Source organism: Dipodomys spectabilis, unplaced genomic scaffold (assembly GCF_019054845.1).
Source record: "Dipodomys spectabilis isolate Male_0828 unplaced genomic scaffold, ASM1905484v1 ptg000325l, whole genome shotgun sequence".
In the NCBI taxonomy this organism is placed as follows: domain Eukaryota; kingdom Metazoa; phylum Chordata; class Mammalia; order Rodentia; family Heteromyidae; genus Dipodomys; species Dipodomys spectabilis.
In genome coordinates, this window is record NW_024871002.1 from 726,183 (window position 1) to 797,592 (window position 71,410).

At 42.0% G+C, this 71,410-nt stretch overlaps 3 protein-coding genes across 3 annotated transcripts; 2 read left to right on the plus strand and 1 right to left on the minus strand.

Moving 5' to 3' along the window:
- Positions 1 to 2,660: 2,660 nt before the first annotated feature.
- Positions 2,661 to 25,064, plus strand: LOC122128224 (A-kinase anchor protein 17B-like). Its single transcript, XM_042702506.1, has 5 exons — positions 2,661 to 2,738; positions 11,108 to 11,874; positions 15,283 to 15,413; positions 20,340 to 20,607; positions 23,316 to 25,064. Exons 2-5 carry the CDS (start codon positions 11,122 to 11,124, stop codon positions 25,062 to 25,064), a joined length of 2,901 nt encoding a protein of 966 aa, XP_042558440.1. The 5' UTR covers positions 2,661 to 2,738; positions 11,108 to 11,121.
- A 7,434-nt stretch (positions 25,065 to 32,498) lies between these two features.
- Positions 32,499 to 41,795, minus strand: Pgrmc1 (progesterone receptor membrane component 1). The gene is made up of 3 exons (XM_042702491.1): positions 41,379 to 41,795; positions 37,650 to 37,805; positions 32,499 to 33,763 (listed from the first exon to the last, which is right to left on the minus strand). Exons 1-3 carry the CDS (start codon positions 41,701 to 41,703, stop codon positions 33,660 to 33,662), a joined length of 585 nt encoding a protein of 194 aa, XP_042558425.1. The 5' UTR covers positions 41,704 to 41,795; the 3' UTR covers positions 32,499 to 33,659.
- Positions 41,796 to 43,467: 1,672 nt separating this feature from the next.
- On the plus strand, positions 43,468 to 44,027 carry Cd24 (CD24 molecule). Its single transcript, XM_042702507.1, is given in 3 exon segments — positions 43,468 to 43,526; positions 43,759 to 43,933; positions 43,935 to 44,027. Coding segments are annotated over 3 exon segments (327 nt in total).
- The last annotated feature ends 27,383 nt before the right edge of the window (positions 44,028 to 71,410 follow it).

A 71,410-nucleotide genomic window follows, 5' to 3' on the forward strand; every position in this document is an offset into this window, starting at 1 on the left:
CAGTTTGAAACCATCCTGGGCAGAAAAGTTCCTGTGAAGCACTCATCTCCAATTAACCACTGAAAAACTGGAAGTGGCACTGTGGCTCAAAGTGGTAGAGCATTAGCCTTGAGCAAAAGAAGCTCAGGGACAGCGCCCGCCCTGAGTACTGTTTTGAAAACAGTAATGCTCTTTCAGAAAAACAGTAAAGCTGGGCATGGAGGTATACACATGTAATCCCAGCACTTAGAAGGTGGAAAACAGAAAGATCTTGAGTTCTAAGCCAGCCTGGAACACATGGTAAGATCAATAAATAAATAAACATATAAACAAATAAAATAAAAGTAAAATGGTTCTATGTCTGTAATCATAGATACTTGGAAGGCTAAGGAAGAGTGGTTTGAGGTATGACTCAGTTGATAAAGCACTAGCCAATGAGCAAAAATAGTACTAGTGAGCTGGGAAGGTGGCTCAGTGGTAGAATGCTTGCCTTGCATGCATAAGGCCCTGGGTTCGATTCGTCAGCACCACATAAGCAGAAAAATCTGGAAGTGGTGCTGTGGCTCAAATGGTAGAGTGCCAGCTTTGAGCTGAAGAGCTGAAGGACAGTGCCCAGAGTTTAGACCCCATGACCGACAAAAAAACAATAACAATAACAACAAAAAACGTACTACTGGGGTTAGGAAGATGGCTCAGTGGTAGAGCACTTGCCTTGCATGCCTGAGGCCCTGGGTTGGATTCCTCAGCACCACATAAGTAAAATGAAAAAAGCCAGAAGTGGCGCTGTGGCTTAAGTGGTAGAGCACTAGCCTTGAGCTGAAGAGCTGAGGGACAGCTCCCAGGCCCAGAGTTCAGGCCCCACAACCAGACCCCCCCCCAAAAAAAAATAAAAAAAAAGTACTACTGAGTTTGAGACCTATGCCCCTCAGTAGATGAATGGATCAAGAAAATGCATGTGTGTAATATATAATGGAATCCTATGCTTCCATCAGAAAGAATGGCATTGTCCCATTTGTAAGGAAATGGAAGGACTTGGAAAAAATCATATTAAGTAAAGTAAGCCAGACCCAAAGAAACATAGGTCCCATGGTCTCCCTTATTTGCAATAATTAGTATATATTAGGATAATCTTAGCAGATGAGCAGAATAGCTCAATAGCTATGTACATATGACCATATAAGATGATGCTACCTGAAATAAATTCCAAGACATGGACACAAGAGGTTTTTCTTTGTTGTTGTTGTTTTCAATGTACTACATGATTTCTTTTTTCTTTTGTGTGTTTCCCCCTCCTCCCCCTGCATGGTTTATCCCCTGTTGTCGATTTTGGTACCTTGGGTATTGTATGTACATTTATCTGAGCTAAGGAAGGGAAGGGGAACAGCAAAATGGTGAGACAAAGGAGAAAGGGGGGAATCTATGTAACAGTGATACTCACAAGACAACATGTTGGAAATGATCTGTACAACTTGGGGGGGGGGTTATTGGAGGGGTAGGGAAAGAGGGAGAAAAATGAGGGAAGGCAGAAAAAGTTAGACAAGAAATGTAATCACTACCTTACTTATGTAACTGTAACCCCCTCTGTACATCACTTTAACAATACAATTTTTAAAAAGAATGAAAGAATCGTAGTTCAAAGCTACCCTGAGCAGCAAAGTCTGTAAGACCTTCTTCTCAAGCCCTAGCTGGGCACAATGACATATGCCTGCTATCACAAACTACCTCAGAAGGCTGAAATTGGGAGATTTTACCAGACTAGCCTCAGCAGAAAATTCCCAAAGGCTCCATCTCCATCGTGGTTAGCTAGCCTCTGGTGTGCATCTGTGACCTCAGCAATGACAGAAAGCCTAAAAGTAGGTGGATACCTGGGCAGGAAACAGGGGATACTGGCTTAAAAATAACCAGTGTAGGCCTGGGAAGGTGGCTCAGTGGTAGAGCGCTTGCCTTGTATGCATGAGGCCCTGGGTTCGATTCCTCAGCACCACATAAGCAAAAAGAAAAAAAGCCGGAAGTGGCGCTGTGGCTCAAGTGGTAGAGTGCTAGCCTTGAGCTGAAGAGCTGAGGGACAGCGCCCAGGCCCAGAGTTCAGGCCCCACGACTGGACCCCCCCAAAAAATAAATAACCAGTGTAAAACATGGCTGGTGGTATGGCTCAGCAGTGTCATGCTAGCTTAGTAAGCAAGAAGCCCTGGATTTAAACCCAAAGATTGCAAGAAAGAAAGAAAGAGAGAGAGAGAGAAAGAGAAAGAAGGAGAGAAAGAAAGAAGGAGAGAAAGAGATAAGTAAGTAAGGAAGGAAGGAAAAAGAAAGAAAGGAAGGAAGGAAGGGAGGGAGGGAGGGAGGGAAGCAAAAATCACTATGAGGAAGAACGGGGAGGATGTGCAACCCAGTCTGTAGTAACGCAGTTTCTATATGATTTCTCTGTAGAATTCCTGCAGGAACTTGCCATAAGAATGAAAAATGACAGAGGTGTGGACTGTATCAATTGTATCCGGAATTGTTTCTAAAACCCAGAGCATAACCCAAATAAATCATGTTGGTAAATTTGTACAAGTGTTTATAGTTCACATGCTGTTCATGATTGAATTTATATGTATATAGTTGTTTTATTTATCATTCACTTCACTTTTAACTTTGGCCTGTTTCTCTCTGGCAGTGCTCTCTGGTGAGGATGCTACAACAAGGGAGTCACCATGAAGAGTTCCCATGAATTGTGGCGTCTTTGATCTTTGCTTTATTGACCACCTTTTTGGCATAAGGTACTGCTTAATAGTTTACTTTGTGGGACTTGAAGTCAAGTCAAATAAGGTCACTTTTAAGTTTTCAAAAATTGTTTTTTAAAGGTTGGGAAATGACTGCTATGCTCAGCAACTGCTTAGTAGTAGTACAAAACAAGATCCCATGCAGAGGCTGCTTCTGCCATCTAGGTGGCGCCTGGTAGACAGAATTTTGCTGGTAATTTTCAGACCGAAGATAAAACTGAGAAGCAAAACACTAGCAACTTCATAATATGTGTTCCCCACAAAGAATTCTATGATTTTTCACTGAGAGAGACAGAAAAAATATGGAAAATATGCAGCCACATTCCTTTAAGTCTTTTGTTTTTAAGACCTTTGTTTTTTTTCATGTCTGTGTTAGCAATATTGTGGTAAATTAATCCAAGTTATAAAGCAGCCTTCTTGCCTGGAGGTTTCTGGGAAAAAAAGGTGCATTTTAATACAGTATTGAAGAAAGGGCAAAGACTAGAAGACTGGCTAGACAGGTCTGCCAACTACTTTGTGCATATAGTTTTAAAAATAGCTCCCTTTCTTTCTATCATGGAATCATACCTGTATACACTAGCATAGAGAGTTATCTAATCCATTTTCACTGAAAGGCCTAACATAGACCTGTTCTAAGTTAATTTTTCTTTCTTTATTGTCTGTAGTGAGGCTTGAACTCAGGGCCTAGGCACTGTCCCTGAGCTTTTTTGATCAAGGCTAGTTTTCTACCACTTTGAACTACAGCACCACTTCTGCTTTTCTCGTGGTTAATTGGAGATAAGAGTCTCAAAGACTCTCCTGCCCAGGCTGGAGGTAAGAGTCTCACGGACTTTCCTGCCCGGGCTGGCTTTGAACCGAGATCCTCAGATCTCAGCCTCCTGAGTAGCTAGGATTACAGGTGTGAGCCACCTGTGTCTGGAGTCTGTCTGTCTGTCTGTCTGTCTGTCTGTCTGTCTGTCTATCTATCTATCTATCTATCTATCTATCTATCTACCTTCCTTCCTTCCTTCCTTCCTTCCTTCCTTCCTTCCTTCCTTCCTTCCTTCCTTCCTTCCTTTCTCTCTTCTGTTTTTATTTTAATTAAGAAATTCTTTCTCCAGCTTTAGTGAGATGTGATTGACAAATTAAATTTGTGTATACATATATGTGTATATACAGATATAGCACATATACACCATGAAATAATGACTACAATCAAGGTAATTAACACTTCTAGCACTTCATAAGGGTATTACTATTATTCATTTCTAGCTTTTTTTGAGGCACAATTGGCAAATACCAGTTGTAAAATGTACAACATATATTGCATAATTTGTTTTCTATTCCATGCAGAAACACTTTGCTTTTACAAACATTATCACATAAAGGAATCTTTAGGGTGATCTTTTGCCTAAAGGAAAAGAATACAGGAGGGCTGGGAAGGTGGCTCAGTGGTAGAGTGCTTGCCTTGCATGCGTGAGGCCCTGGGTTCGATTCCTCAGCACCACATAAGCAAAAAGAAAAAAGCCGGAAGTGGTGCTATGGCTCAAGTGGTAGAGCGCTAGCCTTGAGCTGAAGAGCTGAGGGACAGTGCCCAGGCCCAGAGTTCAGACCCCATGACCGGACCCAAAAAAAAAAAAAAAGAATACAGGAAAATAAATTGCCCCAAGAGATGACTTAGTATGAATCAATTTTCTTTGTTTCAAGATCAAAATTCTCCACACTAAACTTGCCTTAGAACTGAGTTTTTCTGAGTACTTCTAGAAGTTCTCTCTTCTAATAGGATTTTTGTAAATGTGTCATTGCTGAATAGCTATGTTTCCAAAAGTCTCTTTTCTTCTATGGAGAACTCCCCTGCAAGTATCCCCAATAATCCCTTTCAGGCTATATTAATTGGGAATTTGGTCATTTAGAGGATCATATAATTGGAATGTTCCTCTTATTGCCAAACTGAGTGTTGCTCATTTTAATGAGGTGGTTTTGAAATATTCAAAGTTCAGAGCATATGATCAGCTTGTTTTACAAGTGTTGTTCAGTTTAAAGAGGTGTCAGAAGACTTGAACATTCATCCATTGCATCTTGACTGAAGAGCCATGGAGTATTTTTGTTTAGTTAAGAGTTACTGGGAGGTGGGGGGGGGGGGCCGGGGAGGAGAACAGAAAAAAATGAGTTACTAGGATTCTACACTAGCCAGACAATTGGCAATTGGCTAAGTTGATTTGACCCAGATAAATGTTGGCTGCCCTAATGAGTTGTAAATATGTTGATATAATGTTGTGTATCTAAATGATTTCGAAATGATTAACTTCAAGTTTCAAAAGCTTGGACAGCTGGGCCCAGTAGCTTATTCCTATAATCCTAGCTACTTAGGAGGCTGAGATCTTGAGGATTGTAGTTCAATGCCAGCCTGGGCAGAAAAGTGCCTGAAACTCCATCTCCAAAATAACCAGCAAAGGTGGGTCTGAAGATGTGGCTCAAGTTGTAGAGAACCAGCCAAGCCAGTGTGAGTCCCTGAGTTCAAACTTTGGTACTGATTTAAAAAAAAAAATCTAAAAACATCTGGGTGCCGGTGGCTCACACCTGTAATCCTAGCTACTCAAGAGGCTGAGGTCTGAGGATCACGGTTCAAAGCCAGCCTGGGCAGGAAAGTCCGTGAGACTCTTATCTCCAATAAACCACTAGAAAACTGGAAGTGGCACTGTGGCTCAAGTGTAGAGTGCTCGCCTTGAGCTGAAGGGCACAGGGACAGCGCCCAAGCCTAGAGTTCAAGCCCCATGATAGTCAAAAAAATCTAAAAAGAAAAAGAGACACAACAAAGATCTAACTCGAGAGAGGATATGAAACTATGTAGATTGTCCTGTTCATTCTCCTCTTGCTTTTAAAATGTGCCTCATCCACATGGTCTTGCTAACACAGCCATGTTTTCTGAGAATCTCCTACAGACATTGTAGCTTGAAATATCTTAGTATAGAGATATATAAAATATGCTGCTAAAATACATTTTGTGTTATTGAATAACTATAGTTTTTTTAAGGTTAAAGAAGTCCCCCCTGGCCTCTGCAAAGCTGTTTAAAGAATAAGTCATCAGTAGGGTTGTCTGAATCATAAGGCTAGAAGAAAGATGCATGCATGCATGTGAGTTGGGAAGGCCATGGTTGAATATAACAAAATATAAGAATAGTTTTAAAAATCATTATTAAAATTTGACTTTTTTTTATTGGTTGTGGGGCTTGAACTCTGGGCCTGGGCACTGTCCTTGAGCTCTTTCACTCAAGGCTAGTGTTATACCACTTTGAGCACAACACAACTTTCTGTTTTCTGGTGGTTAATTGGAGATAAGAGTCTCACAGACTTTCCTGCCCAGGTTAGCTTTGAACCGTGATCTCAGCCTCCTGAGTAGCTAGGTTTACAGGCCCAACTGATTCAGTGAACCTTCAGTGCCCAACTGATTTTTAATATTATAGGGATCATAATTACAGCATTTGTTATAAGAGCCTTGTATAGAGTAGGCTTTTTAAATAAATTAATTGTTAAATTAATGGTTAAATAAATTAATTGTGCATATGACAATGATTGGTAAAAGGGATGGGAATTCTACAGTTATTTCAGTCAAAGCACAGGCTTAGGGCTGGGAATGTAGCTTATTAGTAGAGTGCTTGCCTAGCATGCATGAAGCCCTGAGTTCTGTTCCTCAGTCCCACATAAACACAAAAAGCTGGAAGTGGTGCCGTGGCTCAAGTGGTAGAGTGCTAGCCTTAAGCAAAAGAAGCTCAGGGACAGTGTCCAGGCCTTGAGTTCAAGCCCCAGGACTCAGCAAAAAAAAAAAAAAAAAAAGCCCAGGTTTATTAAAGGGAAAATTACAGGGCAAATCAGATTGTTCTAGGGTTAGTTTTAATTTGATCTCAGTGATCTTACCTGTTTTGGTAGATATAATTTGATTAATATATAATCTACTGTATAGTATATAATTTAAGGTAAGTCATATGCTTCAGTAAACAGGAACCTTGTGAGGAGAAAAGTACAAACTTTTTTGCACATATTTTCAAGAATGAAGCAGGGCCCTTTAATAGCTTTAAGTAGGTAAGAATCAGCATTTTAGCCTTGCAATTGAGAAAATATTCTGAGTTAGAGGAAAGCACATGTTAAAAGTTCAGTAGTGTATGAGTATTTTCCAAAAATACTTATTTCCATTATGTTACTAAATAAATTGGGGCTTAAACATTTGCAGATAGACCAATGGTTGCTAATAGCAGGGGATAGTTTACCAAGGGGCGTAGAAAATTTGGGGGTAGTGGTAGGTGTTTTTACTATCTTTATCATGGAGATGGTTTCATGAGCTTGTATGCATGTGTCAAAACTTATCAAAATGTATATTTTTGATACGTGTGGTTTACTGTATATCAATTATGTCTCAATAAAGCAGCTTTCAATGAGGTTCTAAGAATGAAACCGAGGGCTACCTGCATACTAGGAAAGCACTCTACCACTCTACCCCCAGCCCAAATCAATAAAGCAGTCATTAAAAATAAGTTTTTCTGTGGCCAATGATAAAGGTAGTATGGCAGTTGTCCAGTGATCCCTTGTTATACAAATTCCGAAACTCCCAGGCATCAGTCACCATTCATATAAACCTCAAGGATGGGGTCAGATGCTTCCAGCATTTACAGTGATGGCGGAGAGAGGGTTGGTACCATGTTGATCTGTTTGGGCCCTTTTCTTTTCTTTTTTTTTTCTTTTTGGTCCAAGACCAGGACTTGAACTTGGTACCTGCCACTTTTGCTCATTAGCTAGCACTCTACCAACTGAACTATGCCTCCAACCCCAAGGCTTGGTTATTTTCTCTCTCTCTCTCTCTCTTTCTTTCTTTCTTTTCCTTCCTTCCTTCCTTCCTTCTTTTCTCCCTCCCTCCTTCCCTCCCCTTCCCTCCCCTTCCCTCCCCTTCCCCTCCCTCCCTCCCTCCCTCCCTCCCTCCCTCCCTCCCTTCCTTCCTTCCTTCCTTCTTTCTTCCCTCCCTCCCTTCCTTCCTTCCTTCCTTCCTTCTTCCCTCCCTCCCTCCCTCCCTCCCTCCCTTCCTTCCTTCCTCCCTTCCTTCCTTCCTTCCTTCCTTCCTTCCTTCCTTCTTCCTTCCTTCCTTTCCATCTAAGACTGGGACTTAACTCAGTACCTACTGCTTTTGCTCATTGGCTAGCACTCTACCAACTGAGCCATACCACCAGCCCCTTTAACCCATTTTTTGCGACCAAACGGGTTTCAACTCAAGGTCTCAAGTTGGCTCATAGCTGGCCTTCCACCAATTGAGCCACACTTCCAACCTGGCATTTTGCTGGTTCATTAGAGTGAAAGTCTTTTGTACTTTTCTTCCTGGGCTGGCTTCAACTCTTAATCTTCCAGATCTCAGCCCCTGAGTAGCAAAGATTACAGTTGTGAGTCACAGGCACCCAGCTAAATTGCTTGTTGTTATTGTGTTTCCTTTTTTTTTTTTTTTTTTTACCAGTCCTAGGGCTTGAACTCAGAGCCTACGCACTGTCTCTGAGCTTCTTTTGTTCAAGACTAGCACTCTGCCACTTGAGCCGCAGTGCCACTTCTGGCTTTTTCTGTGTATGTGGTACTGAGGAATTAAACCCAGGGCTTGCTTGCTAGGCAAGTACTCTACCACTAAGCCACATTCCCGGCCCTGTTTCCTCTATTTTGAATCAATAAAAAGTGTACGAGGGCTAGCAGTGTAGCCCAAGGATGGAGCACTTGATGACATGTGTGAGGCCCTGGGCTTCATCCTCAATATAAATAAGCAAATGAATGAATGAATAAATATGTCAAGTAAAATGGTAAAAATCCCTTGTAGTATAGTCCCAATCCACTTTCTAGAAGAAATACAATTTGATGTACATCTTTTCAGATTTTGTATATATATGCAGCCATATGTATGCTTATCTTCTTTTCATGACTTCATTATATTGTTTTTACAAACACAATATCATATTGTACATCATTATTCTGCAACTTTCTCCCCCTAAAAGGTATCTTTGGCATTCTTCCTTGTCAGTCCTTCCCTCTCTTGCTTCCTCCTCTTCCTCCTCCTCTTCCTCCTTCCTCCTCCTTCCTCTTCCTCCTCCTCCTCCTCCTCCTCCTCTTCCTACTTTACTTTTCCTTAGTTTTTGGCTTGAGGTTTTAATAAGAAAGAAGTGTTACACTGGGAATTAATTGTGGCACACCTATGTGCCAAGTACTATAGTAGTGTCAGTGACATTTCTGTGGCCATGAAGCCATGGTATATATAAAAGCCTATCACTTGGTCCTCAATATTTTGTAATAGGATTGGAAAATTATCTTTTTATTTCTATTTTTTTTTGTGTGTAGGCCAGTCCTGGGGCTTGAACTCAGGGCCTGGGTGCTGTCCCTGAGCTTTTTTTACTCAAGACTAGTGCTCTCTTACTTGAGTCACAACTCCACTTCCAGCTAATTTTTGTCATTTAGTGGTGATAAGAGTCTGATGGATTTTCCTGCCCTGGCTGGCTTTGAACCTCCATCCATCCTCAGCTCTCATCCCCCTGAGTATCTAGAATTACAAGCATGAGTCACTGGTTCTCAACTATCTGGAAAGTAAGTTAATATGAATTATTAATAGATATTTAAAATCTAAAGCCTGGACTGGGAATGTGGTAGTGTGCTAGCCTTGAGCAAAAGAAGCTCAGGGACAGTGTCCAGGCCCTAAGTTTAAGCCCAGGTCTACAAAAACAAAGATCTAAAGCCTGTGAATAGCTGGGGAAAATATGAGAAGGACCAAATGTGTCAGTGTGTTACTGTCACTGGGAATTAGCAACTTGAGTTATCAGGATTTTTTTTTTTTTTTTGTCGGTCGTGGGGCTTGAACTCTGGGCCTGGGCATTGTCCCTCAGCTTTTCAGCTCAAGGCGAGCACTCTACCACCTGAGCTACAGCGCCACTTCCGGTTTTCTGGTGTTTTATTGGAGATAGGAGTCTCACGGTCTCTCCTGCCCGGGCTGGCTTTGAACTGCGATCCTCAGATCTCAGCCTCCTGAGTAGCTAGGATTACAGGCGTGAGCCACCAGCGCCCGGCTAAGTTATCAGGATTTTAAAGAGGCCATTTGTAAAATTTTATTGATATATTCTTTTTTTTTTCCCCCACGGGCCTGGGGCTTGAACACAGGGCCTAGGTGCTGTCCCTGAGCCTCTTTGTGTTCAAGGTTAGAGCTCTACCACTTGAGCCACAGTAACACTTCCAGCTTTTTCTGAGTAGTTTATTGGAGATAAGAATGTCATAGACTTTCCTGCCCGGACTGGCTTTGAGTCATGAGACTCCAGATCTTAGTCTTCTGAGTATCTAGGATTACAGGAATGAGTCACCAGTGATGACAATATATTCTTAAACTAAAAAATGAATTTATGTTAAATAATAATTACATATATAATGATATATATATATACATATGCACTATATTGATATTAAACAATAATTACATGCGTATAATGATAAATTAATATATATTGTATATATGAATATATGTATGTTATAGGCATGAGCCACAGGTGCCTGGAAAATTCAAGTTTTTAATCTACAAAAGGCAAAAATAAAACTTACGGAAACTATAAGCTAAGTTGGAAAATAAAAAGTGACACCTTGACATTTCTTTTTTGTTTTTCTTTTTTCTGTCAATTGTGGTGGTTGAACTCAGGACCTGGGCACATTTCCTGAGCTTTCTCTCTCAAGCCTAGCACTCTATCACTGAGTCTCAGTGCCACTTCTTCAAGTTTTCTTATCCACGTGATATATTATCTAATTCTTTGGTATCTTTCATCACTTTTGTAGTTTCCCTCTGATTGGTCTTCTGCCTATTTTGTTAGATTTCTACCAAAGTATTTCATTGATCTTGGTGCTACTATAAATGGCATTGTCATTTAACTTTCAAATTTGATTTGTTCACTGTGGACCCACAGGAAAGGTATGACTTTTCATATTAACTTTGTTTTCTACAACTTTACTATAATTGCTTATTAGTTCCATATAGTAAGGTATTGTTTTGGGTTTTTTTTTTTGTTCATTCGTGGGGCCCGAACTCTGGGCCTGGGCACTGTCCCTCAGCTCTTCACCTCATGGCTAGCGCTCTACCACTTGAGCCACAGCACCACTTCCGGCTTTTTCTGCTTATGTGGTGCCAAGGAATCGAACCCAGGGCCTCATGCATGCAAGGCAAGCACTCTACCACTGAGCTACATGCCCAGCCCCAGTAAGGTATTGTTTTAATTTTACCTACAGTATACTTCTCCTCTGTCAACTGGATCTAACTCCAGCAATAATAGCATCAGTTCATGGCCTCAATTTGTGTTTTGCTCTTTTTGTATTAAAAAATGTCTCTTTTGTCCTGTAAGGTGGTGTGGACACCATGACAGTCACAGTGGTGTATGATAACTCTGAGGCGACGGAGCTCTGCGCAGCTCAGCACCTCTACCTCAAGCCTATAGCAAAATTAATGATCAACGTCTTGCTCCCAGAGTGTGGAGAACCTGTGAGGCCCTTCTCTAACTGGGAAGTTCTTGACCAGCTGAAAAGTCTGATTTGTCCTGATCAATTCACTACAGTTCGACTCTCCAAGAGTACAAAAGACTTCATTCGATTTGAGGGTGAAGCAGAGACTCGAAGTTTGGTTCAGATCCTGAAGGCAAAGTTACATGGGAAGATCATCAAGCTAAATGGTTTGAAAACAGACTTAAAAGTAGTTGCTACAGATGCTCAGGGAGAATGGGAACATTTCCCTAAAGAGACAGAGGCCTTGGTGAGTGACGGAGCTGAGGAGCAGGACCATGATAGGAGTCCTGATTCCATATATTTTGAAGGCTTACCCTGTAAGTGGTTTGCACCTAAAGGCTCCAGTGGGGAGAAACCATGTGAAGAGATCCTTCGGGTGGTCTTTGAAAGTTTTGGGAAGATCAAGAATGTGGATATCCCTATGCTTGACCCCTACAGAGAGGTGATGACTGGTGATAGCTTTGGGGGTTTTAGCTTTGGCTTGCAGACTTTTGAGGCCTTTATACAATACCAGGAGTCAACTGACTTTATAAAAGCCATGGAATCCCTTCGAGGGATGAAGCTGATGCTTAAAGGAGATGATGGGAAGGCTCTGGCATGTAACATTAAGGTAGGAATTAATCAAAGCTGGAAGGACGCATCCAGGAGGACACCCAGCTCTGATCCATTGCTAATATAAAGGCTCATATTATTCTTTTTTTAAATTTATTTTTGTGCGGGTTCTTAGGCTTGAACTTAGGACCTGGGTGCTGTCCCTGAGCTTCTTTTGCTCAAGGCTAGTATTCTACCACTTAGTCCACAGTTCCACTTCTGCCTTTTTGGTAGTTCATTGAAGATAAGTCTCATGGACTCTCCTGCCCAGGCTGGCTTCAAACTGCGATCCTCAGATCTCAGCCTTCTGAGTAGCTAGGATTACAGACATGAGGCACTGGTGCCTGGCTTCATGTTATTCTTACTAACTGGAGGTTTAGGAAGAAAAACAATTCTCAGTTGAATACTCAGTCTTATGTTCTCAGGAATACTGCCAGCTGCGATTTAAAAATGATGGTCATTACAGTGTGGGTCTCTGTTCCAGTTTCTTGAGGGTGTTAAAGGACTATTGGCAATCCCTATGGAACTATCTCATATGCTGATTATGGTGGACAAATTGCCGAGAGAAGGATGTATACAGTGTGTAACCACAAGAGAACAGCTTATGACCTCATTACCCCTGAGGTCATAATTTTGACACGTTTTTCAGCATGTGTAAACTGCTAAAATATAATCCTAAACAAACTTGGATCCTTGATTTTTCAAACCAATCTATTAAATCTATCAATTCTGTCTATTTAATCATACCATACTTCATTGATGTCTGCAAGCTTTGGTCATCTTCCCCTGCTCTCCCCTCCCCCCGGTTTTTGGTGCTGATCCTAGGATTTGAACTCTTGGCCCAGGCACTGTCCCTGAGAATTTTTTTATTTTTCTCAAGGCTAGCTCTTTGCCACTTTAGCCACAGCTCCACTTCCAGCTTTTTGGTAGTTTACTGGAGATTAGAATCTCATAAATTTTCCTTTCCCAGCTAGGCCCTGGTGTCTCATTCCTGAAATCCTAGTTCCTCAGGAAGATGAGATCTGAGGATCACGGTTCAAAACCAGCCTGGGCAGGAAAGTCCATGAGACTCTTATCTCCAATAGACTACTTGAAAAAAGCTGGACATAGAGAGCTAACTTTGAGCAAAATGAGCTCAGGGATAGCACCCAGGTTCTGAGTTCAAGCCCCAGGACTGGCACACACACACACACACACACACACACACACACACACACACACACACACACACACACACACACACACACACACACACACACACACAGAAAAGAAAAAAGAAAAAAAAAACTTTCCTGCCCAGATTGGCTTTGAATGACAATCCTCACATCTCAGCCTCCCCAGAAGCTAGGATTACAGGTGTAAGCCACCTGTGCCAGCAATTTGAAATCTTTTAACTGAGCAGTAGAAAAGATGTGGCTAGCCCTCCCTTTTCTAAACATCAGCCTTAAGTTTGAATTTGGAATTTCAGCTTCCAGGGTGTGTGTGGGGGGCACTCATGTTTAAATGTATAAATTTAAATTATGAACTATTTAGTCAGACAAAAGGCTCCGGTATTGACTACCCTTATAAATAAAGCCATTCCAGTAAGATGAAGGAGAATTCTCCACTTGCAGTCTTCATCCTCATTCTTTTATACTTCCCTTCCATCCAAAGTAATATAGATATGAATTCATCATTATTTTTAAATAGCTATTTTCCCTGTTTTCGTTTATTCTTTATTATTTTCCATGGTGCTAGAGATCAACCCTGGGCCTTGTGCATACCAGACAAGTGCTCTACTACTGACACTTGTTATTTTTCTGTGTATGCTAGTCCTGGGGCTTGAACTTAGGTTCTGAGCACTCTCTCTGAGCTTTTTTTTTTTTTTTGCCAGTTGTGAGGCCTGACCTCTGGGCCTGGGCGCTGTCCCTCAGCTCTTCAGCTCAAGGCTAGCGCTCCACTTCCGGCTTTTTCTGCTTATGTGGTGCTGAGGAATCGAACCAAGGGCCTCATGCATGCAAGGCAAGCACTCTACCACTGGGCCACCTTCCCAGCCCATCTCTGAGCTTTTATTGCTTAAGGCTAGCACTGTATTATTTTAGCCATAGCTCTATTTCTGGTGTTTTGGTAGTTAATTGGAGATAAGAATCTCACAGACTTTCCTGACTGGGGTGGTTTTGAACCTTGATGCTTAGGTCTCAGCCTCCTGAATATCTAGTATTACAGGCGTGAGCCACTGGCGCCCAACTACATTTAGTTTTTAAGCAAATCGAATTCTCTCACTCAGCTTTATTTGAAGATTTGAAACATAGTTTAATAATCATGTTCAGTCTTACATTTTGTTGTTTCACTTTTCTTGCAGCTTTGTCACGTCCCCACCTCCCCATCCATTTCTTATCACACTTACTGACTACTTTTTTGTCTATGATGATTTTAAAAATATAACTTATGGGTGGGGATTGGAGGCAAAACAGGGAGAGAGTGAAGGAAAGTGAAACATTGTCCAAAAAGAAATATACTCATGGGCTGAGATTTGAGGATCGCATTCCAAAGTCAGCCTAGGCAGGAAAATCCATGAGATTCTTATCTCCAATTAGCCACCAGACAACTGGAAGTGGACCTATGGCTCCAAATGGTAGATCACTAGCCTTGAGTGAAAAAGCTCAGGGAGAGTACCTAGACCCTGAGTTCAAGTCCCTAACCACCACCATCAATAAAAAAAAAGAAATGAAATGTACTTATTACCTGACTTATGAAACTGTAACCTCTAATTATATATAAATAAATAAATATACATATATATCCAGTTGATTTTTATTACAAAGCAAAGGTAACAGAATTACATTTCTGCCTTGTGCCTATACTAGTACTGTGAGACTGCTGTTGGCCATATGTGACATTCTTCTAGGTTTTCTTGAGGTTCGATTAATAGCTCAATTTTGTATAAAGTTTCTTAACTTTATACAATGATCTGATGTTCTTATCCAAGGGTCTGCCTAAGAAAATGCTGGTGCCCAAAAGGAACTGCTAAGCTATTGGTGGAGAGGCAGGAGAAGATGATTTCAATTCATTTGGTTTTGAATTGCATGCATGTACTATCTGAGTTTTCTCTCACTGGTCTTGGATATACTCAGTCACCTGAAAAAAACAAACAATACAAACTTTCTATCTGGGAGTCAGTGGCTCACGCCTGTAATACTACCTACTCAGGAGGCTGAGATCCGAGGATCACAGTTGGAAGCCAGTCCAGGCAGGAAAGTCTGTGAGAGTCTTATCTTTAATTAACCACCCCAAAAAAGTTGAAAGTGGAGCTGTGGCTTAAGTGGTAGAGTACTACTAGCCTTGAGCAAAAGAAGCTCAGGGGCAGTGCCAAAGCCCTGAGTTCAAATCCCAGGACCAGCAAAAAAAAAAAAGCTTTCTAATAGAATATTAAACTGCTTTGGGGCAGGTTATGTTTGATACAACCAAACACTTCAGTGAAGGAGCTATAAGGAGGAGAAATCAAGAAAGGCTAAAATTACAAGAGTTGGAGGAAGAAAAGAAAAAAGAAAAGAGAAGAGAAGAGGAAATAGCTGAAAGGTGAGTAGACCCACTTTAACACAGGTTTGTTCGTGCCTTTGGTTTTTGGATTAATCCCTTTGGGTGAATAGAACTGATAGAAAATGTCGAACTGAGAGGTGTTGGTTCTGATAGAAAATTGTACTGAAGTCTGCAGTATGTCAATTGTGCTGTTCTTTTTTTTTTTTTTTTTTGGGTCTGGTCGTGGGGCCTGAACTCTGGGCCTGGGTGCTGTCCTTCAGCTCTTCAACTCAAGGCTAGCGCTCTACCACTTGAGCCACAGCACCACTTATGGCTTCTTTCTTTTTGCTTATGTGGTGCTGAGGAATCGAACCCAGGGTCTCATGCATGCAAGGCAAGTGCTCTACCACTGAGCCACCTTCCCAGCCCATCAATTGTGCTGTTCTAAAACCCAAATGACAAAACAGTTAAACACAAGAGGCTTTGAAAAAATATTTGTAAAGGAGAATAAGTAATGAATAGTAATGGAACTAGTCAGATTAAGATGTGTGGGATAGGGGCTGGGGATATGGCTTGGTAGAGTGCTTGCCTAGCATGCATGAAGCCCTGTTTTTGATTCCTCAGTACCACATAAACAAAAAAAAGCAAGAAGTGGCACTGTGGCTCAAGTGGTAGAGTGCTAGCCTTAAACAAACAAACAAACAAAAAGATCAGGGACAATGTCCAGGACCTGAGTTCAAGCCCTAGGACTGGCAAAAAAAGGTGTCTGGGATAAACAGTTTTTAGAAAGAACCAGGAACGTTTTTGTGGTTGTGGTGCTGGAGAAGAAACTTAGATTCTTGTATATGCTGGGTGACTGGCTGAACACTGAGCTACATCCTTAGAACGAGGAATTTAATAGGATCTTTTATAGGAAAATCTTAACCTACAGAATTAGAAATGTTACTAATTTCCCTGTAAGTTACCCATGTTATTTAACCTGTCAATTAAAAATAAAAAGACATAGGCCCAGAAAAGATTATCTTCTTTTGTGTGTGAACTGGTCCTGGGACTTGAACTCAAGTTCTGGCTATTGTCCCTGAGCTTTTGTGCTAAAGTCCAGTGATCTGCTATTTGAACCATAGCCTCCATTTCTGACTTTTTGGTAATTTATTGAAGATAACATTTGTGCGGACTTTTGTGCCTGGGCTGGCTTTGAACCTCAATCCTTATATCTCAGCTTCCTAAATAGCTAGGATTACAGGCATGTGTCACCGGCACAGGGCTTTGGAAAAGATTATCTTCTATAAGATGGTTAATAAGAGCCGGGCGCTGGTGGCTCATGCCTGTAATCCTAGCTACTCAGGAAGCTGAGATCTGAGGATCACCGTTCAAAGCCAGCCTGGGCAGGAAAGACCGTGAGACTCATCTTCAATAAACCACTCGAAAACCAGAAGTGGTGCTGTGGCTTAAGTGGTAGAGCGCTCGCCTTGAGCTGAAGAGTGCAGGGACAGTGCCCAAGCCCAGAGTTCAAGCCCCACAACTGACAAAAAAAAAAGATGGTTAATAATTAGAGTAATCCATAGTGAAGAAAGTCACAATTTGTTGGGACCCTTTTTCTTGTTAACTCAAATTATTTCTGTGAATTTAAGGAACTTTCCTTCCTTCCTTCCTTCCTTCCTTCTTTCTTTCTTTCTTTCTTTCTTTCTTTCTTTCTTTCTTTCTTTCTTTCTTTCTTTCTTTCTTTCTTTCTTTCTTTCTTTCTTTCTTTCTCTGTCTCTCTCTTTCTTTCTTTCTCTCTCCCTCTCTCCTTCCTTCCTTCCTTCCCTTCCTTCCTTCTTTCCTTCCTTCCTTCTTTCTTTCTTTCTCTCTCTCTCTTTCTTTCTTTCTTTCTTTCTTTCTCTCTCTCTCTCTCTCTTTTCTTTCTTTCTTTCTTTCTTGTTGCCATCAAAAGAAATTTTCTTATTTAAAAAAAAAATCCAAATGCTGGCATAATCCAGAAAAATTTAACAGGTTAATTTATAATTGTTATAAAATTGAACTGCTAAAACTTGTTCACTGAAACATTTTGACTTGCACTAACGCTTTATATTCTCACAGTTATATTAAAATCCACACACAAATGAAAATGGAAAAAACTGCCAATACCTGATTTTGTCCCACTGGCAATCATATACTTAGGTACTTTTGACTCCATGGGGGGAAAATGTCTAACATTCAGAACTACTGATAACAAGAAAAAGGGAGAGAAAAAAAAAACTTTGACAATGAAATGCGTCCCATCTTAGTGGATTCTTAAGCATGTTCTCTACATTTGCGGTGTGCTAGCTGGATACCTTTTGGCACAATTGTCACACACGTTTGGCATGGATAGCACACAGATTGATATCTTCAGAAAGGGCATCCAGATAGGCCTCACTTGCCTCCTGCAAAGCACCAATAGCTGCGCCCTGAAAGCGCAGGTCTGTTTTGAAGCCCTGAGCAATTTCTCGCTCGAGACGCTGGAAAGGGAGCTTGCAAATCAGAAGTTCTGTGCACTTCTGGTAGCGTCTAAGTTGACGGAGCGCCACAGTACCAGGCCTGTACCGGTGTGGCCTGGCCACCCCTCCAGTAGAGGGCGCACTCTTGCCAGCGGCATTTGTTGCCAGTTGTTTCCTGGGGGATTTGCCACTGGTAGATTTGCGAGCCATGGTATAGACAGGCTTTACTCACCCTCTCCCCTTCTCCTTCAGCTGGAGCTGGGCGAATGAGAGGCAGCGCTGGGGTGGTGGTGGTGTGGCGGTGGCCTAAGGAACTTTAATATTTATTTCTTTGAGCTTTTCATTATTTCTCAATTTAGAGGGACAGGCCAAAGCTATAGGGTTTTGAGAAACAATTTTATCTCTTGGCCCTCCTCTTGTATATAATTAATAACATTTACAAATAGACATAAGAAGGGATGACTGATCAAGATGCACTGAACACATATGAACATGTTAAATTGTGACCTCCTTATACAATCTTTTGAAGCTCAGAATTCTTTTGGGGGGGAGTGGTCGTGGGGCTTGAACTCTGGGCTTGGGTGCTGTCCCTGAGCTCCTCAGCTCAAGGCGAGTGCTCTACCACTTGAGCCACAGTGCCACTTCTGGTTTTCTGAATGGTTTATTGGAGATAAGAATGTCATGGAGTTTCCTGCCTGGACTGGCTTTGAACCGTGATCCTCAGATCTCAGCCTCCTGAGTAGCCAGGATTCCAGGCGTGTGGCACCGGCACCCGGCAAAGCTCAGAAAAATTGTTTAAAAGGAAAGAGAGTGAGATAAAGAGAACCTCACAGCCAGGCACAGGTGGCTCACGCCTGTAATCCTAGCTACTCTGGAGGCTGAGATGTTAGGATCACAGTTCGGAGCCAGCCTGAATAGGAAAGTCTGAGAGACTCATCTTCAGAGAACCACCAGAAAATCGGTGCTCTGATTCAAAGTGTTAGAGTGTTAGCCTTGAGCAAAAGAACTCAGGGACATTGCCCAGGCCCTGAGTTCAAGCCCCCATGACAGAGAAAAGAGAGAGAGACAGACAGAGACAGAGAGATGGAGAGAGATAGAGATAGAGAGACAGAGGAAGGAAGGAAGGAAGGAAGGAAAGAAGAAAGGAAGGAAGGGAGGGAGGGAGGAAGGAAGGAAGGAAGGAAAGAAAGAAAGAAAGAAAGAAAGAAAGAAAGAAAGAAAGAAAGAAAGAAAGAAAGAAAGAAAGAAAGAAGGAAAGAAGGAAGGAAGGAAGGAAGAAAAGAAGAAAGAAAAGAGAACCTTTCCATGTGTCCCTTATTTTTTTGTCTTCTGGGGTGACAGGAGCTACCTGAAGTCACAGTCAGGAAACTTGACCCCAATCACAGTACAATCCCTACCCCTCTAGTTTTCCGAGAGAATATTCCATTTACATAATGCTTTGTCTTTGGCCAAGTCCTGAATTCCCTTCCCACATTCCTGTAAGAACCTAACTAAATTAATTTTACTTGTCAGAAAAAAGTTTAATCTACAGTTTAAGCCAGCACCAGTGGCTCATGCCTGTAATCCTAGCTACTCAGGAGGCAGAGATCTGAGGATCATGGTTCAAAGCCACCCCAAGCAGAAAAGGCCATGAAACTCTTACCTCCAGTTAAGAAAACCTGAAATGGCACTATGGCCCAAGGTGGTAGAGGGTTAGCCTTGAGGGAAAAAGCCCAGGACCTGTCAAGCTCCAGGACTGGCACAACACACACACACACACACACACACATACACACACACACACACACACACTACAGTTTTCTAAGCCACTGGTGTGTGTGTGTGTGTGTGTGTGTGTTTTAATGATAGCAGTCTGTGCTAAGTAATATGTATCAAGGACTAGTTCTTTCCTGAAGATTTTCCAAGTCCTGTGACTCATCTTTATTTGCTTATTTGACATCAAACATAGATAATTTTGATCATAAGAAAAATGTAGTCACTTTGAAGTATGGGTCATGTAGTTCTTGTTTGTGGTTTGAGGTGTAAAAGGCTGGGGAAAGGGTGCTCCATTGAATTTTCTTCCCTCCTTCCCTCCCTCCCTCCCTCCCTCCCTCCCTCCCTCCCTCCTTCCCTCCTTCCCTCCCTCCCTCCCTCCCTGTGTGTGTCTTTCTCCCTGTTCTTTGTTTCTTTCTTTCCCTCCTTCCGTCTTTCCTTCCTTCCCTCCCTCCCTCTGTGTGTTTTTCTCCCTCTTCTTTGTTTCATTTTCCCTCACTCCCTCCCTCCCTTCCTTTCTCCATAACTGTACTTGGCAAAAAAAAAATTACATGGTGTCTTTCACTCTTGATTGATGCTTAAGTGGTTATTTTGTTTTGGTTTGATTTTGATCCTGAATTGCCAGTGAGTGCATGTTCCTACCTACCAGTAGAAGTGATAGATTCGTTGAAACTTCAATGAGCTCTGTGCCCTCAGTGGTGGTGGACGGGGAGTGGGAGTTAGGGAGGAGGAGATCAAATATCTTTTGAATGGTTTAACTTTCATCATTGTCCAGAAAGAGAAAAGATGAAGAGAGGAGAGCCCAGGAAAAAAGGAAGAAGGCCAAGGTCAGGAAGCAAGTCCTGAAGGAAAGGGATAGAAGCCGGCCAAGGAAGCTGAAGGTTAAAGCTAAACCTGAGGCACCCCAGGAGCCAGACTCTTCAGAGGAGTGGGAGGAGAGGAAGTACCTGCTGGCACAGAGGCGAGTTGAGGCTCTCCGCTTGCTACCAGTACTCCTGAAGAATATTTCCGTAAGGCTGTTTCCCAATTGCTCTTCAATGTTGGTAGGTACTATTCTTTTTGAGCCTCAGCCTTTGCTTCTAAGCATGGACTTATTTGAAAAAGATTCAGGCATTGATCACAGTTTCTTTTTAATTGGCTGATCTCTGATATTCTCAACTATGGATTTCCAAAACAGCTATCTATCTTCTCTAGAGCAGTTGTGTCTCCTCAACTTGGTCATTTTCATCCACCCCCATTTTATGTTTTGAATTATGAGTGTTTAGCTACTTTGTCTACTTTTCTAAGTTCCTAATGGATAGAACATAAAAAGATGCCTGGAGGAAGCAACGGATGGATGTGGAGGATAGGTTTGTAGACTATTAATTTGTACTTGTCCATTTATCTGTACTACATTTGGAGAGCCTTGAACTTTGTCACAAGTTTATGTTAGCCTAGTCTTGACAGATATTTGGTAAGTAATCTCTTATATCACAGAGTACTTGTTATATTTGCAGAATTTTTAGTTTTGAAAGGTGTTTCTCTCCTTTCCCGAGCTCATAAAGACAGCCAGACCCAGCAGATGTTCCAGATTAAAAGTCAGAAAGGCTCATAATGTGTTCATTAAAAAAATCCATATTCCAATGTTTTCAAATATGAAGAATGAATGCCATTGTTATTATGAACACAGTTAATTTTAAGTCTATTTGCCGTTTGGTCTTTTCTCACTGGTGTAGGTGATCAAACTTCATGAAATTAAGATCAGAAAAAGCTCACATTTCTGTTTATAATAAAACTAGGTGGCTTTGGCTTTTTTTAAAAAAAATTACCTTGATGACAGTCAACAATGACTCCTTTTAAAAAATTTCTTTCTCTAAATGGGTGTAGAGTCGAATCTTGGGTCCCATGAATATTTATATCTTTATGTGGTCCTCAGGTTTTAATTCCGGGTTGGAATAGGTAGGCACTGTTCCCCGATGTGTGACTGGTATCAGTGGGGATATATTACAGACTCTCCTGGAGCTTGTGGCATAGGCAGCATTTTTTAGCGGCTCATAGTTTAGAGAATAGATAGCATCACAAACTCAGCTGCAGGCAGAAGCACTGTTGTAGTAATCATATCAATTTATTTGATGTTGTTCTTTCTTTTTTTTGTTGTTGGTCATGGGGCTTGCACTCAGGGTCTGAGTGCTATCTCTGAGCTCTTTCATTCAAGGCTAGTGCTCTACCACTTTGAGCCAGAGTGCAGCTTGTTTTATTTTCTTTTTGTGCATGCCTGGGGATAGAAGCCCTGTCCTTACACACAACAGACAGGTGTTCTAACACTGAGTTAGTTATACTCCCAGCCTTGATGTCTTCTTTCTTAATGAGGCCAGTGAGGTAGTACAACTTAGAGACACTGTTACTTGCAATCTATAGTAAGAAACTGGATTATTAAACTAGGAAAACATTACTGGACATTAGTGGCTCAAGCTTGTAATCCTAGCTACACAGGAAACTGAGATCTGAGGATCAAGGTTCAAAGCCAGCCAGGGCAGGAAAGTCAGTGAGATTCTTACCTCCAGTTAATCACAGAAAAGTCCAGAAGTGGAGCTGTGGCTCAAGTGGTAGAGCGCTAGCCTTGAGTAAAAAAAAGGAGCTCAGGGACAGTGCCCAGGCCCAAAGTTCAAGCCCCAGGACCACCACCACCAACAACAAAAACAACAAAACAAAAACAAGAAAAAACAGGACTGGATGCCCATGCTCATGCTTATGATTCAGGAGGCTAAGGATTGCAGTTCAGAGCCAGCCTGGGCAGGAAAGTCTGCAAGACTCTTATCTCCAATTAACCACTAAAAAGCCAGAAGTGGCGCTGTGCCTCAATTGGTAAAATCTCAAGGACAGGGCTGGGAATGTGGCTTAGTGGTAGAGTGCTTGCCTAGCATGCAAAAAGCCCTGAGTTTAATTCCTCAGTACCACATGAACAAAAAAGCCAGAAGTGGTGCTGTGGCTCAAGTGGTAGAATTCTAGCCTTGAGCAAAAGAAGCTCAGGGACAGTGCCCAGGCCCTGAGTTCAAGCCTCAGGACCGCCAAAACAACAATAACAACAACAGCAGGGAGAAGCCGGTGCCGGACGGCTCACGCCTGTAATCCTAGCTACTCAGGAGGCTGAGATCTGAGGATTGTGGTTCAAAGCCAGCCCAGGCAGGAAAAGTCTGTGAGACTCTTATCTTATCTCCAATAAACCACTCAGAAAACTGGAAGTGGCGCTGTGGCTCAAGTGGTAGAGCTCTCACCTTGAGCTCTTCAGCTCAAGGACAGCGTCCAGGCCCCCAAGTTCAAGCCAGCAGAAAAAAAAAGGAAAACATTAATTTTTTGTCAGTTGACCTTTTTTAGAGACACATTTTACCCATCAGTCTTTTCTTGTACTAGAATTTTCTGACAGAACAATTAAATGTTTCTTATTATTCTTTGTCTCTCTAATACCTAGATCAGTAGGTCTGTCAATTTTCAAACAAATGATGAAAGCATTTGTGTTTCGTAGGCCATGTAGAGCATTGGTGCTTTCTGATATCAGGATGAACCTAGACCTAATAAAAACAGCTCATATTAATCTCAAATATTTAATGCATTACTTCTTGTTTCCACAATATAATGTTGTTGTTACTTACTTTGGCTCTGTCCCAGATATTAGAAGTCTCTCCAAAAAATGTCAGAGAACCTATTTTGCTTTGGAATTCTGTACTGTTGCGTTTTTCATGTAAGTTTATTAACATTGTTTTTTCCTCTAAAGGGATCCACACAGTTTAACCCACGGAAGGTTGATATTACAGACCAGGAAATGAATTATATTCCAAGTACCACAAGCACTCTGGAGGAAGAAGAGTTAAACACTCAGCATCTTCTAAATCTAGAAGAAATGCCAGAATATCAAGTCACCAAATCAGACAACAAAGGAAAACAAAGCAAGAAGAAAAATGCTAGCGCTTACTTACACAAATCTTCCCACTGCTCTAGAAGAAAAAAGTTGAGATCTTCAAGTGGAAAAGGGAGAAGAAAACCATTAACTGTTGGAAACAATTACCGTTTTATCTCAGACCACAATTCCCTGTGGATTACAGTGCTTCAAGGTCAGTCTCTTGAAAAAGGAGGCTCCTACAAGTCTAATGAATCCTACTCTTCCACACTAACTGAGCTAGACCATGGAAGGAAACAGAAGATCTATGAAACAGATGAATTTATTGACTATCTATTAAACTACTATCAGACTCCAAAATATGCACGTATTGTAGGAGCAAATTATATAATGAGAGCATGTGAGTGGCAGAGGGACATTGAAGCTAAGGGGAATGGACTTCAGATTACTTTGAGAAAACATGAGTGTCACTCAACCAATCTGAGCCACGTCGAAAACCTGAAAAGGAGAGAAGAGGCTCAAGACAATGATTACTGGTCAATAGTATGTACTCAAGATCCTGAACATAAACCACAGAAAAGAAAAAAGGTGGATTATACCAAAGAGTGTACATCGAATGCAGCTGGTGATCCACTATATCTAACTGATAAAGAATGCCATCTTGTGGAAAAGATTCACATTCACCAGAATGAAGATTTCCAACCCAGAAGGAAATATCAAGTTTCCTCACCCATCAGTTCAGGAGACTTGGATTTGCAGCTGACAGATTTCTTTGGGGAATTTGGTGATCCGCTGTCCCCAATTGTAGGAGAGCGCCATCTGTTGGAAAAGAGTTACATTCACCAGGACGAAGATTTCCAATCAAGAGGGAAAAGTCAAGTTTCCTCACCCATCAGTTCAGAAGGCTGGAATTTGCAGTTGTCAGATTTCTTAGAGGAAATTAGTAGTAATTCCGAATGCTTCAGTGAAACTCTCAGTGTGAACAAAGAAGAAAAAGAGGAATCTGGGGCTACCTATCCTAAGTCCTCTGAAAAAGAAACTCTTGACACTAGTGAAATAATCACTGGCAAACAAAAACCTAGGTCAAGTGAGCAGACCTTGTATTCCAAATGGCATGATGATGAAGAAAAATACTCAAAATACAAACTTCCACCACCAAGCAAGAGGTCTAAATATGAACTGAGATGTTCGAGGCTTACGGAAGAGAGCACTTACAGCATGGATGAGAACAATAGCAGAAAAAGGAGAAACCTAGCTCTCAAACATTCCTTTGGTGAAGGCTCTTATCAGGAATACAGTTCCAGTGACCAATTAGAGGGCATTAGAAGAAAGAACAGGAGGGCGAGTCATAGTATATCAGACCAGGAAGTAGATGTTAGACCCTCTCATGGGCCAATAATGCCATCAAAAAATTCCAATGCTTACTATTTGGAATATTTTCCCCAAAGAAGAGAGAGTCCTGTGAAATCAGAATATAAACAAGATGCAAAAAGGCTTAAAAGATATGAGACTTCTGAAGATTTCATGTTTGATTGTGATGATTATTATATTACACCTAGCAGACAGAAGGATACTGACTATAGGAGATATTTAGGAAATGACAGCACTAGTTCTTCATATTTTTAAATGTTTTGATGGCCACTTTGAGTCAGGAACACCCTTATTTACAATACATAATTAATAAGAAGAAAAATGTAAAACCAAATATAGCTATGTAGTTAGTAACTACAGAGCAAGAGCTTGAGCAGGATCAAAAACAAAAACAAAACATTTCTCTTGCCAAAGTTTCAAAGTGAGCGTGGCTGCAAGTGCATTGGCAAAGCTTTGGAACTATTAAACCTCTTGAGTCTGAAGCTTGATAAACCAATGTGCTAGTAAAACTTTGGGAATCAAGACCAAACTTTTCGTTCAGCTTTAATTTGGTGCCAGTGAACCAGCAGATTAGCGTTGCAAAGGATTGTGATAACACTCTATGGTTCTTTATCATCATTTAATACCATTTATTTTCAAAGTGGGCAATAGTGAACAAATAAGGATCCTTCAACGTTTTTTTTAAAATTTGTTCAGACACACTATGTGCAGAAACAAACTTTGCTGACTTTTGTCAAGTTAAAATTGTAGGGAAAAAGACACACAACAGCTTCTTCGTGAGAATAATTTTTATGAGTTACCCCACCAGATTGAAATTCACGTTAATATAGTCATAGTAGTAGAAAGGTTGTCCTTTTTTCAGAAACATAGTTTTAGAAGAAGAATCTAAGAGGGGATGATTGTTCTTGAGGTTCAAATGGACAGCAATCATTAGAAGAGGTTTTGGTTCTGTGTGTGGTTTTTGGTTTTGTTGTTGTTTTTATGCTCATCCTGAGGTTTTGAACTCAGGGCTGGCTACTGTTCCTGAGCTGTTTTGCTCAAGGCTAGTGTTCTACCACTTGAACCACAGCCTCACTTTTGGCTTTTTGGTAACTCATTGGAGATAAGAATCTCACAGACTTTCCTGCCCGGGCTGGCTTTGAACTGTGATCCTCAGATCTCAGCGTCATGAATAGCTAGGATTACAGGCATGAACCACCAGTGCTCACCTGTTGTTTGCTTTATAAACTTATCTTTTCATCCAAGAGAAGCAACCGGATTGAAGAATGGTATAATCTAGGACATTTACAAAAGGAGCTATCAGAAGATCCTGGGCACCAGTAGGCACTTGAGAAGAGATGGGACAATGTTCCACTTCAGGATGTATAATCTTTTCACTCAGGGTAGGGTGACATCGGTTTGTAAAAAGTCACTGACTTTTATAAAAACAGTAACAAGTGCCTCCTCAGTTCTCACTAATGCCATGGAGTTAGGAAGAGTGAAGAAAAGTCTATCATTTTTCTAGCTGTGGAAAACAATGCCACGGAGTTAGGAAGAGTGAAGAAGAAAAGTCCATCATTTTTCTAGCTGTGGAAAACCTGTGTGTGCGTGCAGACTTTGCAAACTATTTCATGTAAGCAATTTATCTTTTTACCTACTCATTTTGGACTCCTTCCGAGGTGTTTTTAAATTAAGATATTTTATAGCTGTCCTAAAGACTTACAACTTGGTGAAGTGCACGTTCGCTAGAAAGTATGACCAACTCATTCTGCCTTATATTGGATTTAGGACCTTTGGAGAGGTTCATGGCCTGGATTTTCCAACAAGGTTATACCCTGCCCTGTCAATTCAAAACCTCAGTGAGATTAGAGACTTCTGCAATGTTTCCCACTGGAGATTTGAATCCACAGAAACCTTGGAGGGCAACATTTTCATATGATACAATTCATTTCAAAGTCTTAACTGGATAGTCTGAAGAAAAATGGCAGCTGGTAAAGCCAGGGAAGATGCTATCAGTGTGGTTGCCCTAATGATTATTGCAGTGTGTGCCATAACCAGCCTTGTGAGCAACCTAGTATCTGAACTGGCTACTGAACTGCATTTATTTCAAGCAAGAGCCACAAATTGTTTCATTGAACTTTTTACTCACATTTGAATAGAGGAAGGTTAGAAGGGGCAAACATTTAGAAATGAATGTATCATAGTAGAGTATATTTATTCCTCAAATAAGAACTGATGAATGGTGTGTTGACCTCCATGTTGGATCCTAGATCTGGCTTACGAAATCAGAATAATTGCTCTTGGGGTGAGTGCCTTTTCTCCTCTGAGAACTAGCAATGACTCGTTCGTGTTCAAGGTACTGTTGTCGGGAATAGCCTTTGAAATGACTAAGTTTGTATTTTGTCATAAACTTTCAGGTAACTAGGTATTATTCTCCTCCAACAACAACCTTCCTCCTTATTTTATATATGTTATGCCATTGAAACAAAGAACATTATGGGTTTGTCATGGAAAGCAGTTAACACTTCTTTTGTAACGTATCTCCTCCATTTCTTCTGGCATTTGATAGCTTTTGTTTGGATAGATTTTAGGCATGGAACCCATTTTCTGCTCAGTAAAGACAGAAAAATTAAATTATTCAACACAGCATGTGCATTTCTTTGCATAACAGAACAGGTGCTAAGCCATTCCTACACAACATTATTATTTGATTTGTTTGCTAATATCATCCTGGGACTTAGAAAAGTATAAATGTTGGTTTTATGTTAACATTCTGAACAAGTTTGAATTTTAGTTATTTGGCTTGTGGTGAAACTTTCTACATTTGAGTCAACTTCTGCTTTGTGTAAGAAGAGAACCACTTTTCCTGTGCTTTTCAATCAAATGGCTTAGTAAGGAGTGAAATAGGACTGAAGCTATTCTACTTTTCAATAACATTGTTAGTGCTGCTAGTTAAGTGGTGCAAAAGTAATTTCTCCTCCCTTTTTTGTGACTTAGTAAATAAGAGCCTGCACTTTAAAACTCTGAGTGTTTTCATGTTTCTTGTGTGTGCGCTGACAGTGCTGTAAGAAAGCTAAGGCCTGTCCATGTGCTTTTTGTTTATTTGAATTTCTCAGGTAGAAAGCCATGTAACTTGATAACTTGTGGAACTAAAGCAGAACCAAATAAATTAAGTGTATTTTTATTGTTGCAAACTGTGTAATATGTTGAAATAAATGCTAGTAATTCCACTTTGGGGGAAAAGTTTCTACCTGTCGTATGCTGCATTGCACTAATGTTGTTCTTTTTTCTCATTGCCTTGTTAGAGAAATAATATACTTCATTTTCATATATATTAAAAATAAAATTGTTATAGTGATTACTGAAGTCTGTTTATTTGCTACATGTATTATCAGGCTGTTTCATGTCCAGAAAATATTTTCTTTTTTTTTTCTTCTTTTTTTTGGGGGGGAGGGGTCCGGTCGTGGGGCCTGAACTCTGGGGCCTGAGTGCTGTCCCTCAGCTCTTCAGCTCAAGGCTAGCGCTCTACCACTTGAGCCATAGCACCACTTCCGGCTTTTTTCTTTTTGCTTATGTGGTGCTGGGGAATCGAACCCAGGGCCTCAGGCATGCAAGGCAAGCACTTTACCACTGAGCCACCTTCCCAGCCCCCAGAAATTTTTTTCTATGGAAACATAGATGTCTAATTTTAATACTTCTAATGAAAAATTTCCCTTGGGTGATGTCAAAGTTCATGAAACCAGAGATCTGAGTTTTATCTTTTGTATAAATAGAAATCATATATAGATTTAAAATTATCCTACCCTTAGTACAATTTTTTTGTGTGCTAGTACTGGGGCTTGACCTCTGGGTCAGGGTATTCTTAGTTTTATTCACTCAAGGCATTCTACCATTTGTGTCATTCCTCTTCTGGATTTTTTCTGGTTAATGGGAGATACAAGTCTCACTGACATTTCTGTCTAGGCTAGCTTCAAACCATGATCCTCATATCTCAGCCTCCTGAGAAGCTAGGATTATAGCCTGAGCCACCAGTGCCCGGCTTTTTGTTTTGGTCAGTCTGGGTGTTGTCACTAAGCTTTATTTTTTCCCCCCAAGGCTAGTGCTCTACTCTGCTTCTAGTTTTGCAGTGGTTAATTGGAGATAAGAGTCTCCCAGGGCTGGGAAGGTGGCTCAGTGGTAGAGCGCTTGCCTTGCATGCATGAGGCCCTGGGTTCGATTCCTCAGCGCCACATAAGCAAAAAGAAAAAAAAAAGCCGGAAGTGGTGCTGTGGCTCAAGTGGTAGGGCGCTAACCTTGAGCTGAAGAACTGAGGGACAGCGCTCAGGCCCCAGAGTTCAGGCCCCACGACCAGACCCTCCCCCTCCAAAAAAAAGAGTCTCCCAGACTTTCTTACCCAAGCTGGCTTCAAACTATGATTCTCAGATCTCAGCTTGTTGAGTAGCCAAGATTATAGGATTATAGGTGGGAGCCACCTGTGCCCAGCCCAGCTTTTGTTTTTTTGAGGCAAGTCTTTACCATATAGCCCAATCTGGCCTAGGACTCTATGTCCTCCTGCCGCAGTCTCCAAAGTGCTGGAAAAAAGGAATGTATCACCATTCCTGGCTGTGTACATTTTATCAGTGACTCCCCAAAACAGAATATACAAAAATACCTGAAGGCGGGCTGGGAAGGTGGCTCAGTGGTAGAGCGCTTGCCTTGCATGCCTGAGGCCCTGGGTTCGATTCCCCAGCACCACATAAGCAAAAAGAAAAAAGCCGGAAGTGGCGCTATGGCTCAAGTGGTAGAGCGCTAGCCTTGAGCTGAAGAGCTGAGGGACATCGCCCAGGCCCAGAGTTCAGGCCCCACGACCGGACCCAAAAAAAAAAAAATACCTGAAGGTGCAAAATGAAGAGTCTAGTTCACAGAAACTGAGGGCCTTGATAATCAGTCTTTGATCACTTAAAGAAAATAATACAACACACTGCCTCAAAGTATTTTGTAACAAAGGCAGGTTGTATCTTAAAATGAGTTCTGGGCACTTTAGGGCTGAACTGGTTCGTTAGGCTCAAAGACTTCTTTCAGAAACAGCAAGGAATGTATATGGATGTTTGTTCTGGACCTAGGATTTGCATAAACTTGGCCCTGGAGGGTAATGTGAATGTTTGACTACACCAAGACTGACCTGTAGCCAGTGCCGCTGCGAATCAGATGCTGGAGCTGAGAACAGAATGCCTTTGCAGCTGGTGGGGTAACAGCCTGTAGAGAGCAAACAGATGTTCCTGAGATGCTTCCTCCCCCTGCTGCATTCCAGTGGTAGTAACAAATACTCCCTCCTTTTGGATGATGCCTTTTACATGCTAGAGCTTACATATATGCTAGCCAGATCTGGTAAGTTTGTGGATCAAAGGTTTTATAATATTCCATTACGTGTAATAAAAACCATGTTAATTCAGTTCTGAGGGGAGGGTAAAAGGCTGTTGGGACTGAAGCTTTAATGAGACTCTGGATGTTTTCTTGGCCTCTGACAAACCTGCTTAACTGTGTAAAAAGAATAACCTAATCCACACAGGTAAAGGAGATTTGGGGTTGCAAAGGTGGCTCAAGTTCTTCTCATCCCCTATTGCTTCCCCTGAGCAGAAGGCACAACAGGATCCTTGGCACAATATCTCCACCGAATCTACTGCAGGACAAAGAGCACATCAGAAAAATGCATGTAATATGGCTGGCAAACACAAGAAAGTAAAAAGCTGTGCAAGTTTTTTGGTTCAAGGACTACATCTCTGAAGAAAACTGTAGACTCCCAACATTCAAAAGACAAAACGCTAACATTCATAGATTAATAGGTTGTTACTTTTCTACAACCTACTACATATCCAACTATCTTTTTAAGACATAAAAATGTATTCCTTACATGTATAATATATAATACATATATATCTATTTATATAATAGATATGGGTGTAATATATGTAATGGATACTATATTATATACCTATCTATACACACAGAATATATAGATAAGGAATCTAACATGAGGTGAATTAATTTTGCTGGGTTGTTATACTTTTTTTTTGTTCTGGCTTGTCCTGGACCTTGAATTCAGGGCCTGGGCACTGTCCCTGAGCTTCTTTTGCTCAAGGCTGGCACTCTACCACAAGTCACAGTGCCACTTCCGGGTTTTTCTAAGTCGTTTATTGGAGTTAAGAGTCTCACGGACCTTCCTGCCAGAGTTAGCTTCGAAACACACTCCTCAAATCTCAGCCTTCTGAGTAGCTAGGATTACAGGTGGGGGCCACTGCTTTTTATACTTTTTCTAATCAGGTAATACACTAAAAACAACAAACCTTTTTCTAAAGCCAGGCACAGTGACACATGCTTGTAATGCCAACACTCTATAGATACTGAGGCAGGAGGATCACAAGTTCAAGGCCAGCCTAGGCTACATATTGAGACCTTGTCTTAAACCAAAACCAAGCCAACAACTTTCCTCAGCCGTGGGTAAATGTATAACATGATAACCTTGTTATGGATTTAAGTTGTTTTTATTTTTTTGTGTGTCAGTTGTGGGCTTGAACTCTGGGCCTGGGCACTGTCCTTTAGCTCTTCAGCTCAAGGCTACCACTTGAGTCACAGTGCCACTTCTGGTTTTCTTGTGGTTTATTGGAGATAAGAGTCTCACAGACATTCCTGCCTAGACTGGCTTTGAACCTCATCCTCAGATTTCAGCCTCCTGAGTAACTAGGATTACAGGTTTGAGACATGGGCACCTGGCTAGAAGTTCTGATTTTTAGAGGTAGATTTGATGTCAAACACATAAAAACCAATTAAATTCACTACTTTTTGAACTCATACTTGTAATCATAGCTACTCAGGAGGCTGAGATCTGAGAAGACAATTTGAAGCCAGCCTGGGAAAGTTCGTGAGACTCTTATTTCCAATTTAACCACTAAAAAGCTAGAAGTAGAGCTGTGGCTCAAGTGGTAGAGTACTAGCCTTGAGTAAAAGAGCTAAGGGACAGTGCCCAGGAACTGAGTTCAAGCCCCAGTACTGGAACAAAAAAAAATCACTAAATTCATTTTTGTTTTTGACATGGTATTATAGTATTGTGCAGAGACTGGTCTCTAACTCAAGTATCTTCCTACTTCTGCCTCCAGATTACTGGGATTACAGATTCTTTTACTCACTTTTTAATTGTTATAAAGGTGATGTACAGAGAAAACTGGGTGCCACTGGCTCACACCTATAATCCTAGCTACTAAGGAGGCTGAGATCTGAGGATTGCGGTTAAAAGCCAGCCCAAGCAGGAAAGTCCATGAGACTATCTCCAATTAACCACCAGAAAACTGGAAGTGATGCTGTGGTTGAAGTGGTAGAGTGCTTGCCTGGAGTTGAAGAGCTGAGGGACAGTGCCCAGGCCCAGAGTTCAAGCTCTATAACTGACCAAAAAGAGGGGGGGGGGGGAGGGCGGGTTCATGCTTGTAATCCTAGCTATTCAGGAGGCTGAGATCTGGAGAATTGAGGTTCAAGCCAGCCCGTGCAGAAAAATTCACTAGACTCCATTTCCCAACTAGCAAAAACCAGGGGGTAAGCCAAGTACATGCGAGGTACTGAGTTCAGCTCCCCACGGGGAAAACCCCTTGTACCAGCAACAAAAAAAAAGGCAATTGAATTTTAAGTGGTTAACATCATTTCTTAACAAAAAGAATGCAAACAAACCAATACACTATATACTGGGTAAATCCATTTTTATTAACTGCCTGAAGCACTTCCATTTTTTCATTTGTTTTCTGATTTGAGGTAAAACCATTTAAACACAGCTCACAAGAAAATACAATGACTTTCACTACAGTTACAAGAGTATGAAACCTCACTAGTTGTTCATGTAATACTTTTACAAATTTATACAACTGTAGATCTACTTAAGCTAGATTTAGTGTTAACCAAAACAGTATTAGCAGAGACCAAGACACTTGACTTACACTTTCGCAGTGGCTATAGCTTTGTAACAATGCTGCTACCTTTTGAATATACTTTAAAAACTACTTGGCTGATACCATGCACGGCAGAATCCCTCTTTAGGTATGCAGGTGAGCTCTGAGGACCTGTTCCTGTTCTCTGCCCCTTTCACATTAAATATTTTGTAAAATGACCAAATATCTGTGGCCTTACCATGGGCATTGGGAAGCCAGTGAGAAAAATCTCCTGCATGGATTTAGGGTTTTCCAAAGTTACATTTTGCAATGTTCAGATCTTGTTTTAATCTGAACTGTAGATGACTGTGTTTGGAAGGGCATCTGGGTGTCCACATGTGGACAAGGACAATGCAAAAGTCCACAAACAGAGCAAATATGTTTCCCCTAACTGAGCCCAGCATTGAGCTTTCATTTTGTTAACTGGATACCTCTCTTTAATCGATAACTAAGCTTTTGGGACACTGCAGATTTGCTTTAGAGGTAGATAAAACAGAAATCATGCAGTTAAGTCAGTTATGGAAAAGGGATTTGTTGGTTTCAGAGAAAATCATGAGTAGAAATTGACCCTGTTCCTTTTTTATACCAGTTTTGGGAAAATACCCAACCCAAGTCTCATCTGTCCTCTCAGGCAAAAACAACAGAAAATTCAGCTTGTTCTAATTACAGATAGAAGAAAAACAGTCATTAAATGTTTGCATGACAGCGCTGTAGTTCACTTTCTGGTTTGGTGACACAAACATACCATGCATTTGAAAGACAGAAGTTCAATTTAACGGCGTCACTAGTGATGTTAATTTAAAAAATTGACAGCAAGTTCAAATGTTTCTAAGTATTGAAATCACCATGTTTTAAAGACAGACTGGAATGTTACAAATGATTCTGCAAAATACAAAAATAGATATGCCTCCCACTGAATGCTTCAATCATTTTTCCGAGCATTCTCATCTTTGGAATCCTCATCATCGGAGTACACAGTGGGCTCCTCCCCTTCCTTCAGCAGCTTGCCCACGTGATGGTACTTGACTAGAGGGAGAGAAGCAAACACCAATGGTCATTTTCAGGCTTTGTAAGGAATCAACTGAACTTTACCCTGAGGCATTTATTATGGGTGTACAATATGGCGAGGTGTTAGGCTTCTTGAAGGGATTTTAAGAGTCTTGTTTCAAAGACAGGAAGACAGAACAGGTAGCAATGCCTGACAATGAGCATTCAAGGTCCTGTGGGATTGAACAGATTTTGTTTATGAGCGTGTTGTTTAGAAGAACAAGGACCTCATGATGAGTTGGGAAGGGTTGCAGAGTACATCATGAAGAATGCTATGCTTTAGCAAGTGGCTAGAAGGCTTTGCTGTTTCCAAGAAAATGAAAACAGCATGTTCAAAGGTATACCTATAAGATTCAACATTATCTGGGCAACAAGAAAGAGGAGGCCGGGCACCAGTGGTTCAGGCCTATAATCCTAGCTACTCAAGAGGCTGAGATCTGAGGATTGTGGTTCCAAGCCAGCCCAGGCGGGAAAGTCCATGAGACTCTTAGGTCCAATAAACCACTTAGAAAACTGGAAGTGGTGCTGTGGCTCAAGTGGTCGAGTGCTTGCCTTGAGGTGAATAGCTCAGGGGCCCAGAATTCAAGCACCACAACCAACAACAGCAAGCAAGCAAGTGAGCGAGCAAGAAAGAAATAAAGGAAGAAAGAAAGAGAGAGAGAAAGAGAAAAAGAGAAATAGAGAAAGAAAGAGAAAGACAGAGAGAGAAAGAAAGAAAAGGAGTTGTCAGGAAAATAACTGGTTTTGGAAGTGGCAGGAAGTAAGTCTGGCTAGTCAGTGTGGGGACTATTACAAAAGACCTGAAAAGCCAGCCTGAAAAATGTGAACTTAACTTACAGGTTGCAAAGGGAGGTTTACGGGAGAAGGAATGACATGGCAAAATGGTGCTTGGGTAATAACATTGTCACTGTGATACAGAGGGCAGATTTCCATGAGGGCAGATTTCCATGAGGGCAGGCTAGGAGCAGGGTGTAACCAGGAGGGAGGTGAGTAGGCAGATGTTAAAGGAGCCAAAACCTGGAGGAGGGTGGAGTCAATGGAAATTAAAGGAAAGGATAGAGACACTCTGAAAGAAAACTGGCAACATACATTAAAGAAGTGAAATCTGTCCACCCTAAATGAGGGTGGACCCAAATAAGGACTCTGTAAAAAGAGCCATTCTGGAGAGCCCACTTGATAGATCCACAAAATGGATTGGAGCAGCAAAGGGAGCACTGGCCAGAAGCAGGACCCAGGGCTCGGAAGGTGGCTCAGTGGTAGAGTGCTTGCCTTGTATGCATGAGACCCTGGGTTCGACTCCTCAGCACCACATAAGCAGAAAAAGCTGGAAGTGGTGCTGTGACTAAAGTGGTAGAGCACTAGCCATGAGCTGAAGAGCCGAGGGACAGTGCCCAGACTCAGCGTTCAGGCCCCAGGACTGACCAAAAAAAAAAAAAGAAGCACGTCCCTGGAACTCTTTTGAGAGAATCTAACCCATAAATTGTGGGGATGTACTGTAGGGCTAGGAAGGAGGGGCAAAGAGGAAATGAAGCAGTACTTAGAGAGGAGGAGGAACTTAGCAGCGGCTTGTTTTGATAGTGAAGGAACCATGGTTTAGTATGAAGATGTACCATGGTCCAGTAGGTGGAAAGGATAGCAAGAGACAATGTTTTCCCAGCATGGGGAAAAATCTACAGGTATTTCAAGCAGCCTGGAGATTGAAGAGTGCAAGCCAGAGTTGGCAAAAACTACACTATCGTAGCCAAACGAATGGCAGGGTTATTGATCCATCAGAAGCCAAGAGGACCCAAGTCTCCTTTTGGAAAGGAGAGGAAGAGTAACCAACCTGCTACGCCAGGTAACAAGAGCTGCCTTTGTGTGAAATGGTTAGGGACAATGGGAACAAAGGGACAAAGGTCCTTGGAAGCTGGGACTGTACCAAATAAAAGCTGGGTGGTGCCTGGGAAACCTATCTTAAGGGAAAGTGACAACGGCTCTGGAGTGTGGCAGCAATGTTCCGACAGGATTTGGAGCTGGTCTTACTTGAAAGAGAGGGAAAAAAAATCACCAATTTTCTCCCTCCCATGAAAGCAAGCCTTAGAAGAGAAAGGTTCTCAAGTGACAAATTACAACTCATTAGTTTCCTACAGAGGAATACAAGCACAAAAGCATCCTTAGGATGCCACCTTAGTGACTATGTTAGGCAGCTGAATTACATTTTACTAATGGAAAAGACTTACCTTGAGACCTGAAAGATATGCTTTACCTGTCTGAGATGCAAATTTGAGTCACAGCTGTCTAATTATTAAACAAGAACTCTCCCTGAGGTCATGATAGTTTTCAAAAAAAATGATTGGATATAACCAAATGAGCATGTAATATTTAACTGGTTATAAAGAACAGCAAATAGAAAGCTTCATTTTCTTTTTTTTTTTTTTTCTGGTGGCCAAGAAGTTTGAACTCAGGGTCTTGTGCTGGCTAGGCAGCTACTCTAACACCTGCATCAGGTGTTATTCCTCAGACAGGGCTCTGTACTTTTTGCTTGGGGCAAACCACAGAGTAGAACTCTCCTATCTATGCCTCCCATGTGGCTTAAATTACAGGCATAGTGCCTATGCTGGCCTTGAACTACAATCTTCCCAATCTTCATCTCCTGAATATCTAGGCTTGTAGGTGTGAGTCACTGTGCTTAGCTGAAAACAACATTTTAAATGAAAAAAATCTTCCCTAAAGAAATGATCATTGGGGTTGGGAAGGTGGCTCAGAGGTAGAGTGCTTGCCTTGCATGCTTGAGGCCCTGGGTTCGATTCCTCAGCACCACATAAGCAAAAAGAAAAAAGCTGGAAGTGGCGCTGTGGCTCAAGTGGTAAAGCGCTAGCCTTGAGCTGAAGAGCTGAGGGACAGCGCCCAGGCCCAGAGTTCAGGCCCCACAACCGGACCCCAAAAAAAGAAATGATCATTGTTTTTACATACTTTTCACTCAAATCTGTAGCAGTCAGTTATTGCTAAATTAACCCTTAGGACTAATTAATCCCTTGAACTAAGGAAAGACAAAAAGCCAATTCACTGGATGCCAGTGGCTGGTGATTCTAGAGGATCATGGGTCGAGGCCAGCCTGAGAGGAAAAGCTCACCAGACTCCATGTCCATCCTAGCCAGCAAAAAAGCAGGACTGGAGGTGTGGCTCAAGTGGTAGAATGCCTGCCTAGAAGTCAATTCCCAAATCACAAGATTTGAATTTGACCCCTATTCTCTTCCCTTCTTGCCCCTCAAAAGACCTCAGCCCACAACAGAAGCCAGAAATAAATGTTTCCTTTTTTTTTTTGCTTTCAAAAAATGCAGACATCATTGTTGCTGGGCAGATTCTAAACATCATTTGTCCATGAGGCCCACAGTTAGGTTCAATTAGATTGAAAGAGAAGCTGCTGTAAAGAATATAATTTCCCATTCTTCAGGAGGGATGTGGGTTGCTTTTCAATGGCAAGCTCTACAAGAGGCCTATAAGAGGCGGCTGAAGAAAAACCCCTTCTCCTGCAGCCAGGAGGGCCACTGTCCTTTCCCCTACACACCGAAATGCTAGTGTGGAATCTGCACAAACCTCTGCAAAAAATTTAAGAAAGCAAAACCGGAAACACAAGTTTCTATAGAGAACAAGTTAAACATCAGTCTGCGATCACAGTAAGTGACTCAGCACTGCTATAATTTCTTTAGGCTGCGAACTTGATCTGTCAAAGATTTGGGAGCCTATCGAAGTGTACCTGAGCTTCAGGCTTCTTAGCAATACCTATTGTCCTATGGTGAACTCTCATGACTGGCAGAAATTTGATCTAAACACAATTTACAAAACAACAACAAAAAAATCCCAAGCAACAGCAAAACCAGCTTACAAGTGAACTGAGAGTCCCAATCACTCAGGGTCTCCTGCTGGGCAGGAGTGAGGTCAGAAAGGTCATCATACTCATCCTTCAGTGCTTCCTTATCCAGGCAAAAAGTGGCAAGGCCCCTGGAGGCATCCCGTCCGGCAAAGACCCCATACGGCCCCTCTTTAAAAACAAAATGAAACCAAGACAGATACTTGATTAGATAATACATTTATCCATGGTTCATATGTAGAAATAGCTTCCTTGCCATCAGCCTAACAAAGTCCTTTCTTTTCAGTATCAAATTCCATTCTCAACATGTGACAAGTGACACTTTGATCATTTATATAGGAGACACTGAAAGACACGTCATTAAAAGAGATAAAGTAAATAAAAATGCTGCACATTTTCAATCTCTCGTGAATTTCCAATAACTAATATAGAAGTTGCAAATAATTTTTTTTGTGCTGATACTGGGGCTTGAACTCAGGGCCTGGGCACTGTCCCTTAGTTAGATTTTTTTCCCTCAAGGGTGGTGCTTTACCACTTGGAGCCATAGCTCCACTTCCTAATTATTTCTGAGGTGCTAGAGGTGCTAAGGAATGATCTAAGATGATACAGTGTATGGGTTGGGGGTTAGAATTCAACATAAGGACTTTGAACCCAGAGGTTGGACTTTGAACCCAGAGGTTGGCTTAGTTCTAGGCACTCCAGGACCAAGCCAGTGAAAGTTATTGCTCCCTCTCCCTCACTGGGGTTTGAATTCGAGGCTGTTCACTTGCTAGGCTGGCATTCTACCACTTGAACCATGCTCCCAGCCCAAGGTTAAGGTTTCTCAAGATAACCTCTACATGAAAACATTTCCTTATAAATGTACTCTGATATGTTTTAATGAGTCAAAGGTATCTTATTGGGATTTCTGGTTGCAAGATTTAATTAAACATTAACTTGTGGTATCTGTCTTAGAAATCCTAAGTCTCAGTGGTTCAAATATCTGTCCACATATTACATAACTTTCACTGTCAATAAGTAAGAGCTAGCACAAAAAAGAGATCAGTTTCATCATTCTAGTTTCAGTGGGATTAAGCAGAAGATTGTGAAAATACCAAAGTTTTTACAGAAAAGGCTGAATCATGCTCCCAAATAATCTACAAAACTGAAGTTGCTATTATGGATGACAGTATACCAAACTTTCACCTTAGAGAGCACTGAATCATTCTGTAGGCACTTAGAGTGGATGTTCAGACTTATTTAAATATTGCACAAGTAAATGAAAAGAATCTAGTGTACTTTAAACAATGTCTTGTTTTCCCTCAAGTAGTTTAGGTAACAACCCTGACATGAAAAAGTTTGTAGTTAACTATTGTACCACCTCAACCTCAAATCACTTTTTAAAAAAACAAATTACATGATTTTTTTTTTTTTTTGCAGTTAGGGATGAAACCTAGATCCTCCTGCATGCTAGCCAAGTGTTGTACCAGAGTGCTATACTGGTCAGCCTATACAATTGAGTTATTAAATGAATTTAAGATCCCTCCTCCAATGTTTGTTTTAAATTATCATTCCATGTTGCCTTTTCCACTAGAGAGGGTTAAGAAAATACCTCATGTTTCACAAATGTCCACTTCTAGTGGAAACAGAAGCACCAACTGCTTTAAAATAGGTGGAATGCAGTGGTTTCTAGTCCTGGATTCCTTTAAGTGGATCTATACCTAGCAAACCTCACAAAAATCCTAACAGGCTCTGCGGGGTAAGCATTAGCAGTCTTTGGAAGACATATATTGTTTATCACAACGTCCACATTCCGTGACCAGTTTTGTGTGTGTTTGCTTGCTGCAACATTTCCAGTACCTAAAACAGTGCCTTGTGGAGTAAAATAGGCACTTGAATGACAAAAAAATTAGGACTTGTTTGTCATAGGAAATATTTTTTTCCATCACAATGTCACGTGTTCATAAGTCCAAATGAAAACATTTTAGGAATTCTTTGTAATATGGAATATCCTTTCCATTACAACGTCATGTGTTCACAGGCCCACTCAATGGCAGTCAAAGGTACAGGTACAGTCTTAGAAGAGCTCACAATGAGCAAGACATTATTTTCTAAAGGGAAAACGAAGGCCCAGAGAGAACAATGCTTTGCAGCAGGTCACACAGCTTGGTCAGCAACCCCCAGAATAGAATGCAGGTTGCCTAATTCCCAGTTTTATGCTCTGTGCACAGACAGTCCTCTAGATGACTCTGCAAACCACAACCATATGACAATGCCATGTACACACATTTTTGGCTACTTGCAGTTCCATGACTACAGAAAACATTATAAAATGCCCAAAAGGAAAATCTTAAGTGTGAGAATTCCTTAAGAACCTTCACACATCTGTTTTTTATTTAGTGGACTCCAGAGAGTTGAAGAGAAGCATGAATATGACTGGTGTGGTTTAAGCCTGGTCTTTTCTCTCTCAAACATTGAGTGTGAATCCCCCCCCCCCCCCCCAGCTTCCAGTGTTTGGAAGAGTCCAGATTGGCATTGCTGAAATTTTTTCTTCCTTCACTCCCAAGCACTGTACAAAGCAGGACTTTCCAAATCTGGCTGCTTCTCAAATTCACCTATGGAAACACATTAAAATGCAAATTTTAACCCTACCCTCAAAATTATCTGTGATTCAGCTGGTTAGGCCAGGAATCTGTATTTTTAAGTGCATTAGGTAATGGTGATAGGCCATCAGAATTGGAAAAACCTCATCTCTAAGGATTCTCTTCTAGTAGCTTAGCAGCCATCCACGAATTCCATGTTCCCCCTCTGTGTGGCTTCCTGAAATTCCACATTCAGTAGCCCATCCCTTTTTGTTTCCTGTGATTCTCCCTTCCTCCATATTTTCTTGCGGGCGGGGGTGGGGGGGGTGGGAGGGTTTCTAGTCCTTTCGCTCCTGCTATAAACTAAATACGGTTTTGTTTTGCCTATCAACTTGCTTCGTTCCCATTGTCCACCATATTCAACCCTAATCCATCATCAGGCAGTAAGCTTTCCCCTATGGGCCGCTCTTGCTCACAGCCTTTCATAGCACGGGCACACACACATACCAAACATACATGTCAAACACATTCCCGACACACACCACATTCCAAGCGCGCAGACCTTCACACACCCACATACACTGAACATGCACACACTGCGCATGCACACACATACACGCAGACACACAGCACTCTACCACGCACAATGCTTCTTCTACCTGATGCTAATCCTAGTCTCTGCTTTCTTTCTCCCACACCCGCTCGTTCCACCATGGCTGCTGCAGGCAGTGATCGGCTTCTCCTTCCTCCAGCCGCCCTCCCACCCCTCCCCGGAGACACCTTCCTTTCCTTTCCCGAACCCGATACCACCTCCTCTTTCCAGCCCCCCTCCCAACATACTACCTTCGAAAAACTCCCCCAAGGCTTGGCACTCGAGCATTTGAGCCTCGTGGCCCCGCCCACCCGTAGCTTCAGAGCCCGTCTTCCTGCAACCCCAAGCCAGTGCAGGTGGTGGTGGCAAATCTGCGTCCCCCTCCCCTCCCCCCCGTCCTCCTCCCTCCTGCCCCAGGAACCACCCAGCCACAAACGCCAGATTTACCACCTTTCCCCCCCTCCCCTGCGCGCCACCCCCCCCCCACTCAATTCAGAGGTGCCCTGGATTCCCCCCTTTTTTCCCATCCGCCACCACCCCGGCCTCCAGCCCCCTCCCTTAGCGCCCCCCCCCCACCCGCTGCCAACATACCCGGCCCGTAGAACTTGCGGCCTTTGGTCACGTCGAACACCTTGCCGTTGATGGCCATAAGTATGCGTGGTTCCTGAACACCGTCGAAGCGTCGGAGCTCGGCCGGGGTGAAGTCGCGGCGTTTGAGGCGGGGCAGTGGGGGCGGCTCGTCGTCGTCGTCGCTGCCGGCCCCCGCCTGGTCTCCGCGCACAATCTTGTAGAGCAGGAAGATGCAGAGGCCCAGCAGCAGCAGGTTGAGTGGCGATGTGAAAATCTCGTGCAACAGTCCGCCGCCCTCCAGCTCGCTCGGGTCAGCGCCTGTCGCCACTACATCCTCGGCAGCCATGATCTCAGGAAATGTTGGGCCCGGCTAAGCAAGGCTCCGGAACTCGCTGCTTTCTCCTCCCTCTCCGCGAACGAGTGGCGCTCCCAGCTCCGCTGCCGAGCGGGACTAGCTAGGGGAGGAGGCGGGGCGTGGAGGGGCGGAGCCTCCTCGAGACGCTCCACGTCCCGCCTTCCAACGGCCACCTAAGCGCCCCGCCCTATTCGATTAGGCCTCCTGCTGGGTCCGACCGCCCCACTCTTACCCCCCACGTAGCCTTAGAGTCTCCGTTCCGCGCTGCCTACTCGCCCTAGCCTTCCTAGCTTCGGCGCTGAACCCTCCCCTCCCCATTTCTACCCGCGGGGCCACTGCCTCAGCCCCAAGCCAACCTTGTCCCAACATCATCTAACCCAGACACCTACTTATTCTTGCTCCCTCACACCCCTACTCTTGCCACTGCAGCCACACCGACCTGAGCCTTGGCATTCACAGCCCCACCTGATGAACGCCAAAAAACTGGACTCCATTTTTCTTGCTTCAGATTTATCATCGCTCATATCAAAGACCCTCATTTCCCCTTCGCTGCCGCCCTGCGTTATTGCTTATGACTAGAAAGTGTCTTAACATATAAAGAATTCATTTACTTCAACTCCGTTTTCCACCTTAAAGACACTTTGGGAAGTCGAATTTGTTCTGTGATGAAATCTGCGCCACACGCCTTGCCTTGTGGCAGATAGCTGGGAAGGAGGTAGGAATACCATTCCTGCTGTAGGTGTGTCAATTCTCAGTAACTGGGGTTCAGATCAACCAATGTAGATTTAAAAAAAAAAAAAAAACACAGCTTAAACCTTAAGCAAAACACTAGTGGCTCACACCTGTAATCCTACTATTTAAGAGGCTGAGATCTGAGGATCAAGGTTTGAAGCCAACCTAGGCAGTAAAGTCTATGAGACTCTTATGTCCAATTAACCACTAAAAAGCTAGAGCTGGAGGTTTGAAACTACAATTTAAACTCAGGGCCTTGTGCTAGCTAGGCCAGCATTCTTCTACTTAAGCCAAGTCTCCAACAGGTGACATTCTCTTGATGAGTTTCTTTTTTTTTTCTTCAAGAAATTTCGTTTAATTAACCATTTTGGTGCCAGTCCTTAGGTTTAAACTCAGGGCCTAGGCTCTGTCACTGAGCCTTTTGCTCAAGGACAGCATTCTTGCTCAAACCTAGCATTCTACCACTTAAATCACAGCTCCACTTCCAGCTTTTTGGTGTTTAATTAGAGAGGAGTCTCACAGATTTTCCTGCCTAAGCTGTCTTTGAACTGCCATCATCAGATCTCAGCTCCCTAAGAGACTAGGATTACAGGCATGAGCCATCAGCACCCAGTTGTTTATTTTTAATCTCAGAAAAATGTCCCAAATTTGTTTGTTTGGTAGCACTCTTTTATTTGAAGTCTGCTTTGCCACTCTTGGCAACTACAATAGTCCTGAACTGGAGCTTAGAGAAAGGCTGAAGTTTTAGATAGATTCTAGGCTTGCTTCCTACTTTTTCTAGATATTTCATCTGGCCTCTGATATGCTAACCTCTGCACAGCAACAGGCCTGTAGAGAGCTAGGATTGCCTCTACCCTTAAGAGACTTGTTGCGGCAGCTTTTTATTGTGTTGGGGGAGGGGGGAGAGCGGAAAGAAGGATAGAGAGACAGGAAAAATAATTAAACCCAATCCAGGCACACATCTGCAGCCCAGAGCAGTACTTTTCCATCAAAAATTCTGTTCACTTGCTCATCTGCCTCCCAATGTGCAAGATACTTGGGGAGAAAATTACCTCAGAATTCAAAGATATTCTGGCAAAATTGTTTTTGTCCCTACCCACCCACCCCTACTTTAAAATCACTTGAAAATGTAACAAGTCAAACAATGGTTATATCAGGCCCACATAGGGTTGTTCCCCCCCCCCTCCCCCCCCCCCCCAGCTAAATTTGGAATTAGCTAAACTGAACTCCTGACAGATCTTAATTCTAAACTCTTCAACTTAACCTCATTTGCGCCCCCTTCTCCACCCCTTCTCCACACACCTGTTTAAACAGCCAGCGGGACACAGGGCTCACCAAAGGAACAGACTTGGGTAGAGAGATGGTAGCCAGGCTGGGACTGGGACTGCTGCTTCTGTGACTGCTCCTACCCACGCAGATTTATTCAAACCAAACAGTTGCACCATTTTCAACTAACTCCTCCCACAGTACCTCTGCTGTCCCACATTCAACTTTTCACCACCACCAGGGCACAAGACAGTGCCCTGCAGTGGGCAGCTGGTCTTCTCATGATTTTGTTCTCTCTTCTACGTCTCTACTGTTAGAGATTCAGGCCAAACAACATCTCTACTTCCCCATCTTTACCACCCAAGCCAAATGGCAATGAGAAGTCCAACGTGGCAAGGATTCCACAGCTTATTTTCTGGACACTGAAAGGGTTGAGAATTCCACATTTGATTGGTTTGAAGAAGGGGTGAAGGGTTTGACAGGGGATGGATGCCAATATTGAATGTGCTAGAGTTTCCTCCAAAGTTAAGATGATTTCCTCAAGTATGGCTTAAGAAACAGGAACCCTTAAGTCTGCCTTGAAATACAACCATAGGTTGTGTCTGGAAATAAAGATGGACTATGGAACGGAGATTCCATTTTCATCTTTTTAGTTCATTAAATACATAAGGCCATAAATCAATTAGATAACATGGAAAGCTTCCATCATTCTATTTATATGTACAAGAGCAGCAACTACCAGGTATTATGATGTCATGAGTGGATTGTTTCAGCAGTACTAATTTAATGGCCATATACTCAAGAAAAGTTTCACATTGTTAGGCTGTCACTGTTCTGAACACTTTTGTTGTTGGTGGTTGTTTTCCTTCCCCTTTGCGACTTTGGATTGGACATTACATCCCAGCTTGTATGTATGTGCCAGGCCAATGATGGCTTGGAATCCACCCCAAATCTAAGCATCATGAATATTATCCTTAGAAAGTAAAAAACAAAACAAAACACCCAAACTCTTCAACTGAAACATGATAGAACAAGTTCAAGCTTAGAGCACTCTGCTATGTCAGAATCCAACTATCCCTTCAAAAAAGAACTATGGTGGTTAATTGGACATGAGTCTCACAAGCTTTCCTGTCCAGGCTGGCCTTGAACTGAGATCCTCAGATCTCAGCCTCCTGAGTAGCTAAGATTACAGGTGGCTGTGACTCAAACTGGTAGAGCTGGTCTTGAGCTCAGGGACAGCACCAAGGCCCTGAGCTCAAGCCTCTGAACACCACTGCCAACAAAAAAGAACTACATACACATAAGACTTTTTTTGGTGGGGGTCTGTGTCCCTGGACTTGAATTCAGGACCTAGGCACTGTCACTAAACTTTTTTTCCCTCAAGTCCATAGCTCTACCACTGAAGCCACTGCTCCACTTCTGGATTTTTGGGGTTAAATGGAGAAATCTCATGGACTTTTCCTGCCCAGTCTGGCTTCTAATCTAGATCTTCAGATCTCAGCTTCCTGAGTAGCCAGAAGTGCAGGTGTGCACCACAGTACCCTGCCAAGACTTTTTTTTCACTGTTTAATATCAGTAAATCTTCATTTAAAAATAATTTTTGGCACATTTCAATTTAAAATGTAGGCTGAAGTAGTTATATCTGGTATAAGCTCAGTTCACACTTTATCACCCCATTTAGCACATCCTTTTTTCTGGAGAATATCTTTTTCTTTTTTGTTTTTAAATTTTATTTTATTGTAAAAATGCTGTACAGAGGGGTTGCTGTTTTAAAACCAACCTGTAAAAAAATATTTTATTTGTAACTAATAGGATAAAAGATGAATGTCCATTAAGAGCTCATTTTAAATCATTAAAATTCTTGTAAAAATGGACAAAATATAAATAGGTAATTCAAGAGGTAATACCAGCAATGACTAAACACTGGGAGCTGGTGTCTCACACTTGTAATCCTAGCTACTCAGGATGCTAAGATCTGAGGACCACAGTTTGAAGCCAGCCTGGGCAAGAAAGCCTGTGAGACTTATCTCCGATTATCCACCAAGAAAGATGGAAGTGGAGCTGTGTTTCAAGTGGTAGAATGCTAGCCTTGAGTGAAATGTCCAGGGACAGCACCTATGCCCTGAGTTCAAGCCCCATGATTAGCGTACGCTCTCTCTCTCTCTCTCTCTCTCTCTCTCTCTCTCTCTCTCTCTCTCTCTCTCACACACACACACACACACACACGTTTACTATCCTCTATCACCTACCACTTTCTTATGGAAAAGATAATAAGGATGGGTAGGGTAAAATACACTGCTGGGGGAGTAGGTATCTGAATAAACTTATACCACTAAAATAATTTTTATTCATTTATCTCACTTATACAAATCCATCCCAAGGAAACATTTTGAATGTAGACATCTTTCATTAATAAGCTACTAATCACAATTTTTTGGTAGCACTGATGATTGAACTCCAGGCCTTGTGGTAAAACATTGTACCTCTTAGCCACACACCTCTATCCCCTAGTCCTTTTGCTTTTTAGTTTGTTTTTTCAGATAAACTCCTTGTGCCTCTTGCCAGAACTGGCCTTGAGCATCAATTCTTCTATCTATACTTCCCAAGAAGTTGATTACAGAGGTATTTCATCACCCTTAAGTTGTTATTAAGATAAGGCTCCTTACTTTTTTTTCTTGGCTGGCCTTGAATTGAGATTCTCTTATCTCTAGATCATATGCACAGGTTCAATTTTAATACAGAAAAACTGGAAATATCTCAAATGTCCAACTTTAAATATGATGGCTAGTTCATCTACTTGAATTGTGATAGAAGTACATACTAGTCATACAGATATCATGACGGGAAATTGTTTATGTTTGAAACTTAGCAGAGAAAAACAGGATGCAAGCCAGGTGCCAGTGTCTCGTGCATGCAATTCTAGCTACTCAGAAGGCTGAGAGCTGAGCTTCTCTGTTGGAAACCAGCCCAGGCAGGAAAAGTCTATGAGACTCATTAATCATCTCCAAAATACAGAAGTGGTTCAAGTGATAGAGTACTAACCTTGAGCAAAAGAAGCTCAGGGATAAGGTCCAGTCCCTGAGTTCAAGCCCTAGGACAGTATCAGTACCAGCACACACACACACACACACACACACACACACACACACACACACACACACACACACACAACACACACACACACACACACACACACACACACAAACTGAAAGTTATCCACATATACAGTTTGTTTTGTAAAGCTGGGAGAACTTTTAACTAATAAAATACTAATCTGCATTTTTCTAATAGAGAATGACACAGTGTTAAAACAAACCAAACAACCAGCTCTCCATCCACCTCACCCTTGATGGGATTCTTTTTGTTAAAGGTTAGAACATTCAAGCTGTGTATAAGCCTCAAAGTTCAATATTATTGAAAATAATGGTGGAACAAAAATAGACTTTCCAAAAATATCATCCTTTCAAGCCATCTATCAATAACCACTACCCTCTATGAGGTGTTCATTTCATATTTTGACAAGTACCAGAAACCTTATCTCAGTAAACATCATTTACATACTTCTTGAGTACTTTCTTTTAAAGGAATAAAAAACATCAAACTGGAAAAATACAGATGATAGTTAATGCCCTTCCCTTTACTCGTGATGTTCATTTCTCAAAGGTATTAAAGCTGGGGGATTATTTGAATGGAATGCTAGGAGGAAAATCTGCCTTTCTTTTTTCTTTCTTCTTTTTTTTTTTTTTGTTGGTCATGGGGCTTGAACTCTACATAGGTGTTTTCCCTGAGCTCTTTTGCTCAAGGATGGCACTCTATCACTTTGATTCAGAGCTCCACTTCTGGTTTTTCTACTAGTTAATTAGAGATAAGAATGTCTTGTGGGAGAAAACCAGGGAGGGGTTTCATTTCCTTACTTATGTAACTGTAACCCTTTGTACATCACTTTAAAACAAAAAAAATGTCTTGGACTTTCCTGCCTGGGCTGGCTTTGAATCTCAATCCTTAGATCCCAGCCTCCTGAGTAGGTAGGATTACAAGGGTGAGCCACCAGTACCCAGTAAATCTGTCATTTTTTATATACCATCACAGTGTCCTTTCTGTTATACCTGTGTCCTCTTGGAGGGCTCATAGATGAAAGGACATTTTGCTTCATATGGAGGGCAGAAAATATTCAATTTAAAGCCTCAAGAAGTAAAACTCTGAAACTAAAAGCTTTCAAACTAGATTTGCTGTTAAATAAAATGGACTACTAGTGATAGTGGGATGTCCACTCTGGTTTAGATGAGAATTCATGCTGGATGGGCAAGTTTCATTCAGAGCCAGAGTGGCAGTGTTCAAGTTATCTGTAAATAATCCAGAATCCTCATGACTGGAAATCAGAGTTGCACTTGGCTTCAGATCAATTTCTAAAGACTATTACTTGACCCAAAGGGCTGCTTCTTTTCAAAGGGCTTGTGTGTGTGTGTGTGTGTGTGTGTGTGTGTGTGTGTGTGTGTGTGTGTGTGTGTGTGTGTGTGTGATTAGGGTTTGAACTCAGGCTCTGTCTCTGATTTTTTTTTTTATTTTGCCAATCCTGGGGCAATCCTTGAACTCAGGGCCCAGGTACTGTCCCTGAGCTTTTTTTGCTCAAGGCCAGCACTCTACCACTTGAGCCACAGTGCTACTTCTGCCTTTTTTGAATAGTTTATTGGAGATAAGAGTGTCAGGAACTTTCCTGGCTTTGAACCAGGATTCTGAGATCTTAGCTTCTTGAGTAGCTAGGATTACAGGCGTGAGTCACCAGTGCCTGGCTTACCTATCTTGCTTTGTTGAGAAGGAGTCCTGCTAACTTTTTCCAGTCTGGGGGGAAAAAATCTCTGTTCTCACAGTAGCTAGTGTGAGTTATCATTTGTAGCTCATCGCTGCAATGACTGGAATATTCCTTTTTCTTCTTTGTAGTGCACCTTGAAATTTTAAAGAATGCTAGTATTGCAGTCTGAAGATGTAGCTCAGTGGCAGAGCACTTGCCTAGCATGGGCAGGATCCTGGGTTCAATTCTTAGCACTGCCGAAAATAAAAGAAAATACTTGAAGCTGGCAAGCACATAACAAGACAAGCACTCTGACATATGCCAGCAAGAGTGTAATTTCTAGAATTCAGCATTTATCTTGTTCACCAATACATTTTAAGCTTCTAGACCATGTCTGGCACATAGTAAGCTCTTAACTAATATATGAACTCAATTATGAACTAATATATTGAACTCAGTTATGATGGAAAAGGATATAAACTTTCTAGAAAACCTTTTAGCAATATGCAACACATGCCTCAAGTTATTTCCAGCCTGTGACAAAGATATTGAACTTCTAGAATTTTCTTCCCATCTAGGGAAATATTCATAAATGTAGATAAAGACTTGTAAGAAAAGTTAGAATACATAAAATATGATAACAAAAAAATCTGAAAACTACTTAAGTATCCCCAAATACTTATCCATCTCAGTGTGAAAATCAAAGTCCTAGCTGGGTGCAGGTGGATCCTACCTAGCTATCCAGGAGGCTGAGATCTGAGGATCATGATTCGAAGCCAGCCTGGACAATAAAGTCCATGAGACTCTTATCTCCAATTAACCACCAGAAAACTAGAAGTGGCGCCGTGGCTCAAGTGGTAGAGCACTCGCCTTGAGTAAAAAAAAAAACCCAGGGGGCTGGGAATGTGGCTTAGTGGTAGAGTGTTTGCCTAGCATGCATGAAGTCCGGGGTTTGATTCCTCACTATCACATAAACAGAAAAAGCCGGAAGTGGTGTTGTGGCTCAAGTGGTAGAGTGCTAACCTTGAACAGAAGAAGCTCACGGACAGTGCCCAGGCTGTGAGTTGAAGCCCAAGGACTGGGAAGAAAGAAAAAGCTCAGGGACAGTACCCAGGCCCTGAGTTCAAGCCCTAGGACTTGCACAAAAATAGGGGGGAGGGGCAAGATATATATAGAGAGATGGATGGGAAGATGTGAACTATGAGGCTTCACACAGGAAAGGATATTTGAGTGGAGTCTTGATTTGTGCCAGGAGGGTAAGGAAAAGGATGGACTGTCCAGGGAACCAGTGGTTCTCAAACTTTATAGAAGATCAGCATAATCTGGAGAAGGAAGAGATTCTTTTTTTTTTTTTTTTTTTGTCAGTCGTGGGGCCTGAACTCTGGGCCTGGGCACTGTCCCTCAGCTCTTCAGCTCAAGGCTAGTGCCCTACCACTTGAGCCACAGTGCCACTTCCTGCTTTTTCTGCTTATGTGGTGCTGAGGAATGGAACCCAGGGCTTCATGTATGCGAGCCAAGCACTCTACCACTGAGCCACCTTCCCAGCCCAGAAGGAAGAGATTCTTAAAATGTCTATTCCTAGACCAGTCCCCAATATTCTGGTCTAGTAGATATAAACCCCAAGATTTTGCACCTGGAGTAGTAATTAACACTGGTTACTTATTAGGCACTAGGCAATATTCTAAATGCTTTTTGTGGACTGACATATATTCTTCATAAAACACTGTTGATTCTTATCCCAATTTCACATGGGGGGAAAAGGGATACAGAGAAGTTAAACAACTTGTCCATTGTCATGTAGCTAGTAAATGGCCCATGTCAAAACTCAAACACAGCCAGTGTGGCTCTACCTGTGGGTTGTTCACGGGTAAATTTCTGTATGTCCATTCCAACCAGTGCACAAGTGCCCCAGGGTGATTCCAATGTAGGTAAAAGATACAAGGTAGAAAAAACAATCTCAGCTAAGGCCCAGAGGCATGAGAGCAGGTTTCCTCATCCCGGGAAAAAATCTTGTAGCAACTCTCCATTGTTAGTGAAAGCAAGTCCAAAGTCCTGAGAATGGTTTATTTAACCCCTGTACTACTCAGATTTCATCTTATTTTCCCACTTCAGGATCCAAGTGCTCATTGCCTGGTTGCCCAATCACTTGCAAGTGTTGACTGCTGACAACTTGTAACTGAACACTCTTCCCCATCTTGCACTGGATGAAAGAGCTTTGCACCTGGTCACATTTCCTCAGAAGAGTCTGCAGGTAGTGAAGGAATGGTCAATTTAGGCATAGAGAGATTGTCTTTCTTGCTCCAATGTAGAACAACACTGAAGGGCCATCCTTGGCAGAGTGCTCCCAGTAGAATGATGGATGCTGTGGTGTAACTACACTGCAGGTCAATTTTTTCTTTTGCGTGATTCTTCCCACCTCTTCACCTTCTTCTTCAGGCGTACACCCTAATAAGTTCCTATGTGCTAGTCTCTATCTGTCAGATTTCTTAGGAAACCCAGACTTCAACCATCTGCCTTTATTCTACCTGTGCACACTTTGCCTCTTCCTTATACTCAACACTCCAATCTTATTACAGCAAAGAATGATGTAGCCAACATCTCAGCTAATGGCTATTTATTGAGGGTTACACTTTATAGATTTGTCTTCATTTAGCTCTCACAACGAATAAGGCTTTATTATTATCTCCTTTTCCAGGTGGGGAAATTAGGCATGGAGACAATGAAAGGCAGCACTGTGACATAACTCCAGTACTCTGGTTCCAGAGCCCAAGCTTTGCATGAGGATCATTTTACTTTTTGGAAGTAGTATTCTGTCCAGAGCATGGAGCTTGAAATTAGAGGAGTGGAGAATGGAGAAGTGACACAAGTGAGGAAATGTGCTACAGGAGGAAATGACTGTTTGAATGGAACAAGGTTGTACATGCAATAGGGTAGATAAGATTTGAGATTCTTTCTTCTTCCATTCCTTGTACACTCAGATTATGCTATTAGCTTTTGCTTGGTTCAGTGGATGAATGACAAGTACTTACCAAGAAGAAATATTACAGGGGAAAGAGTGAATTTACAAAAAGATTTTATTTTTATTTTATTTTTATTTTTGGGTCCGGTAGTGGGCCTGAACTCTGGGCCTGGGTGCTGTTCCTCAGCTCTTCAGCTCAAGGCTAGCGCTCTACCACTTGAGCCACAGTGCCACTTCCGGTTTTTTTTCTCCTTATGTGGTGCTGAGGAATCGAACCCAGGGCCTCGTGCATGCAAGGCAAGCGCTCTACCACTGAGCCACCTTCCCAGCCCTGCAAAAAAATTTTATGTTCACATATGGGCTGAATTTTAAAATGGGGGTTCAAGTACCAGTGGTGGCATCAACTTAAGCAGGGAGCTTGTTAGAAATGCATAATCTTAGCCCCTGCCTATAACCCCTTAATAATAACAACAATAAAGTTATTTTGTTAAGAAATGTGCAATCATGCCAGGTGCCAGTGGCTCATACCTGTAATCCTAGCTACCAAGCATAAGGCATAAGGCATGTCCAGTACTGTTCCCCATAGATACTTGAATGTGAACCTTTAGTAGAGATCTGGACTGGAGAGGTATAGCCAGGAGACATCAGTGTATGGGAGGTAGTTGAAATAAACGGCATTGAATTTGATTGCCCAGGAGAATATATAAGGCAGAGATCTCACCGAGGAACATTGTATAGTAAGCTAAGGCAAGGATGAAAATTGTTGGCATTGGTGACTGGAGCTGACTCTCAAACATTTATTTGATCTTCATGTTATTTTCATTTCAAAATATACAATAGAAATAGTCCTTTTATTGTATGTGCCTGTCCTAGGCCTTGAAGTCAGCATCTGAGTGCTAACCTTTTGCTTAAGGCTAGTGCTCTATCACTAGAGTCACAACTTCATTTCCAGCTTTTTAGGGTAGTTAATTGGAGATAAGAGTGTCATGGGCTTTCCTGTCTGGGCTGGCTTTGAACTGTGATCCTCAGATCTCAGCCTCCTGAATATCTAGGACAGCTAGAGGACACCAACATCTGGCTATAAGTAGCTCTTACATAGAGTCTTTGGCTGGAACTAGGGACTCAATGAATGTGAGACCTGATGAAAAGGGGAAAGCACAAAAACGTCATTAATTTTATATGTACATGGGAATCCTCACAAGAGAGTGAAGTCCAGAAAAATGACACTTTCACACACACACTCAATATGACATTTTCACACAAAGAATAGTAAATGTGTGAAGGAATGACAGGACAAGTGGATCTTAGATGCCTGGACAGGGTAGTAAATTCTAAGGATGTCACTGGAAACATATGGGTTTGGGCAGTGGGGATTAGAAGCTTGTGGATAATAGAGTGACTTCAAAGAATTTGTTCATTCAGTTTCACTGCAGCCCTTGTGATGAAGCTCTAATGAGAAAAGCTTGTTTTTAGATCCTGTTATATGAAGGACCTTCCCCAGAGGATCTTTACAGCTTGTTGTATGTAGGAAAACACATCAAATGGTCCTTTCCGAGCTCACAGTTCCTCAAGTAATATCAGCTTCAGATAATCATTAGACCACTGTGGTGTGTGTGTGTGTGTGTGTGTGTGTGTGTGTGTGTGTGTGTGTGTGTGTGTGTATTTGTGCAAGGACTGGGCTCTTGAACTCTAGGCCTGGGCACTGTCCTTAAAGCTTTTATACTCAAGGGTAGTGCTCTACCACTTGAACCACAGCTCCACTTCTGGCCTTTTTGGTAGTTCCATGGAGTTAAGAGTTTCTTAGGCTTCCTGATTGTGAACCACCATGCCTGGCTCATTGTGGTATATTTTGAGATGATACATCTTTAAATCCTTCCTAAACATGTAACCAACAGATCTTTATAGAAAACCTGCATTTCTAACCTCTTTTTTTTTTTTTAAATAAAGTTAGGCAGGCGTGGTGATTCACTCTTGTAATCTCAGCACTCATGAGGCTGAAGCAGGCTATATAGTGAAACTCTGAGTTAAAAAAAAAAAGTGAGGGGGCTGGTCACTGGTGGCTCATGCCTGTAATCCTGAGGATCGTCGTTCAAAGCCAGCCTTGAGAGGAAAGTCTGTGAGATTCTTATTTACAGTTAATGCTCAGAAAACAAGAAGTGGCGCTGTGACTCAAAGTGGTAGAGCACTATCCTTGAGCTAAAAAGCTTAGGGATAGTGCCTAGGCCCTGAGTTCAAGCCTCACAACCACCATCACCAGCAACAAAAAGGTGAAGGGGGAAGATCTTGCCATCATATCTTGATGTATCAACAATTGAGCTGATTACCTATTTGTTTCCTTTGAAGGGTATACCTAAAGAAGTTTCACATATGTCTATTACATCCCCAAAGCTGAGACCAGCTACCAGTTGTGTTGTGATCATATTTACTGTGTTTTAACAGTAGAGTCAAGTGACTATTCAAATATGGGTTCTTCTTCTTGTACTCATGTCTGTTGAAAATAGAAAATGAACGCTAGAGAACAAGACTACCATTTCAAGAAAAAAGGCTAAGGGCATCTTTACGAATTCGGCATACTTTAATCTTATGACAAATCCAGCATCCTTGCATTATTCATTCATATGACCTGCTAGTTCTGGGTGGTTAGTTGGTTTTAAAAGGTCAAAATAGAATCTTGGCAAGATTAACAAGCTGGTGACGGGCAGAAAAAAGGAAGCCTCCAAAGAAATTGAGAAGGAAAATTCCAGGTAGTAGAATGACAGGAGAGCATTATGCCAGAAGCATTGGGAAGAGGAGAGGGTTGAGGCCAGATAAGTTCATCAATGCTGTGTAGATGGAGTAAGAAAGATGAAGACTACAGAGCAAGCTGGACTAGACAGTTAGGAAATTGCAAGTTACTTGTGTCCAAGCCCTTTTAGTGTAACATGGGAAAGACAAGAAGTAGATGTGACTTGGGTGGAGCTCTCTCAAACAACAAACTTAAACTTTTCCTAAGCAGGTGCTAGTGGCTCACATCTGTAATCCTAACTACTCAGGAGGCTGAGACCTGAGGATTATGGTTTGAAGCGAGCTGGGGCCAGAAGGTCTGTGAGAGTCTTATCTCCAATTAACCACCAGAAAACAAGAAGTGGCACTGTGGCTCAAAGTGGTAGAGTGCTAGCCTTGAGAGAAAAAGCTCATGGATAGCTCTCAGGCCCTGAGTTCAAGCTGCAGGAGAAAGAAGGGAAGGAAGGAAGAAAGGAAGAAAGGAAGGAAAGAAGGAAGGAAGGAAGAAGGAAGAAAGAAAGAAAGAAAGAAAGAAAGAAAGGAAGGAAGGAAGGAAGGAAGGAGGGATGGAGGGAGGGAGGAAGGAAGGAAGGAAAGAAGGAAGAAAGGAAGGAAAGAAGGAAAGGAGGAAAGAAGGAGAGAAAAAGAAATTTGGGGACTTGAACTTGGTACCTGACTCTTCCACTCATTGGTTGGTGTTCTACCAACTGAGCCGTGCCCCCAACTCCAAGGATTCCATGAACTCCCCCATTTTATTTTATTTTATTTTATTGTTAAGATGCTGTACAGAGGGGTTAGTTACATGTGTAAGGAATGAGTACATTACTTGTCCATCATTGTTACCCCTTCCCTTCCTTGTTGTTGTCCCACTATCCCTTCCCTCCCCCACCTCCCCCACTTTTCCCCTCCCATCATCCCCCCCACTCCCCACCCCGGAAGTAGTAAAGTTTGTTTCCAATATACTGTCCTGTGGGTATCCTTGTTGGAATGTGTCATCCTGTGTCCTTGTTTCAGCGTTGAACTCCCCCTTTTTAAAATCAGTGTGAGTACTGGGGCTTGAACTCAGGGCTTGGATGCTATCCCTTAGATTTTCTGCTTAAGGCTAGTGTTCAATCACTTGAGCCAGAGCTTCACTTCTTTGGGAGGCCTGATACTATAGTTTGAATGTGTCTTTCAACATTCATGTATTGGAAAGTTCATTGTCAATGTAGTTATATTGGGTGGTAATTAGGCCATGAGGACCCTACTCTCATGAACGGATTAATGGTATCACTGCAGGGGTGGCATTTGCAAATAAATAAATAATAAATAAATAAAATGATGAGTTTACTCCTACTCCCTTTACCTTCTCTTCTCAACAGATGGAATCCTTCCATCCTGGACTTTCTAACTTCCAGTATTATGAGCCAGTAGCTTTCTGTTCATTTATACATTATCTATTCTGCAGTACTGTGTTTAGCAGCACAAATGAACTGAGGTACTTGACTCAGGGTGAGTGGAAAGCAGAGGGAAGACGCATTTCTTGGTTTGATTTTGGTTTGACTGAAAGCTATAATAGATGCAAGCTGTGGCCACATAGCTAGTAGGTGCCTAGAGATTGAAAACCCAGGCACTCTTCAACCTTGTGACATGAAAGGAGGAAGGAAAGGATGGAGTCATAACAATGAGTAGCTAATGCCTTAAGAGGAGATGAACAAAGGTGGAGATGTCCAGGCTGGGAAAATTCCCAGCCAACAGCTCCCTTTACATGATATAAGAGGCAAGATCAGCTGCTGGATGAGTAGAGTAGGGAGAGGAAGGATATCAGCAAGGGCTTGAATATTAGCCAATGTTAATATTTTCACCATTCCTTCTGCAGGGGCAGAACGGGAGAAATGCAGACACTGCGTTGCCTAGGAAACACAGTGGTTGCTAAAGCAATATTAGATTGTTTTCATGTATTTAACCCATGCAGACCCATTGTCATCCAAAAGAGAAGTGGTGAGTAGCGATGGAAATGCTCATAGGGCACACCTTGGGCCCCCTCTGTGGCCTGTGATAGGAGCCAGAAATAAAATAGGAAAGATAATCAAAGAAGTGGCAGGCAGTATGGTGTCAAAGACTAGACTAACTTCTTCTGCTTCCTACAGCTTGTGTGTGTGCATACCCACATAACAGTGCACACTACATGGATTCAGATGTGATCTCACTATACCATTGCTGTGGTTTGGATAGGGTTTGAGTGTCTCCCCAAGTTTAGTATGTTGAAATGTTATCCTTATTGTAAAACATCATGAGGGTAAAAATTTAAGTTGCCTATGGTGTTTAGAAATGGTGCCTTTAGGGGGGGCAGGGGGAGGCTGGGAAGGGATGTGAAGGGTAAACAAAGGAGGAGGCTGCAATGCTTGATAAGAAATGTACTCATTATCTTGCCCATGTAATTGTAACCCCTCTATACAGTATGTTCACAATAAAAAAAGAAATGGTGCCTTTATAAATTGATTAAGAGAAAATAAAAAGTCATTAGGATGTGCATCTGATCATACAAAATAATGCTTATTGAAGAAAGGACTCATGCAAATGATCACCTACAGCTATAAATCATAATGTGGTGGTGGTGGTATATGTTTTTGCTTTTGAGTTTTTTTGTCTTTATGGGGAGGGCAAAGGAGTGTAGAAAGGGAGGGAAGAAGAGTAAACAAATATACTTGTGGTATTCAATAGATACTATGTGGAAAATGAACTATGCAACTTATGGGCAGGGATTGAAGGGGTAAACCAGGGGAAAGTAGAGGAAGGGATGACATTGTCCAAAAAAGAAATGTATTCATTACCTGAATTATGAAATGGTAACCTCTCTGTACAACACCTTAATGATAACAGTAAAGTTATATTTTAAAAATACTTTATAGCCAAGCACCAGCTACTCAGGAGGTTGAGATATGAGGATTCAGAATCAAAGCCAGCCTGGGTAGGAAAGTCTGTGAGACTCTTATCTCCAATTAACACCAGAAAGTTGGAAATGGTGCCATGGCTCAAAGTAGTAGAACACAATTGGAGTAAAAGAACTCAGGGACAGTGCTCAGGCCCTGAGTTCAAGTTCCATGACTAACAAAACAAAAAACAAAACTTCATAACTAAGCAGATAAAAAAATCATTAGGGTGAAGCTCCCAGGATTGAATCCTGATGATTCTGTATAATTGAGGGGGAAAAGACCAGACAGATGTGTATTTACATGTGCTCCCACCATGATACAGCACAGACAAGATGGTCTCTACCAAAGCTGAGCTGATACTAGCACTATGCTCTGCATCTCCAAAACTATGAACCAAATGAACCAATCTTTATAAATGTCACCCATTTCAGGTAGTTTGTTAGAGTAATGAAAAAACTGGTAGTACATCTACCAACTAGAAATATGAGGGTTAATAGTAGTATGGATGCAATCCTTCTTTGATTAGTGGTTTTTCTTTGTGGCACGATAACCAAACAGAAATGAAATGTCTCCTGTTTTCTCTGCTGTAGATTCATCACTAAATATAATTTTTTTCTCTCCCTTTCTCAATCTTGCCACTAAAGGTGGCTTGACTTGTGTTTTCATTAAGGCTATTTTACCAAGAACTTAGAGCTAGGTTGTTTGGCAAAAGAGGCCTCTGCAGGTAGGGGAAGCGAAGTGTGGATGCACCCGTAGTGGGTACATCTGTGGGAGGCAGTTTGTCAGATTGTCCAAGGTCACTGCCCTGTGTCCCCTCCCTTGCCCATCACCAAAAGCTGAGAGCAAGGCTTGCCAAATCATATGGAGGAGCTTTTCCCTTCAGACTTAGTGGTTTTCCCCAATAGGTGTTGGTTTATCATTCCTGCTGACTTTAGTATCCACTAACGTGGCTGGCTGATCATCTCACACTTTGGCCTTCTGCTCACTTCAAACCACCTTTTCATTTATCCTACATCAGTCACCATCTCTCTTGGTCATACACAAGACCTTTTCAAAAGCTCGACCCAGCCTGGGTGCTGCTAGCTCACACCTGTAATCCTAGCTACCCAGGAGGCTGAGATTTAAGGATGCCAGATTGAAGCCAACCCAGGCAGGAAACTCTGTGAGACTCTTATCTCCAATTAACCACCAGAAAACTAGAAGTAGCACTGTGACTCAAAGTGGTAGAATACTGGCCTTGAGAGAAGAAGCTTAGGGACAGTACTGAGGCCCAGAGTACAAGCCCTAGGACTGACAAAAAAAGAAAGAAAAAAAAAGCTCAGGAATAGCACCTAGGCTCTGAGTTTGAGCCAGCCCTGAGACTTGCACGCTTGTGCATGCGCGCTACACACACACACACACACACACACACACACACACACACACACACACACACACACACACACACACACACAAAAGCACATGGTATGATTCCACGTACACACATACACATATAATTTTATAGATAGAAAGATATATGTCCAGGCTGGGAAGTTGGCTCAGTGGTAGAGGCTTGCCAAGGCATGAGGCCCTGGGTTCGATTCCTCAGCACCACATAAGCAAAAAGAAAAAAGCTGGAAGTGGTGCTGTGGCTCAAGTGGTAGAGCGCTAGCCTTGAGCTGAAGAGCTGAGGGACAGTGCCCAGGCCCAGAGTTCAGGCCCCACAACCGGACCCCCCCCCCCCCAAAAAGAAAGATATATGTCCTTATGTCCTTCTTTTGTTTTTTAGCAGTGTATATTAATTGTCCAAAGGAGATTCATCAGGATGTTTCCATATATATATAATATAATTTGATCAATTCACTTCCTCTCTATTTTTATCCATTCCTCATTTTGAAATAGTTTAAATGTGTTTTATTATTGTATTTGGTCAGTTTGGTCCAAATCTTTCTAAATACTCGCCATTGTTAGCTCCCTAGGTGTCCAACCTTCTACAAAGGGTGTTGATGGTACATGCATTAAATTCATATCCTTGCCTCAAATTTTCTCCTCCCAACACTGCCTCTGTGCCATTCTTTTTTTTTGTGTCGGGCATGGGGCTTGAACTTGAGGCCTGGGCTCTGTCTCTGAGCTATTTTGCTCAAAGCTAGCACTCTATCATTTGAGCTACAGATCCACTTCCAGTTTCTTCTGGTGGATAATTGTAGATAAGAGTCTCACGGACTTTCCTACCTGGACAGACTTTGAACCTTGATCCTCAAATCTCAGCTTCCTGAGTATCTAGGATTATAGGTGTGAGGCACCAGTGCCCACCTTGTGCCATTCTTGTCTAGGCCTCGTTCCCTAAATTTTATTTTAACTTTGTATTATTTGTCTTGAGCCTTTTGCCCCAGAAATGTTATATCTACACAATAAAGTGTAAAATCTGTGTGTAAAATCTGGGTAACTGGGCACCTAAAGGAAATCAGAAATCAGATTGTTAAAAGTATATCATATTTCCTCTTCTTTATTTTTTTTCCTCCACTATTCGGTGTGCTGCACAAAATGTAATCTAAAACTTGAAGCAGGGATGGAATGACAAATTCTATTAAGTGGAAAGCAAAGACTACTTTTAATTTAATGAGAGTTTCAGTTGTCCTGTTTTAAGGAAAACGGAGCAGGTAGAAAAAAATTGCTAGTGGAAGTTATTAACCTGAAACCATATTATATTGCCAGTGTAATGGAGTGAACAGAAATGATCCCTATACAGATGTCAGGTTTTAAATTGTTCCACTACTTCTTTTTATGGGAAGGGATGGGGGGAGGGAGGATAGGGGAAACATCTGAAAACCAAAATGCTGATGGATAAGCTTTGTCATTCCCTTCTCCTTTATAGACTTTGATCTCATGGACACTATTTTCTCTTTCCAGTGGCCTCTTGGTATTAACACTTTCCCCTCTAGCAAATTTTCTCTAAGGCATGGAGCAAGTAAAATAATGTATACTTAGTTATATTTGACTGTAAATACATACTTTCCCCAGGAATATTTGTATGACAGTAAAAGCCAAAGCCTTAGCTAATAGAATCTCAAGGTGAGCTGGCATTCAAAGCCATTCATTATCTGCCTTAACCACTCTCTGTTTCACCATCCTAAGCAGGGGGAGAGAGAGAGAGAGAGAGAGAGAGAGAGAGAGAGAGAGAGAGAGAGAGAGAGAGAGAGAGAGAGAGAGAGAGAGAGGTTCTATGGTTCTTGCTGCTATCCTTTGTTACTAACCATATTACACAAGCCAGGCTTTCCCAGAATGTCCTCCTATTCAGAAGACTTCTTGTCTACCTATTCAACTCCTTGTTCTTTTTATTTTGTTTTTGTTTTGATTTTGGTTATTCTTTGGAGACAGAGTCTCTCTAAGTAATCCAGATTGGCCTCAGACTTGTAGTGTTCTAGACTTAGACTAGTAAGTGCAGGTACGACAGGCCTGTGCCACCATGCCCAGCTTTCTTTGAATTATTTTTACTAGTGTGTATTATGTGAGAGATCACATTGTAATATTTCCACACATGTATACAATGTACTTTCATTATATTCATCGTTCTATTACTCTTTCTTATTCCTCCTCCTGCCAACATCTCATCTCACTCACTTTCTTGCAAATATTTTTTTTTTTTGGGTCAATCATGGGGCTTAAACTCTGGGCTTGGGCACTGTCCCTCAGCTCTTCAGCTCAAGGTGAGGGCTCCACGGCTTGAGCCACAGCGCCACTTCTGGTTTTCTAGTTGTTTATTGGAGATAAGAGTCTCACAGACTTTCCTGCCTGGGGTTGGCTTGAACCACAATCCTCAGATCTCAGCCTCCTGAGCTAGATTACAGGCATGAGCCACTGGTGCCCAGCTCTTGCAAATACTTTAAAATGGGTTTTACTATGAGCTTTTTATATGCACATTCAATACATTTTCCCCTTTTCTTTTTCTGCCCCCACTGGTCCCCCTCAAATAAACTCCCTTTTATATTCATGTCCTATTTTCCAAATCTAGATTCTGTATGTGAAAGAAAATGTGTGATTTTTGTCTTTCCAAGTATGGCTCATTTTTCTTAACTTGATCTCCAATTCTATTCATTTTTTTCCTGTGGTGTATATGTACTATATATTCTTTATATCTGCTGATATGAACCTGCAGATTTCATAGCTTGGATAGTGAATAGAGCTGCTATAAATATGAGTATGTAGGATTCTTTATTGTGTATTGACGTACATGTTTTTGGATATGTGCCCAGAGGGGGTATAACAGGATCATAGAGTGGGCCTAATTTTAGTTTTGGAAGCTATTTCCATGCTGATTTCCACAGATACATTATTATCAGCAATGTATAAGGATTTCTTTTTTTATTCCCAATCCTCCACTGCATTTGTTATTGTTTCCCTGATGATAACCATTCTGAGTAGGACCCAACAAAGCTTTCTACTCAATTCTTAACCATCCTTCAGGCCCCTTGAATTGTTCTTTTACATATCTGTTAACTGAATGACTAATTCTTGAGCATTTACTAGCTTCTGGTACTGTTTCAGTTACAAGAGATGTAGTGCTACCATAAGTTCACATGGCCCCTAGCCTCATGGAACTCATTTTTTAAAAATAATTTTTTATTGAGATTAGGTGATTACATAAATTTCATATATTTCACAGTATTGTGGAATCGTGATACTTAGTTAAAGTCACAAACATTTTAACCTCCACAAGGTAAATTGTTGTTATCATGGTCTATAAAGTTTGTAAATTCTATGAGCCTTGACAATACAACTATTTCTTCCATATCAGGTGATATTTACATTTCTTTCCTTTTGCTTAGTGTAAGCTGTTCCCTCTTTCCCGCTCATTCCCTCCCTCCCATTGCTGCCTTTGAGTTGCTTAGTTCATTTTCATCAATGTCCAGTGCAGCTGATGGGCCCTTCTGTTGTATGTTTTCCCATTTCCCTCTGATTCTGTGTCTTCCTCCTAGCTTCCCTCAGATGTGCGCATATATACACCATATATATGGTCAAGAACATGGAGTCATTTAGCAATGATATGACAAAATGAGTGGAAGTTCTTTGTTTCTCAAGTCCTGTTTACTTTGTCGTATCTCCTTGCATTTTGGCTTCAGTATCCAGGGAGACTGTGCCATTTGTCTGTTTATTTTTGGCTTACCTCATTCAAAATGATTTGCTCTAGTTCTATTCATTTCCCTGCAAATGCCATTATTTTGTCCTTTCTAATGGCTGCACAATATTCCATTGTATATAGGTACCACAATTTTTGGATCCATTCATCTGTAGTGGGGCATCTAGGTTGTTTCCATATCTTGGCTATTGTGAACAGTGCTGCAATAAACATGGAGGTGCATGTGTCCTTGTATCCTGGTTCCTGTTGCTCAGGGTAGATGCCTAGGAGTGGTATGGCTGGGTCATAGGGGAGGTCTATATTTAGCTTTCTGAGGTACCTGCAGACTGCTTTCATAGGACTCATTTTATTGGAGGAATAAGAAAGTAAACAAAGCTGGGCACTGGTGGCTCACACCTGTAATCCAAGCTACTCACAAGCTGAAATCCGAGCATCGCCATTCGAAGCTAGCTAGAGTAGGAAAGTCCATGAGACTCAGAAAAAGCCCAAAGTGGAGCTGTGGCTCAAGTGCTAGCCTTGAACATAAAGAGGCTCAGGGACAATGCCTAGGCCCTCTGGACCAGCAAAAAAAAAAAAAAAAAAAGAAAGAAAGAAGAAAGCAAACAAGTATGTATGACAATTAAACTTGGTGATATATGTGTGGAAAGAAAAGAACAGAGTGCAGTGAGAGAATGGTAAGGTGAGTAGAAGTGGCTTCCTTGAATAACCCACCTGCCCCTGACTTTGCTCTAATTTAAGTCTCTAAAGCCTCATTGGGTTCAGATCCTGCCTCAAATAGGTATTCAACATCCTCTATATGTCAGGGTCTATGCAATAATAAAGAACACTAGATTACCACTGACTGAGCATTTGCTGTATGCCAGGCACCATGCTGTGAACTGTATACCTTTTCCATTCTAACCCCCAAAATGACTCCTCAAGAAACTCTGTGTGACAGAGTGGTTCAGATCCTTGTGCAAAGGTATTCATTTAGCTAATGATAAAGCTGGGGCTGAAACAGAGATCTAGACTCTGAGTTCACCTCTTAACCACAAAACTCCACTGGGTTCTACAAGCTGTGTGCACATCTGTGTGATGTGTGATATGTATGTGTGTGTGTGCATGTGCAGCACACATATGTTGGGGAGGCACAAAGGGAAGAGATCAGCCAAGCTGGGATCCATTCTGTCCATACCAACCAAATCATAGTGTACCCTACTGTTTTTGATAACTAGGGAGAAGGGGAAGAAATCCCCTTTGGTGGTAAGGGTTGGGGTGGGAGCATGGGTACTGGGATTCACAAGGTATAGTTTCAGTATGTGATCTTGGCTGAATGTCTATTTACTTGATGCAGAAGAGAGAAGAGAACATGAGGCATCAAGAACAGTGTGTCTGAAGGCACAGAGATGGAAAGAACATGGTGTGTGTGAAGAATGAGCAATCTGCATGGGCCATGCTTGGGGTTAGGGCAAGGGCAACAGAAAGGGGAGGCTGGCCCACAGTGACTTGTCTTCTTACTTCCACATTGAGAAATCCTCTGACTCCAAGGGACATGTACATTTCATCATGTTGTAAGGCACAGTTTGGCCCTCACAAGGCTTGGTGATACAAGGTCACATGCTATCTCTGCGCTTTGCAGTGAGTACAAGTTAAAGTGCTCACAATTTACTACATTAACTGTAGAGACAAGGCATAACTCTGCTTGTTGTAGAGCAGTATAAAAATTGGAAATTTAGCCAGATGTAGTAGTGGAGCCCTATAGTCCCCGCTACTAGTCAGGAGGATCACTTGAGCCCAGGACTTCAAAATTAGCTGAAGCAATGTAACAACATAAGGCTACTTGTCTCAAAAAACAAAATGAGGAGAGAGAGACACACACACAGAGAGACAGAGAGAGACAGAGAGAGAGAGGAAAAAAGAAGGAAGAAAGGAATGAAAGAAAGAAAGAATGAAGGAGGGAGAGAGGGATGAAAGGGAGGGAAGGAAGGAAGGAAGGGAGGAAAGGAGGGAGGGAGGGAAGAAAAAGAGACGAAAGTTTATTTATAAGCTAGAAACTTAAAACTTACTACCAGCAAGCATTCTTTGATCTTCCCTATCTCCTGCAAATCAGGAATTACTTTATTCTAGATAATTGACATGATTTTTGCTAATAGAACTCTACTGGCTCATGCTCAAACAGGCCTCAGCCTATGCTTCCGCTTTGCATTCTGCCAGATAGGCACAATATACTCTCCAACTTACAGAGCTGTTGGGAGCTTTTGATGAGACACTGAGAGAGGAAGGGGTTCTAATGGCATGGCTCAAGCGGCGAGTGCCTGCTAGCAAGTACAACCACAAAGTAAATCCTACTTTTTTTTAACCATGATGAGCTTAAGAACTGTTCCCACCTGATTATTAAAACAATTTCACCTCAACTGGTCTTTTTTTGTGTGTGCCAGTCCTGGGGCTTGAACTCAGAGCCTGGGCGCTGTTCCTGAGCTTTTTTGCTCAAAGCAAGTGCTCTACCACTTTAAGCCACAGCACCACTTCCATTTTTTTCTGGTAGTTAATTGGAGATAGGAGTCTCATGGGCTTTCCTGCCCAGGCTGGCTTCAAACCACAATCCTTAGATCTCAGTCTCCTGAGTAGCTCGGATTCTAGGCGTGAACTACTTGTTCCTGGCTCTCTCCTTCATTTTATCAAACAGAATGGTCTTGGAAGCAAGGAGGGCTGTACACTGAGTATGTGGAGGTATATAATACCTAGGGCCTGGAGACATTACCCTCCATTAATTCTCTAGGCTCATAAGGCAGACACATTTCAAGGGGATAATTTCACATTGTGTCAGGAGAGTAGTCAAGCATGACTCTGACCAGTTCCACTAAGATTGTCCATGGAGACGTTTTAAGACTCCCAGCTTGACCCAAGACAGAGCTAGTGTTGGACCAGAGTGAAGCTAGATATACTTCTTGCAACTTTTCCTTTGCATTGAAGTATTTTGGCACCCAAGAAACACTACTCACCAGAGCAAGTCCACAGCCAGGGAGAGGAGATGATAGTCTAAAAAGTTATTTTGTTCTTTTATAATGCCTTGTGCTTGGTAGGTGCTCCACAAACATTTCTTGAAGAAAATGTCACTTAGCTCCAAGGGTGACATAATTCACTGTAGATATGTGCCTGATGTTGTGTTAAAAAAGAGCTGATGATGGGGCTGGGAAGGTGGCTCAGTGGTAGAGCGCTTGCCTTGCATGCATGAGGCCCTGGGTTCGGTTCCTCAGCACCACATAAGCAAAAAGAAAAAAGCCGGAAGTGGCGCTGTGGCTCAAGTGGTAGAGCGGTAGCCTTGAGCTGAAGAGCTGAGGGACAGTGCCCAGGTCCAGAGTTCAGGCCCCACAACCGGACCAAAAAAAAAAAAAAAAGAGCTGATGTACAAAATGTCCAGCAGATGTTGAAAATGGACTCGTGCCTAGGATCACAGAGAAATGAGGTGAGTATAGTTCATCCTAATGGCAGGATTCCCAGCAGTGCAGCCAAGGCCAGGAAAACCTTGGACAATTAGAAATAGGTGCACTATGTCTTTCATGGACTTTGTTAGGCTTTTTTTTTTTTTTTGTGGTACTGGGGTTCACATGCTAGGCCATGGCCCCAATCAATTTTTGATTCTATTATTATTTTTGTCTAGGACTAGCTTGGTTTTCAGTCCTCCTACCTATGACCTTCCATGTAATGGGTATCACAGACACACATCACCACAACTAGCATATTGGCTAAGATGAAGTCTCTCCAACTTTTTGCCCAGTTGGCCTTGAATCATGAATCTCCTGATCTCTGCCTCCTAAGTAGCTGGGATTAGAGGCTTGAGCTATTATACCTAATAGTTTTTGGCTTTGTTTTGATAGGTTTAAGTTTTTTTTAACCTTGTAGCTTCATCATCAAAAGGTGATAACCTATCCTCAAAGTGTTTTAGATTTAGCTAAGGAGGATTTAGAAAATGGAAAGTCTGTTGCTAAATAATAATATAACATCAGTTCTTAGAAGCAATTTGAAGGTGAAAATGCATCAGTTCACTGCCAAATGTGTGGATGTGTGTGCGCGCGTGTGTGCTCGCGCGAGCGTGTGCGAGCACGCAGGTGTGCCCACTTGCATGTCTGGTATCGGCTTTGTAAGGAGACATGACCTTTTTTTTTTTTTTTTAACAATCCTTTGCATGACCTCTGGGCCTGGGCATTGTCCCTGAGCTCTTTTGCTCAAGGCTAGTGCTCTACCACTTTTTTTCTGGTGGTTAATGGGAGATAAGAGTCTTATGGACTTTCCTGGGCTGGCTTTGAATCATGATCCTCAAGTCTCAGCCTCCTGAGTAGCTAGGATTACAGGTGTGAGCCACTGGCATCCCGCTAAAGCTCACAACTTTAAAGTGTAGAATTCGGAACTGGCGCTGTGGCTCAAGTGGTAGAGCTCGCCTTGAGCTGAAGAGCTGAGGGACAGTGCCCAGGCCCAGAGTTCAAGCCCCACGACTGACCAAAAACAAAACAACAACATAAAGTGTATAATTCATTTACAGTTTTTGGAAGTATGCTCACAGCGTTGTTCAGTGCTCACCATTCTAGTTTCAGAATGTTTTATTCTAAAAGGAAATTCTGTACCCATTAGCAGTCCCTCTCTGTTCCTACCTCCCCTCCAGTCTTTGGCAACCATTAATCTGGTTTTTCATCTCTTTCTGCTTATCTGTTTTGGGCAGTCAATATCAGTAGAATCACACAACATGAGACCTTTCTGAACTCTCCGAGCTACACCAGAGATGTGTTATCTTTGTTTTCTAAGCACTTTTGTCCACATTATCTTCTAAACAACAAACACAAGAGTAATGAGGACATGAAAAGTCAATTTGAAGGACATTACGCTCTCTGCCAATCCTGGCTTCAGTGCCCAGGAAGACCTAGGATTTTATGGGGAAATAATGGTGTAGATTCCAGGGCTAGTGCTTACCACGCAGGCTGGCGTGGCTAAAGCCTTCCAAACCAACTTCACAGCCTGTCGGTGTGCAGCCCCCAGTCTATCTCATGCTGGTAAACACATCTGAGCAGCTCCGAACTTTTAACTTTTGTTAAAGATACTGTTGGTAAATGTATCACATACACAAACATCTATATCTACATAAGAAATGAGTGTCAGCTGTGTCAGTGGCTCACACCTGTAATCCTAGCTAACTCAAGAAGCTGAGACCTGATGATTGTGGTTCAAAGCTAAGCCCAGGTACAAAAGTCTGTGAGACTCATCTCTAATTAACCACCAGAAAGCTGGAAGTATAGTTGTGGCTTAAATGGTAGGTACTAGCCTTGAGCACAAAAGCTCAGGGACAGGGCCCAGGACCAGAACAAAAGAAATGAAGGGCAGGAAGGTAAAAAAGGTTCTGTCTGGAGCAGGTATCACCCTGAGGAGGGAGAGCAAATGGGGTGAGTGAATAAGGGTGAATATGGTCAAAATATTTTATATGCCCGTATGAAAATAGAATAAAGAAACAAGTTGATTTTTTTTTTTTGTCGGTTGTGGGGCTTGAACTCTGGGCTTGGGCGCTGTCCCTGCGGTAGAGCGAGTGCTCTACCGCTTGAGCCACAGCACCACTTCCAGTTTTCTAGTGGTCTATTGGAGATAGGAGTCTCATGGACTTTCCTGCCCAGGCTGGTTTTGAACCGAGATCCTCAGATCTCAGCCTCCTGAGTAGCTAGGATTACAAACGTGAGCCACCAGCTCCCAGCTTTGAAATTAAGAATGAAGAGGGATGAGGGAGAGTGATAGAGGATGTAAGGTTGATGGTCTACCTTCTATGTGAGTATGAAAATGTCACAATGAACCCCTCATACAAATAATATATGTGGATAATAATCTTAATAAGAAAAATAAATCTGGTGTTGGTGGCTCACACCTGTAATCTTAGTTACTTAAAATTTATGGATCTAGGGATCACATTTTGATGCCAGCTTGTGTAGAAAAGTCTGTGAGACTTTTCTCTCTGGTTAACCATAAAAAAATGGAAGATGAGTTGCAGTTCAGTGCCAAGCCTTGAGTGGAAAAAGCTAAGGGATAGTGCCCAGACCTTGAGTTCAAACCCCAGTACAGCAAAATAAATAAATAGAATCCTCAGTGTGAGTGTGATCTGTGTCATGGTTGGAAGTTGCTGCACACAGGCTGTGTTGGAAGAAGTGACTGAGATAGCAATGGAGAAAACAGAAGTGTGAGATCCTAAGTTCAAATTCCAGTACTGGCACCAAAGGGGGAAAAAAGTAATAAAAGAGTCCTAATCTAAAATCAACATCTAAAGTCACACTCTATTTTGTCCTCATTCCTTTAAAACAGGTTGTCTGTTGAAATGGTGGAGGTTGAGAAAATGAGGGAGCAGGCCCAGTGGGATTGGCCCAATCTCAGAACCCACTAAGGATCAACAGGCTTTCTAGTCATCTCCTTTCTATTAACGGGAATCACCCTTTAAACCAACTAGTTTGGTGGGGCCTTTATTTATTAGGCATCTTATTGTTCCCAGGTGAGAGTTAGTATGTACCATCCCTTCCTTTCACTGACCCCCCCTCCCCCCAATCTCTTGTTCTTTCTCTTAAAGGCGTATTGTAACTCCAGTTTCCTTGGCTGGGAACTTCTATCTAGCTCATCCTTTTCCTCCATGCCCAGCAAGGCACCAGTTCTCAGAATCTGAGAGTTTGTCATATTGATGATAGTCCTTACTTGACTTCCTGCGTCTAATCTTACCTTTTTCCATTCCAGCCTTCACTGGTCATCTATGTGAACACTGTCAGCCACTACTTTTAACATATCATGATTATACTCATAAACTGAGCAGCAGCCTCATGTCTATGTCTAATGTAGGGCAACAACAGTTGCTGAAAGATCTTGGACATAATAATGGGAAGAGATCAATTCAAATCAAGCCCTTGATCCCACTTAAGCACAGTCTTCGGAATCTCCCTGAGAAAATACTTACCCGGATGACTGATGAGATGGAGTAAGAGGGCCAAGTCAAACGTTTTGTTCCTCTTGCCTGATAAAACAATCAAAGGTTGATAGTTGAAAGAGCCTGAAAGGTATTGAGTACAGGGCACAAAATAAATAACATCATAAAATGATACTAGACACATTTTGATTTTGGCAAGGTCTATTACATTGTCCCTGAGAGATTAGCAAGAATGCAGACACCTTACCCAACCATCTTTTTTCTCCCATCATTCCCCACATCTAATATATTTGTTATTGTTCTATGCTCAAATGTGCAGCAAACTCTCATCCTTGTCACTTCTTCCCTGTATCTTACTTTATATAAGCCCGCAGTCACACAGGATAACCTCGTCATCACATTCTGATTCTGGACATAATGATAGTGTGAAATAGCCTGAGTTGCTTGGAACTGGAAGCACAAATAAATGAGATCAAACGTAGGCTGAAAGACATAAAATCAAGAAGTCACAGCATTCTTTGATCATCAAACGTTAGCTGAATATGAATAGCTAGCCCAGTGGCCTTACTGCCTGGCTATGGGTTTTTGCCTTTGGATATAATAAGAAATACATTCAAAGGCTGGGAAGGTGGCTCAGTGGTAGAGTGCTTGTTTTGCAAGCATCAGGCCCTGGGTTCAATTCCTCAGCATTGCATAAGCAGAAAAAGCTGGAAGTGGTGCTGTGGCTCAAGTACTAGAGCACTAGCCTTGAGCTGAAGAGCTCAGGGACAGCGCCTAGGCCCAGAGTTCAGGCCCCACAACCCACCAAAAAAAAAAAGAAAAAGAAAAAGAAAAAAGAAAAAGAAATATACTCAAGAAGATGAAGGGGAGCCTTTAGGGGGTCAAAGAAAAAGTGAGCTTTCTGTCATCTAGAGAGGAACAGATAGGTTGCCATTTGTAATGCAGAATTTCTTAAAGTTGGGTCTAAAGACTAACTCTGGGAAATTGCAAGTATCCCTAAAACTGAAGGCATAACTGTGGGCCCAACCCAAGGGTATCATTTTGGTGGGTGGGGGTGGGAGGGGTGGTGTAAGAAAGACCCAAACTATCCTAGCAAATGTTCCAAAGGATCTAGGACCTATGGATTATTAAGAGCCTTTGACTATTTTCTATTCCCTGCCAATCAGGCCCACTTGAGAGCCCCCACCTGGGCTTCACACATCACTTGGGAAGAAAGAGAGAAGGAGGGAGAATGGGGAGACCTAGCTCAGGGAACCTGCTGTTCTCAATACACCCTCTTAACATTTCTTCACCTTTTGCCCCCACCTGGGTGTTCTAAGAAAACTGAAGATGTGGGGTTGGGAACAGATGGGGCCACTGCACAGGTGTGGGTAGGTGAGGAAGGCAATGTCCTTCTTGAGGATGAGCAAGCAAAGCCAGCGCTAGGAACAAATTGCAGCTGGTACTAACACTGCTCCAGGGAATAAAAGCAGAAAGATGCTATCCCTCAGATAGGTATCTTCCTTGGCTCCCTGCCCAAAGGCAACTGTGCCCAGATGCTTCTGACCATGGAGCTGAGCAGGATCAAATTCAGGGCAAAGGCTAGGGCTCCATTATCGAAGAAACACCCAGGGATTTCCTTCATTCTCATGTCCTGTGTGAGTTGCTGGTACGATAGAGGTCTTGGCTCAGGCAGGGTTCTCCTAGGTCTATAGAAGCAGGTGCTGGGCTCTATACAAGTTGTAGTGCTAACAATTGCAATTGAAGCGAATGTATTACTTCTTTATTTGGGCTCTCCCTTTCCATGTACCTGCCATCAAAACTCTCCTAAGGCCAACTTATCTGAACATTATGCTTTATGAGTAGAAAAGATTTATCAGTGAAACCTGTTAATCTGAGATGGTCCTTTCCAGAGAATATGAGCTTTGATACTGTGAAATCTCTCAAGTTCTGCAAGTGTGTGAAAGAGACTTGGGGCTAGGGAGATTTTTTTCCCTAGGGCCCTTTAAATCAGATTTTCATAATCTCCTCATCTACCCCACCCCCCAGACATAAAGAAAAAAATGTAGATATTTGAGACACAAGCAACAAGGGTTAAAAATGGACTCAACATCACCAACTAAGGAGATTGAATTGACATTTAGGAAATACCCTCCACCCACAACAGCAAAATATACACTTTTTTCAAGTATACATGGAACTATCACAAGAATGGCCATATCCTGAGTCATAAAACAAATTACCACAAATTTAAAAGAAT

Bases quoted from the DNA above. Each gene is read 5' to 3' on its own strand.
- LOC122128224 (XM_042702506.1), top strand. From the start codon at position 11,122: ATGACAGTCACAGTGGTGTATGATAACTCTGAGGCGACGGAGCTCTGC. The intron at 11,875-15,282 runs GTAGGAATTAAT...GCTTTGGGGCAG, and splicing joins CTCTGGCATGTAACATTAAG to GTTATGTTTGATACAACCAA. The intron at 20,608-23,315 runs GTAGGTACTATT...TTTCCTCTAAAG, and splicing joins CCAATTGCTCTTCAATGTTG to GGATCCACACAGTTTAACCC.
- Pgrmc1 (XM_042702491.1), bottom strand. From the start codon at position 41,703: ATGGCTGCCGAGGATGTAGTGGCGACAGGCGCTGACCCGAGCGAGCTG. The intron at 37,806-41,378 runs GTATGTTGGCAG...TTGTTTTTAAAG, and splicing joins CCGCAAGTTCTACGGGCCGG to AGGGGCCGTATGGGGTCTTT. The intron at 33,764-37,649 runs GTAAGCTGGTTT...CTCTCCCTCTAG, and splicing joins TTGGGACTCTCAGTTCACTT to TCAAGTACCATCACGTGGGC.